The 72,089-nt window shown below is 55.4% G+C and overlaps 1 protein-coding gene across 1 annotated transcript; it reads left to right on the top strand.

Annotated features, from left to right (window-relative positions):
* Positions 1-13,259: 13,259 nt before the first annotated feature.
* Positions 13,260-66,818, top strand: EMC3 (ER membrane protein complex subunit 3). Its single transcript, XM_073645215.1, has 8 exons — positions 13,260-13,426; positions 15,887-15,944; positions 16,309-16,402; positions 58,578-58,682; positions 59,550-59,631; positions 64,155-64,234; positions 66,188-66,270; positions 66,383-66,818. The coding sequence occupies exons 1-8, from the start codon at positions 13,272-13,274 to the stop codon at positions 66,509-66,511; spliced, it is 786 nt and encodes a 261-aa protein (XP_073501316.1). The 5' UTR covers positions 13,260-13,271; the 3' UTR covers positions 66,512-66,818.
* The last annotated feature ends 5,271 nt before the right edge of the window (positions 66,819-72,089 follow it).

Raw genomic sequence — 72,089 nt, 5'->3', positions numbered from 1 at the left:
GGGAGCTATATACTGAGGGGGGGAGCTATATACTGAGGGGGGGAGCTATATACTGAGGGGGGGAGCTATATACTGAGGGGGGAGCTATATACTGAGGGGGGGAGCTATATACTGAGGGGGGGAGCTATATACTGAGGGGGGGAGCTATATACTGAGGGGGGCTCTATATGCTGAGGGGAGGGCTATATACTGAGGGGGGGAGCTATATACTGAGGGGGGCTCTATATGCTGAGGGGGGCTCTATATGCTGAGGGGAGGGCTATATACTGAGGGGGGCTCTATATGCTGAGGGGAGGGCTATATACTGAGGGGGGGAGCTATATACTGAGGGGGGGAGCTATATACTGAGGGGGGGAGCTATATGCTGAGGGGACTCTATATGCTGAGGGGGGCTCTATATGCTGAGGGGAGGGCTATATACTGAGGGGGGCTCTATATACTGAGGGGGGGAGCTATATACTGAGGGGGGGAGCTATATACTGAGGGGGGGAGCTATATTCTGAGGGGGGGAGCTATATACTGAGGGGGGGAGCTATATACTGAGGGGGGGGAGCTATATACTGAGGGGGGGAGCTATATATACTGAGGGGGGGAGCTATATATACTGAGGGGGGGAGCTATATATACTGAGGGGGGGAGCTATATATACTGAGGGGGGGAGCTATATACTGAGGGGGGGAGCTATATATACTGAGGGGGGGAGCTATATATACTGAGGGGGGGAGCTATATATACTGAGGGGGGGAGCTATATATACTGAGGGGGGGAGCTATATACACTGAGGGGGGGAGCTATATACACTGAGGGGGGGAGCTATATACACTGAGGGGGGGAGCTATATATACTGAGGGGGGGAGCTATATATACTGAGGGGGGGAGCTATATATACTGAGTGGGGGAGCTATATATACTGAGGGGGGGAGCTATATATACTGAGGGGGGGAGCTATATATACTGAGGGGGGGAGCTATATATACTGAGGGGGGGAGCTATATATACTGAGGGGGGGAGCTATATATACTGAGGGGGGGAGCTATATATACTGAGGGGGGGAGCTATATATACTGAGGGGGGGAGCTATATATACTGAGGGGGGGAGCTATATATACTGAGGGGGGGAGCTATATATACTGAGGGGGGGAGCTATATATACTGAGGGGGGGAGCTATATATACTGAGGGGGGGAGCTATATATACTGAGGGGGGGAGCTATATATACTGAGGGGGGGAGCTATATATACTGAGGGGGGGAGCTATATATACTGAGGGGGGGAGCTATATATACTGAGGGGGGGGAGCTATATATACTGAGGGGGGGGAGCTATATATACTGAGGGGGGGAGCTATATATACTGAGGGGGGGAGCTATATATACTGAGGGGGGGAGCTATATATACTGAGGGGGGGAGCTATATATACTGAGGGGGGGGAGCTATATATACTGAGGGGGGGAGCTATATATACTGAGGGGGGCTCTATATGCTGAGGGGGGCTCTATATGCTGAGGGGGCTCTATATGCTGAGGGGAGGGCTATATACTGAGGGGGGCTCTATTTACTGAGGGGGGCTCTATTTACTGAGGGGGGGAGCTATATACTGAGGGGGGCTCTATATACTGAGGGGGGGAGCTATATACTGAGGGGGGCTCTATATACTGAGGGGGAGAGCTATATACTGAGGGGGAGAGCTATATACTGAGGGGGGCTCTATATGCTGAGGGGAGAGCTATATACTGAGGGGGGCTCTATATACTGAGGGGGGCTCTATATACTGAGGGGGGGAGCTATATACTGAGGGGGGGAGCTATATACTGAGGGGGGCTCTATTTACTGAGGGGGGGAGCTATATACTGAGGGGGGCTCTATATACTGAGGGGGGGAGCTATATACTGAGGGGGGCTCTATATACTGAGGGGGAGAGCTATATACTGAGGGGGAGAGCTATATACTGAGGGGGGCTCTATATGCTGAGGGGAGAGCTATATACTGAGGGGGGCTCTATATACTGAGGGGGGCTCTATATACTGAGGGGGGGAGCTATATACTGAGGGGGGGAGCTATATACTGAGGGGGGGAGCTATATACTGAGGGGGGGAGCTATATACTGAGGGGGGGAGCTATATACTGAGGGGGGGAGCTATATACTGAGGGGGGGAGCTATATACTGAGGGGGGAGCTATATACTGAGGGGGGGAGCTATATACTGAGGGGGGGAGCTATATACTGAGGGGGGGAGCTATATACTGAGGGGGGGAGCTATATACTGAGGGGGGGAGCTATATACTGAGGGGGGGAGCTATATACTGAGGGGGGAGCTATATACTGAGGGGGGGAGCTATATACTGAGGGGGGGAGCTATATACTGAGGGGGGGAGCTATATACTGAGGGGGGGAGCTATATACTGAGGGGGGGAGCTATATACTGAGGGGGGGAGCTATATACTGAGGGGGGAGCTATATACTGAGGGGGGAGCTATATACTGAGGGGGGAGCTATATACTGAGGGGGGGAGCTATATACTGAGGGGGGGAGCTATATACTGAGGGGGGGAGCTATATACTGAGGGGGGGAGCTATATACTGAGGGGGGGAGCTATATACTGAGGGGGGAGCTATATACTGAGGGGGGAGCTATATACTGAGGGGGGAGCTATATACTGAGGGGGGGAGCTATATACTGAGGGGGGGAGCTATATACTGAGGGGGGGAGCTATATACTGAGGGGGGGAGCTATATACTGAGGGGGGAGCTATATACTGAGGGGGGAGCTATATACTGAGGGGGGAGCTATATACTGAGGGGGGGAGCTATATACTGAGGGGGGGAGCTATATACTGAGGGGGGGAGCTATATACTGAGGGGGGAGCTATATACTGAGGTGGGGAGCTATATACTGAGGGGGGGAGCTATATACTGAGGGGGGGAGCTATATACTGAGGTGGGGAGCTATATACTGAGGGGGGGAGCTATATACTGAGGGGGGGAGCTATATACTGAGGGGGGGAGCTATATACTGAGGGGGGGAGCTATATACTGAGGGGGGGAGCTATATACTGAGGGGGGGAGCTATATACTGAGGGGGGGAGCTATATACTGAGGGGGGGAGCTATATACTGAGGGGGGGAGCTATATACTGAGGGGGGGAGCTATATACTGAGGGGGGGAGCTATATACTGAGGGGGGGAGCTATATACTGAGGGGGGGAGCTATATATACTGAGGGGGGGGAGCTATATATACTGAGGGGGGGGAGCTATATATACTGAGGGGGGGAGCTATATATACTGAGGGGGGGAGCTATATATACTGAGGGGGGGAGCTATATATACTGAGGGGGGGGAGCTATATATACTGAGGGGGGGGAGCTATATATACTGAGGGGGGGGAGCTATATATACTGAGGGGGGGGAGCTATATATACTGAGGGGGGGAGCTATATATACTGAGGGGGGGAGCTATATATACTGAGGGGGGGAGCTATATATACTGAGGGGGGGAGCTATATATACTGAGGGGGGGAGCTATATATACTGAGGGGGGGAGCTATATATACTGAGGGGGGGAGCTATATATACTGAGGGGGGGAGCTATATATACTGAGGGGGGGAGCTATATATACTGAGGGGGGGAGCTATATATACTGAGGGGGGGAGCTATATATACTGAGGGGGGGGAGCTATATGCTGAGGGGGGCTCTATATGCTGAGGGGAGGGCTATATACTGAGGGGGGCTCTATATACTGAGGGGGGCTCTATATACTGAGGGGGGCTCTATATACTGAGGGGGGGGGAGCTATATACTGAGGGGGGCTCTATATACTGAGGGGGAGATCTATATACTAGGGGGGCTCTATATGCTGAGGGGAGAGCTATATACTGAGGGGAGAGCTATATACTGAGGGGGGCTCTATATACTGAGGGGGGCTCTATATACTGAGGGGGGCTCTATATACTGAGGGGGGCTCTATATACTGAGGGGGGGAGCTATATACTGAGGGGGGAGCTATATACTGAGGGGGGGAGCTATATACTGAGGGGGGGAGCTATATACTGAGGGGGGGAGCTATATACTGAGGGGGGGAGCTATATACTGAGGGGGGGAGCTATATACTGAGGGGGGGAGCTATATACTGAGGGGGGGAGCTATATACTGAGGGGGGGAGCTATATACTGAGGGGGGGCGCTATATGCTGAGGTTGGCTCTATATGCTGAGGGGGGCTCTATATGCTGAGGGGAGGGCTATATACTGAGGGGGGCTCTATATACTGAGGGAGGCTCTATATACTGAGGGGGGCTCTATATACTGAGGGGGGCTCTATATACTGAGGGGGGCTCTATATACTGAGGGGGGGCTCTATATACTGAGGGGGGGAGCTATATACTGAGGGGGGCTCTATATACTGAGGGGGGGCTCTATATACTGAGGGGGGGAGCTATATACTGAGGGGGGCTCTATATGCTGAGGGGAGAGCTATATACTGAGGGGAGAGCTATATACTGAGGGGGGCTCTATATACTGAGGGGGGCTCTATATACTGAGGGGGGCTCTATATACTGAGGGGGGCTCTATATACTGAGGGGAGGGCTATTTACTGAGGGGGGCTCTATATACTGAGGGGGGCTCTATATACTGAGGGGGGGAGCTATATACTGAGGGGGGGCTCTATATACTGAGGGGGGGAGCTATATACTGAGGGGGGGAGCTATATACTGAGGGGGGGAGCTATATACTGAGGGGGGCTCTATATACTGAGGGGAGGGCTATATACTGAGGGGGGCTCTATATACTGAAGGGGGCTCTATATACTGAGGGGGGGAGCTATATACTGAGGGGGGGCTCTATATACTGAGGGGGGGAGCTATATGCTGAGGGGGGCTCTATATGCTGAGGGGAGGGCTATATACTGAGGGGGGCTCTATTTGCTGAGGGGAGAGCTATATACTGAGGGGGGGAGCTATATACTGAGGGGGGGAGCTATATACTGAGGGGGGGAGCTATATACTGAGGGGGGGAGCTATATACTGAGGGGGGAGCTATATACTGAGGTGGGGAGCTATATACTGAGGTGGGGAGCTATATACTGAGGGGGGGAGCTATATACTGAGGGGGGAGCTATATACTGAGGGGGGAGCTATATACTGAGGGGGGGAGCTATATACTGAGGGGGGGAGCTATATACTGAGGGGGGGAGCTATATACTGAGGGGGGGAGCTATATACTGAGGGGGGGAGCTATATACTGAGTTGGGAGCTATATACTGAGGGGGGAGCTATATACTGAGGGGGGGAGCTATATACTGAGTTGGGAGCTATATACTGAGGGGGGAGCTATATACTGAGGGGAGGGCTATATGCTGAGGGGGGCTCTATATGCTGAGGGGGGCTCTATATGCTGAGGGAAGGGCTCTATATGCTGAGGGAAGGGCTATATACTGAGGGGGGCTCTATATACTGAGGGGGGCTCTATATACTGAGGGGGGCTCTATATACTGAGGGGGGCTCTATATACTGAGGGGGGCTCTATATACTGAGGGGGGGGAGCTATATACTGAAGGGGGCTGTATATACTGAGGGGGAGAGCTATATACTGAGGGGGAGAGCTATATACTGAGGGGGAGAGCTATATACTGAGGGGGGCTCTATATGCTGAGGGGAGAGCTATATACTGAGGGGAGAGCTATATACTGAGGGGAGGGCTATATGCTGTGGGGGGCTCTATATGCTGAGGGGAGAGCTATATGCTGAGGGGAGAGCTATATACTGAGGGGGGCGCTATATGCTGAGGGGAGAGCTATATACTGAGGGGGGCTCTATATACTGAGGGGGGCTCTATATACTGAGGGGGGCTCTATATACTGAGGGGGGCTCTATATACTGAGGGGAGGGCTATATACTGAGGGGGGCTCTATATACTGAGGGGGGCTCTATATACTGAGGGGGGGAGCTATATACTGAGGGGGGGAGCTATATACTGAGGGGGGCTCTATATACTGAGGGGGGCTCTATATACTGAGGGGAGAGCTATATACTGAGGGGAGAGCTATATACTGAGGGGGGCTCTATATGCTGAGGGGGGAGCTATATGCTGAGGGGGGCTCTATATGCTGAGGGGAGGGCTATATACTGAGGGGGGCTCTATATGCTGAGGGGAGGGCTATATACTGAGGGGGGGAGCTATATACTGAGGGGGGAGCTATATACTGAGGGGAGGGCTATATGCTGAGGGGGGCTCTATATGCTGAGGGGGGCTCTATATGCTGAGGGGAGGGCTATATACTGAGGGGGGGAGCTATATACTGAGGGGGGGAGCTATATACTGAGGGGGGGCTATATACTGAGGGGGGGAGCTATATACTGAGGGGGGGAGCTATATGCTGAGGGGGGAGCTATATGCTGAGGGGAGAGCTATATACTGAGGGGAGGGCTATATGCTGAGGGGGGCTCTATATGCTGAGGGGGGCTCTATATGCTGAGGGGGGCTCTATATGCTGAGGGGGGCTCTATATACTGAGGGGGGGCTCTATATACTGAGGGGGGGAGCTATATACTGAGGGGGAGAGCTATATACTGAGGGGGAGAGCTATATACTGAGGGGGGCTCTATATACTGAGGGGGGCTCTATATGCTGAGGGGAGAGCTATATACTGAGGGGAGAGCTATATACTGAGGGGGGCTCTATATGCTGAGGGGAGAGCTATATACTGAGGGGAGAGCTATATACTGAGGGGGGCTCTATATACTGAGGGGGGCTCTATATACTGAGGGGGCTCTATATACTGAGGGGGCTCTATATACTGAGGGGAGGGCTATATACTGAGGGGAGGGCTATATACTGAGGGGGGCTCTATATGCTGAGGGGGAGAGCTATATGCTGAGGGGAGAGCTATATACTGAGGGGGCTCTATATACTGAGGGGGGCTCTATATACTGAGGGGGGCTCTATATACTGAGGGGGGGCTCTATATACTGAGGGGGGGCTCTATATACTGAGGGGGGGAGCTATATACTGAGGGGGGGAGCTATATACTGAGGGGGGCTCTATATACTGAGGGGGGCTCTATATACTGAGGGGGGCTCTATATACTGAGGGGGGCTCTATATACTGAGGGGAGAGCTATATACTGAGGGGAGAGCTATATACTGAGGGGAGAGCTATATGCTGAGGGGGGCTCTATATGCTGAGGGGGGAGCTATATGCTGAGGGGGGCTCTATATGCTGAGGGGAGGGCTATATACTGAGGGGGGCTCTATATACTGAGGGGAGGGCTATATACTGAGGGGGGCTCTATATACTGAGGGGAGAGCTATATGCTGAGGGGGAGAGCTATATGCTGAGGGGAGAGCTATATACTGAGGGGAGAGCTATATGCTGAGGGGGGCTCTATATACTGAGGGGGAGAGCTATATGCTGAGGGGGCTCTATATGCTGAGGGGAGAGCTATATGCTGAGGGGAGAGCTATATACTGAGGGGAGGGCTATATACTGAGGGGGGCTCTATATACTGAGGGGGGCTCTATATACTGAGGGGGGCTCTATATACTGAGGGGGGGAGCTATATACTGAGGGGGGCTCTATATACTGTGGGGGAGAGCTATATTCTGAGGGGGGCTCTATATGCTGAGGGGAGAGCTATATACTGAGGGGGAGAGCTATATACTGAGGGGGGGAGCTATATACTGATGGGAGCTATATACTGAGGGGGAGCTATATACTGAGGGGGAGCTATATACTGAGGGAGGAGCTATACACTTGAGGGAGGAGCTACACAGTGAGGGGGGTAGCTATATAGTGAGGGGGGAAGCTATATAGTGAGGGGGGAGCTATATAGTGAGGGGGGAAGCTATATAGTGAGGGGGGAGCTATATACTGAGGGGGGGAAGCTATATACTGAGGGGGGGAAGCTATATACTGAGGGGGGAAGCTATATACTGAGGGGTGAAGCTATATACTGAGGGAGGAAGCTATATAGTGAGGAGAGAGCTTTATAGTGAGGGGGGAGCTATATACTTTAGTGGGGAGCTATATACTTAGGAGGGGGGAGAGCTGTATACTGAGGGGGACTCTGTATACTGAGGGGGGGCTGTTGTCACTGGTGTGTCAGAGGTGACAGTCGCTCTGCAGTTGCTTGTAGATCTCTACGTTTGGCATTGCAGACAGCTTCCTAGATAGAGGCTGTCTCTAGGACCCGGCTGCTACCTCCCTCTGGCTAATTAGCTCTCTGGCCTGGGTGTATAAATACCTGGTGTGTCTGAGAGGGAGGTTCCAGCGATATTCATTACTACTTGTGAAGCTTAGCAGGAGCAGTACCTCGTCCTCTCTGGAGCTTGGGGCCGTGTCCTCCTTTGGAGTCATCTACAGCTAAGCCATTTCCCCTGTTTTGTCCACCCTTGTTGTCTATGGAGTTTAGTGGAGATTGACTAGTGCTCATCTCCTCCCTTCCCTAGCCGTATGCCAGGGAGAGTAGGGCGAGGCACTCTTGCGTCGATTGCTGAGGAGGGAATATAGGGACGGTAGTTGAGACAGGGTGACGCTAGACCAGACTAGGAGGTCTCCACTTTCCCCCTTTCCCTAGTGTCTGGGCTCCCTTTTCCTCTTCCCTCTGTGTTGCACATGGCGTGAAAGCTGTATACAGTGAGGGGGCGCTGTATACAGTGAGGGGGGCTATATACTGAGGCGGTAGGGGGGCTGTATGCAGTGATGGGGGGGTGGTAGCTATAAACCATTATCACTTTCCCCCCGGTCTGTATATAATGAGGGGGGTGTGAGGGGATATAATATCATTATTACACCCCCTGGTCTGTATATAATGGGGGTGTGGTGAGGTGATATAATATCATTATTACACCCCCTGGTCTGTATATAATGGGGGTGTGGTGAGGTGATATAATATCATTATTACACCCCCTGGTCTGTATATAATGGGGGTGTGGTGAGGTGATATAATATCATTATTACACCCCCTGGTCTGTATATAATGGGGGTGTGGTGAGGTGATATAATATCATTATTACACCCCCTGGTCTGTATATAATGGGGGTGTGGTGAGGTGATATAATATCATTATTACACCCCCTGGTCTGTATATAATGGGGGTGTGGTGAGGTGATATAATATCATTATTACACCCCCCGGTCTGTATATATGTATATAATGAGGGGGTGTGAGGGGATATAATATCATTATTACACCCCCTGGTCTGTATATAATGGGGGTGTGGTGAGGTGATATAATATCATTATTACACCCCCTGGTCTGTATATAATGGGGGTGTGGTGAGGTGATATAATATCATTATTACACCCCCTGGTCTGTATATAATGGGGGTGTGGTGAGGTGATATAATATCATTATTACACCCCCTGGTCTGTATATAATGGGGGTGTGGTGAGGTGATATAATATCATTATTACACCCCCTGGTCTGTATATAATGAGGGGGGTGTGGTGAGGTGATATAATATCATTATTACACCCCCTGGTCTGTATATAATGAGGGAGGTGTGAGGGGATATAATATCATTATTACACCCCCTGGTCTGTATATAATGGAGGTGTGGTGAGGTGATATAATATCATTATTACACCCCTGGTCTGTATATAATGGGGGTGTGGTGAGGTGATATAATATCATTATTACACCCCCTGGTCTGTATATAATGGGGGTGTGGTGAGGTGATATAATATCATTATTACACCCCCTGGTCTGTATATAATGGGGGTGTGGTGAGGTGATATAATATCATTATTACACCCCCTGGTCTGTATATAATGGGGGTGTGGTGAGGTGATATAATATCATTATTACACCCCCTGGTCTGTATATAATGGAGGTGTGGTGAGGTGATATAATATCATTATTACACCCCCTGGTCTGTATATAATGGGGGTGTGGTGAGGTGATATAATATCATTATTACACCCCCTGGTCTGTATATAATGGGGGTTTGGTGAGGTGATATAATATCATTATTACACCCCCTGGTCTGTATATAATGGAGGTGTGGTGAGGTGATATAATATCATTATTACACCCCCCTGGTCTGTATATAATGAGGGGGGTGTGGGAGGATATAATATCATTATTACACCCCCCTGGTCTGTATATAATGAGGGAGGTGTGAGGGGATATAATATCATTATTACACCCCCCCGGTCTGTATATAATGAGGGGGGTGTGAGGGGATATAATATCATTATTACACCCCCTGGTCTGTATATAATGGGGGTGTGGTGAGGTGATATAATATCATTATTACACCCCCTGGTCTGTATATAATGGGGGTGTGGTGAGGTGATATAATATCATTATTACACCCCCTGGTCTGTATATAATGGGGGTGTGGTGAGGTGATATAATATCATTATTACACCCCCTGGTCTGTATATAATGGGGGTGTGGTGAGGTGATATAATATCATTATTACACCCCCTGGTCTGTATATAATGGGGGTGTGGTGAGGTGATATAATATCATTATTACACCCCCCCGGTCTGTATATAATGAGGGGGGTGTGAGGGGATATAATATCATTATTACACCCCCCGGTCTGTATATAATGAGGGGGGTGTGAGGGGATATAATATCATTATTACACCCCCCTGGTCTGTATATAATGAGGGGGGTGTGAGGGGATATAATATCATTATTACACCCCCCGGTCTGTATATAATGAGGGGGGTGTGAGGGGATATAATATCATTATTACACCCCCCTGGTCTGTATATAATGAGGGGGGTGTGAGAGGATATAATATCATTATTACACCCCCTGGTCTGTATATAATGAGGGGGGGTGTGAGAGGATATAATATCATTATTACACCCCCCTGGTCTGTATATAATGAGGGGGGTGTGAGGGGATGTAATATCATTATTACACCCCCCGGTCTGTATATAATGAGGGGGGTGTGAGGGGATATAATATCTTTATTACACTCCTCGGTCTGTATATAATGAGGGGGGTGTGAGGGGATATAATATCATTATTACACTCCTCGGTCTGTATATAATGAGGGGGGTGTGAGGGGATATAATATCATTATTACACCCCCTCAGTCTGTATATAATGAGGGGGGTGTGAGAGGATATAATATCATTATTACACCCCCTGGTCTGTATATAATGAGGGGGGGTGTGAGAGGATATAATATCATTATTACACCCCCTCAGTCTGTATATAATGAGGGGGGTGTGAGAGGATATAATATCATTATTACACCCCCTGGTCTGTATATAATGGGGGTGTGGTGAGGTGATATAATATCATTATTACACCCCCCCTGGTCTGTATATAATGAGGGGGGTGTGAGGGGATATAATATCATTATTACACCCCCTCAGTCTGTATATAATGAGGGGGGTGTGAGGGGATATAATATCATTATTACACCCCCCCTGGTCTGTATATAATGAGGGGGGTGTGAGGGGATGTAATATCATTATTACACCCCCCGGTCTGTATATAATGAGGGGGGTGTGAGGGGATATAATATCATTATTACACCCCCCGGTCTGTATATATGTATATAATGAGGGGGTGTGAGGGGATATAATATCATTATTACACCCCCCGGTCTGTATATAATGAGGGGGGTGTGAGGGGATGTAATATCATTATTACACCCCCCGGTCTGTATATAATGAGGGGGGTGTGAGAGGATATAATATCATTATTACACCCCCCGGTCTGTATATAATGAGGGGGGTGTGAGGGGATATAATATCATTATTACACCCCCCCAGTCTGTATATAATGAGGGGGGTGTGAGGGGATATAATATCATTATTACACCCCCCGGTCTGTATATAATGAGGGGGGTGTGAGAGGATATAATATCATTATTACACCCCCCGGTCTGTATATAATGAGGGGGGTGTTAGAGGATATAATATCATTATTACACCCCCCGGTCTGTATATAATGAGCGGGGTGTGAGGGGATATAATATCATTATTACACCCCCTCAGTCTGTATATAATGAGGGGGGTGTGAGGGGATATAATATCATTATTACACCCCCCCCGGTCTGTATATAATGAGGGGGGTGTGAGGGGATATAATATCATTATTACACCCCCCCGGTCTGTATATAATGAGGGGGGTGTGAGGGGATATAATATCATTATTACACCCCCCCGGTCTGTATATAATGAGGGGGGTGTGAGAGGATATAATATCATTATTACACCCCCCCCGGTCTGTATATAATGAGGGGAGTGTGAGGGGACATACTATCATTATTACACCCACCGGTCTGTATATAATGAGGGGGGTGTGAGGGGATATAATATCATTATTACACCCCCCCGGTCTGTATATAATGAGGGGGGTGTGAGGGGATATAATATCATTATTACACCCACCGGTCTGTATATAATGAGGGGGGTGTGAGGGGATATACTATCATTATTACACCCACCGGTCTGTATATAATGAGGGGGGTGTGAGGGGATATAATATCATTATTACACCCCCCCCGGTCTGTATATAATGAGGGGGGTGTGAGGGGATATAATATCATTATTACACCCCCCCGGTCTGTATATAATGAGGGGGGTGTGAGTGGATATAATATCATTATTACACCCCCCCCCAGGTCTGTATATAATGAGGGGGGTGTGAGGGGATATACTATCATTATTACACCCACCGGTCTGTATATAATGAGGGGGGTGTGAGTGGATATAATATCATTATTACACCCCCCCCCAGGTCTGTATATAATGAGGGGGGTGTGAGGGGATATAATATCATTATTACACCCCCCGGTCTGTGTATAATGAGGGGGGTGTGAGTGGATATAATATCATTATTACACCCCCCCCCAGGTCTGTATATAATGAGGGGGGTGTGAGGGGATATAATATCATTATTACACCCCCCCAGTCTGTATATAATGAGGGGGGTGTGAGGGGATATAATATCATTATTACACCCCCCCGGTCTGTATATAATGAGGGGGGTGTGAGGGGATATAATATCATTATTACACCCCCCGGTCTGTATATAATGAGTGGGGTGTGAGGGGATATAATATCATTATTACACCCCCCGGTCTGTATATGAGGGGGGTGTGAGGGGATATAATATCATTATTACACCCCCCGGTCTGTATATAATGAGTGGGGTGTGAGGGGATATAATATCATTATTACACCCCCCCGGTCTGTATATAATGAGGGGGGTGTGAGGGGATATAATATCATTATTACACCCCCCCTCGGTCTGTATATAACGTGCTGCCTTCTCTTCCTCTCAGGCTTCTGTGTGACGATGACGGAGCCGGAGCTGTTGCTGGACTCTAATATCCGCCTGTGGGTCGTGCTCCCCATCGTCTTCATCACTTTCTTTGTTGGGATGATACGTCACTACGTCTCCATCCTGCTGCAGAGCGACAAGAAGCTGACACAGGAGCAGGTGTCCGACAGGTGCGAGAGGTCGCCCCCTGCTGGTGACAACATCTCCGCTGCCGGCGCTCGTCTCTCTCTCTGTGCTGCCAGCGCTCGTCTCTCTCTCTGTGCTGCCGGCGCTCGTCTCTCTCTCTCTGTGCTGCCGGCGCTCGTCTCTCTCTCTCTCTGTGCTGCCGGCGCTCGTCTCTCTCTCTCTCTCTCTCTCTCTCTCTGTGCTGCCGGCGCTCGTCTCTCTCTCTCTCTGTGCTGCCGGCGCTAGTCTCTCTCTCTCTCTCTGTGCTGCCGGCGCTCGTCTCTCTCTCTCTGTGCTGTCGGCGCTCGTCTCTCTCTCTCTGTGCTGCCGGCGCTCGTCTCTCTCTCTCTGTGCTGCCGGCGCTCGTCTCTCTCTCTCTGTGCTGCCGGCGCTCGTCTCTCTCTCTCTGTGCTGCCGGCGCTCGTCTCTCTCTCTCTGTGCTGCCGGCGCTCGTCTCTCTCTCTCTGTGCTGTCGGCGCTCGTCTCTCTCTCTCTGTGCTGCCGGCGCTCGTCTCTCTCTCTCTCTCTGTGCTGCCGGCGCTCGTCTCTCTCTCTCTCTCTGTGCTGCCGGCGCTCGTCTCTCTCTCTCTCTCTCTGTGCTGCCGGCGCTCGTCTCTCTCTCTCTCTCTCTGTGCTGCCGGCGCTCGTCTCTCTCTCTCTCTCTCTGTGCTGCCGGCGCTCGTCTCTCTCTCTCTGTGCTGTCGGCACTCGTCTCTCTCTCTCTCTGTGCTGCCGGCGCTCGTCTCTCTCTCTCTCTGTGCTGCCGGCGCTCGTCTCTCTCTCTCTCTGTGCTGTCGGCGCTCGTCTCTCTCTCTCTGTGCTGTCTGCGCTCGTCTCTCTCTCTCTGTGCTGTCGGCGCTAGTCTCTCTCTCTCTGTGCTGCCGGCGCTCGTCTCTCTCTCTCTCTCTGTGCTGCCGGCGCTCGTCTCTCTCTCTCTCTCTGTGCTGTCGGCGCTCGTCTCTCTCTCTCTCTCTCTGTGCTGTCTGCGCTCGTCTCTCTCTGTGCTGCCGGCGCTCGTCTCTCTCTCTCTCTCTCTCTCTCTCTCTCTGTGCTGCCGGCGCTCGTCTCTCTCTGTGCTGCCGGCGCTCGTCTCTCTCTCTCTCTCTGTGCTGCCGGCGCTCGTCTCTCTCTGTGCTGCCGGCGCTCGTCTCTCGCTCGTCTCTCTCTGTGCTGCCGGCGCTCGTCTCTCTCTCTGTGCTGCCGGCGCTCGTCTCTCTCTCTCTGTGCTGCCGGCGCTCGTCTCTCTCTCTCTCTGTGCTGCCGGCGCTCGTCTCTCTCTCTCTGTGCTGTCGGCGCTCGTCTCTCTCTCTCTGTGCTGCCGGCGCTCGTCTCTCTCTCTCTCTCTGTGCTGTCGGCGCTCGTCTCTCTCTCTCTGTGCTGTCGGCGCTCGTCTCTCTCTCTGTGCTGTCGGCGCTCGTCTCTCTCTCTCTGTGCTGTCGGCGCTCGTCTCTCTCTCTCTGTGCTGTCGGCGCTCGTCTCTCTCTCTCTCTCTGTGCTGCCGGCGCTCGTCTCTCTCTCTCTCTCTCTGTGCTGCCGGCGCTCGTCTCTCTCTCTCTCTCTCTGTGCTGCCGGCGCTCGTCTCTCTCTCTCTCTCTCTGTGCTGCCGGCGCTCGTCTCTCTCTCTCTCTCTGTGCTGCCGGCGCTCGTCTCTCTCTCTCTCTCTGTGCTGCCGGCGCTCGTCTCTCTCTCTCTCTCTGTGCTGCCGGCGCTCGTCTCTCTCTCTCTCTGTGCTGCCGGCGCTCGTCTCTCTCTCTCTCTGTGCTGCCGGCGCTCGTCTCTCTCTCTCTGTGCTGCCGGCGCTCGTCTCTCTGTCTCTCTCTGTGCTGCCGGCGCTCGTCTCTCTGTCTCTCTCTGTGCTGCCGGCGCTCGTCTCTCTCTCTCTCTGTGCTGCCGGCGCTCGTCTCTCTCTCTCTCTGTGCTGCCGGCGCTCGTCTCTCTCTCTCTCTGTGCTGCCGGCGCTCGTCTCTCTCTCTCTCTGTGCTGCCGGCGCTCGTCTCTCTCTCTCTCTGTGCTGCCGGCGCTCGTCTCTCTCTCTCTCTGTGCTGCCGGCGCTCGTCTCTCTCTCTCTCTGTGCTGCCGGCGCTCGTCTCTCTCTCTCTCTTTGCTGCCGGCGCTCGTCTCTCTCTCTCTCTTTGCTGCCGGCGCTCGTCTCTCTCTCTCTCTGTGCTGCCGGCGCTCGTCTCTCTCTCTCTCTGTGCTGCCGGCGCTCGTCTCTCTCTCTCTCTGTGCTGCCGGCGCTCGTCTCTCTCTCTCTCTGTGCTGCCGGCGCTCGTCTCTCTCTCTCTCTGTGCTGCCGGCGCTCGTCTCTCTCTCTCTCTGTGCTGCCGGCGCTCGTCTCTCTCTCTCTCTGTGCTGCCGGCGCTCGTCTCTCTCTCTCTCTGTGCTGCCGGCGCTCGTCTCTCTCTCTCTCTCTGTGCTGCCGGCGCTCGTCTCTCCGCTGCAGATGACGTTTTTTCTTTTTACAGTCAGGTGCTGATTCGCAGCAGAATTCTCAGAGAGAATGGGAAATACCTCAGTAAGCAGGTAAGAGACGACGTGCGCCCCCTCGCCTTCTCTCCTCGGGCCCCCTCTCCTCGCCTCCCCAGCTTCATCCTCTGCTGCCCCCCAGCTCGATCTTCCCCCCAGCTCGATCTTCCCCCCAGCTCGATCTTCCCCCCAGCTCGATCTTCCCCCCAGCTCGATCTTCCCCCCAGCTTGATCTTCCCCCCAGCTTGATCTTCCCCCCAGCTCGATCTTCCCCCCCAGCTTGATCTTCCCCCCAGCTCGATCTTCCCCCCCAGCTCGATCTTCCCCCCAGCTCGATCTTCCCCCCAGCTTCCCCCTTTAGCTTCCCCTTCGGCCGCCCCCTCACCGGCAGCGCACACATAACCGTCTTCTATCTTTTCAGTCATTTCTTATGAGAAAGTTTTTTTTCAACAACGCAGAAGACGGATTCTTCAAAAAGACCAAGAGGAAAGTCGTCCCCCCGTCCCCCATGACAGGTGAGCATGTTCCTCCGTACCTGGCAGACCCCACATGGCCACATCTTACACTTCATTACGCTTCATTATTATATACGCTGCTCAAAAAAATACAGGGACCCCTGAAATCCCCCCTCCTAGATGTGAATGAATGAAATCTTCTCATTGAATACTTTGTTCTGTAGAAGCTGAATGTGCTGACACCAAAATCACCCAAAAATCATCAATGGAAATCACATTTATTAACCAATAGAGGCCTGGATGTGGAGTCACCCCCAAAATTACAGTGGAAAAACCCACTACAGGCTGATCCAACTGTGATGTAATGTCCTTAAAACAAGTCACAATGAGGCTGAGTATTGTGTGTGGCCTCCACGTGCCTGTATGACCTCCCTACAACGCCTGGGCATGCTCCTGATGAGGCTCAGTATTGTGTGTGGCCTCCACGTGCCTGTATGACCTCCCTACAACGCCTGGGCATGCTCCTGATGAGGCTGAGTATTGTGTGTGGCCTCCACGTGCCTGTATGACCTCCCTACAACGCCTGGGCATGCTCCTAATGAGGCTCAGTATTGTGTGTGGCCTCCACGTGCCTGTATGACCTCCCTTCAACACCTGGGCACGCTCCTGATGAGGCTGAGTATTGTGTGTGGCCTCCACGTGCCTGTATTGCCTCCCTTCAACACCTGGGCACGCTCCTGATGAGGCTGAGTATTGTGTGTGGCCTCCATGTGCCTGTATGACCACCCTACAATGCCTGGGCATGCTCCTGATGAGGCTGAGTATTGTGTGTGGCCTCCACGTGCCTGTATGACCTCCCTACAACGCCTGGGCATGCTCCTGATGAGGCTGAGTATTGTGTGTGGCCTCCATGTGCCTGTATGACCTCTCTACAACGCCTGGGCATGCTCCTGATGAGGCTGAGTATAGTGTGTGGCCTCCACGTGTCTGTATGACCTCCCTACAACGCCTGGGCATGCTCCTGATGAGGGTGAGTATTGTGTGTGGCCTCCACGTGCCTGTATGACCTCTCTACAACGCCTGGGTATGCTCCTGATGAGGCTGAGTATTGTGTGTGGCCTCCACGTGTCTGTATGACCTCCCTACAACGCCTGGGCATGCTCCTGATGAGGCTGAGTATTGTGTGTGGCCTCCACGTGCCTGTATGACCTCCCTACAACGCCTGGGCATGCCCCTGATGAGGCTGAGTATTGTGTGTGGCCTCCACGTGCCTGTATGACCTCCCTACAACGCCTGGCATGCTCCTGATGAGGCTGAGTATTGTGTGTGGCCTCCACGTGCCTGTATGACCTCCCTACAACGCCTGGGCGTGCTCCTGATGAGGCTGAGTATTGTGTGTGGCCTCCACGTGCCTGTATGACCTCCCTACAACGCCTGGGCATGCTCCTGATGAGGCTGAGTATTGTATGTGGCCTCCACGTGCCTGTATGACCACCCTACAACGCCTGGGCATGCTCCTGATGAGGCTGAGTATTGTGTGTGGCCTCCACGTGCCTGTATGACCTCCCTACAACGCCTGGGCATGCTCCTGATGAGGCTGAGTATTGTGTGTGACCTCCACGTGCCTGTATGACCTCCCTACAACGCCTGGGCATGCTCCTGATGAGGCTGAGTATTGTGTGTGGCCTCCACGTGCCTGTATGACCTCTCTACAACGCCTGGGTATGCTCCTGATGAGGCTGAGTATTGTGTGTGGCCTCCACGTGCCTGTATGACCTCCCTACAACGCCTGGCATGCTCCTGATGAGGCTGAGTATTGTGTGTGGCCTCCACGTGCCTGTATGACCTCCCTACAACGCCTGGGCGTGCTCCTGATGAGGCTGAGTATTGTGTGTGGCCTCCACGTGCCTGTATGACCTCCCTACAACGCCTGGACGTGCTCCTGATGAGGCTGAGTATTGTGTGTGGCCTCCACGTGCCTGTATGACCTCCCTACAACGCCTGGCATGCTCCTGATGAGGCTGAGTATTGTGTGTGGCCTCCACGTGTCTGTATGACCTCCCTACAACGCCTGGACATGCGCCTGATGAGGCTTAGTATTGTGTGTGGCCTCCACATGCCTGTATGACCTCCCTACAACGCCTGGGCATGCGCCTGATGAGGCTGAGTATTGTGTGTGGCCTCCACGTGCCTGTATGACCTCCCTACAACGCCTGGGCATGCTCCTGATGAGGCTGAGTATTGTGTGTGGCCTCCACGTGCCTGTATGACCACCCTACAACGCCTGGGCATGCTCCTGATGAGGCTGAGTATTGTGTGTGGCCTCCACGTGCCTGTATGACCTCCCTACAACGCCTGGGCATGCTCCTGATGAGGCTGAGTATTGTGTGTGGCCTCCACGTGCCTGTATGACCTCCCTACAACGCCTGGGCATGCTCCTGATGAGGCTGAGTATTGTGTGTGGCCTCCACGTGCCTGTATGACCTCCCTACAACGCCTGGGCATGCTCCTGATGAGGCTGAGTATTGTGTGTGGCCTCCACGTGCCTGTATGACCTCCCTACAACGCCTGGGCATGCTCCTAATGAGGCTCATTATTGTGTGTGGCCTCCACGTGCCTGTATGACCTCCCTTCAACACCTGGGCACGCTCCTGATGAGGCTGAGTATTGTGTGTGGCCTCCACGTGCCTGTATGACCTCCCTACAACGCCTGGGCATGCTCCTGATGAGGCTGAGTATAGTGTGTGGCCTCCACGTGTCTGTATGACCTCCCTACAACGCCTGGGCATGCTCCTGATGAGGCTGAGTATTGTGTGTGGCCTCCACGTGCCTGTATGACCTCTCTACAACGCCTGGGTATGCTCCTGATGAGGCTGAGTATTGTGTGTGGCCTCCACGTGTCTGTATGACCTCCCTACAACACCTGGGCATGCTCCTGATGAGGGTGAGTATTGTGTGTGGCCTCCATGTGCCTGTATGACCTCCCTACAACGCCTGGGCATGCCCCTGATGAGGCTGAGTATTGTGTGTGGCCTCCACGTGCCTGTATGACCTCCCTACAACGCCTGGCATGCTCCTGATGAGGCTGAGTATTGTGTGTGGCCTCCACGTGCCTGTATGACCTCCCTACAACGCCTGGCATGCTCCTGATGAGGCTGAGTATTGTGTGTGGCCTCCACGTGCCTGTATGACTTCCCTACAACGCCTGGGCGTGCTCCTGATGAGGCTGAGTATTGTGTGTGGCCTCCACGTGCCTGTATGACCTCCCTACAACGCCTGGGCATGCTCCTGATGAGGCTGAGTATTGTGTGTGGCCTCCACGTGCCTGTATGACCACCCTACAACGCCTGGGCATGCTCCTGATAAGGCTGAGTATTGTGTGTGACCTCCACGTGCCTGTATGACCTCCCTACAACGCCTGGGCATGCTCCTGATGAGGCTGAGTATAGTGTGTGGCCTCCACGTGTCTGTATGACCTCCCTACAACGCCTGGGCATGCTCCTGATGAGGCTGAGTATTGTGTGTGGCCTCCACGTGCCTGTATGACCTCCCTACAACGCCTGGCATGCTCCTGATGAGGCTGAGTATTGTGTGTGGCCTCCACGTGCCTGTATGACCTCCCTACAACGCCTGGACGTGCTCCTGATGAGGCTGAGTATTGTGTGTGGCCTCCACGTGCCTGTATGACCTCCTCTACAACGCCTGGACATGCGCCTGATGAGGCTTAGTATTGTGTGTGGCCTCCACGTGCCTGTATGACCTCCCTACAACGCCTGGGCATGCGCCTGATGAGGCTGAGTATTGTGTGTGGCCTCCACGTGCCTGTATGACCTCCCTACAACGCCTGGGCATGCTCCTGATGAGGCTGAGTATTGTGTGTGGCCTCCACGTGCCTGTATGACCTCCCTACAACGCCTGGGCATGCTCCTGATAAGGCTGAGCATTGTGTGTGGCCTCCACGTGCCTGTATGACTACCCTACAACGCCTGGGCATGCAACTGATGAGGCTGAGTATTGTGTGTGGCCTCCACGTGCCTGTATGACCTCCCTACAACGCCTGGGCATGCTCCTGATGAGGCTGAGTATTGTGTGTGGCCTCCACGTGCCTGTATGACCTCCCTACAACGCCTGGGCATGCTCCTGATGAGGCTGAGTATTGTGTGTGGCCTCCACGTGCCTGTATGACCTCCCTACAACACCTGGGTATGCTCCTGATGAGGCTGAGTATTGTGTGTGGCCTCCACGTGCCTGTATGACCTCCCTACAACGCCTGGGCATGCTCCTGATGAGGCTGAGTATTGTGTGTGGCCTCCACGTGTCTGTATGACCTCCCTACAACGCCTGGGCATGCTCCTGATGAGGCTGAGTATTGTGTGTGGCCTCCACGTGCCTGTATGACCTCCCTACAACACCTGGGCATGCTCCTGATGAGGCTGAGTATTGTGTGTGGCCTCCACGTGCCTGTATGACCTCCCTACAACGCCTGGCATGCTCCTGATGAGGCTGAGTATTGTGTGTGGCCTCCACGTGCCTGTATGACCTCTCTACAACGCCTGGGTATGCTCCTGATGAGGCTGAGTATTGTGTGTGGCCTCCACGTGCCTGTATGACCTCCCTACAACGCCTGGCATGCTCCTGATGAGGCTGAGTATTGCGTGTGGCCTCCACGTGCCTGTATGACCTCCCTACAACGCCTGGGCATGCTCCTGATGAGGCTGAGTATTGTGTGTGGCCTCCACGTACCTGTATGACCTCCCTACAACGCCTGGGCATGCTCCTGATGAGGCTGAGTATTGTGTATGACCTCCACGTGCCTGTATGACCTCCCTACAACGCCTGGACATGCTCCTGATGAGGCTGAGTATTGTGTGTGGCCTCCACGTGCCTGTATGACCTCCCTACAACGCCTGGACATGCTCCTGATGAGGCTGAGTATTGTGTGTGGCCTCCACGTGCCTGTATGGCCTCCCTTCAACACCTGGGCATGCTCCTGATGAGGCTGAGCATTGTGTGTGGCCTCCACGTGCCTGTATGACCTCCCTACAACGCCTGGGCATGCTCCTGATGAGGCTGAGTATTGTGTGTGGCCTCCACGTGCCTGTATGACCTCCCTACAACGCCTGGGCATGCTCCTGATGAGGCTGAGTATTGTGTGTGGCCTCCACGTGCCTGTATGACCTCCCTACAACGCCTGGGCACGCTCCTGATGAGGCTGAGTATTGTGTATGACCTCCACGTTGCCTGTATGACCTCCCTACAACGCCTGGACATGCTCCTGATGAGGCTGAGTATTGTGTGTGGCCTCCACGTGTCTGTATGACCTCCCTACAACGCCTGGGCATGCTCCTGATGAGGCTGAGTATTGTGTATGACCTCCACGTGCCAGTATGACCTCCCTACAACGCCTGGGCATGCTCCTGATGAGGCTGAGTATTGTGTGTGGCCTCCACTTGCCTGTATGACCTCTCTGCAACGCCTGGGCATGCTCCTGATGAGGCTGAGTATTGTGTGTGGCCTCCACGTGCCTGTATGACCTCCCTACAACTCTTGGGCACGCTCCTGATGAGGCTGAGCATTGTGTGTGGCCTCCACGTGCCTGTATGACCTCCCTACAACGCCTGGGCATGCTCCTGATGAGGCTGAGTATTGTGTGTGGCCTCCACGTGCCTGTATGACCTCCCTACAACTCTTGGGCACGCTCCTGATGAGGCTGAGTATTGTGTGTGGCCTCCACGTGCCTGTATGACCCCCCAAAACGCCTGGGCATGCTCCTGATGAGGCTGAGTATTGTGTGTGGCCTCCACGTGCCTGTATGACCTCCCTACAACGCCTGGGCATGCTCCTGATGAGGCTGAGTATTGTGTGTGGCCTCCACGTGCCTGTATGACCTCCCTACAACGCCTGGGCATGCTCCTGATGAGGCTGAGTATTGTGTGTGGCCTCCACGTGCCTGTATGACCTACCTACAACGCCTGGGCATGCTCCTGATGAGGCTGAGTATTGTGTGTGGCATCCACGTGCCTGTATGACCTCCCTACAACGCCTGGGCATGCTCCTGATGAGGCTGAGTATTGTGTGTTGCCTCCACGTGCCTGTATGGCCTCCCTACAACGCCTGGGCATGCAACTGATGAGGCTGAGTATTGTGTGTGGCCTCCACGTGCCTGTATGACCTCCCTACAACGCCTGGGCATGCTCCTGATGAGGCTGAGTATTGTGTGTTGCCTCCACGTGCCTGTATGACCTCCCTACAACGCCTGGGCATGCAACTGATGAGGCTGAGTATTGTGTGTGGCCTCCACGTGCCTGTATGACCTCCCTACAACGCCTGGGCATGCTCCTGATGAGGCTGAGTATTGTGTGTGGCCTCCACGTGCCTGTATGACCTCTCTACAACGCCTGGGCATGCTACTGATGAGGCTGAGTATTGTGTGTGGCCTCCACGTGCCTGTATGACCTCCCTACAACGCCTGGGCATGCTCCTGATGAGGCTGAGTATTGTGTGTGGCCTCCACGTGCCTGTATGACCTCCCTACAACGCCTGGGCATGCTCCTGATGAGGCTGAGTATTGTGTGTGGCCTCCACGTGCCTGTATGACCTCCCTACAATGCCTGGGCATGCTCCTGATGAGGCTGAATATTGTGTGTGGCCTCCACGTGCCTGTATGACCTCCCTACAACGCCTGGGCATGCTCCTGATGAGGCTGAGTATTGTGTGTGGCCTCCACGTGCCTGTATGACCTCCCTACAACGCCTGGGCATGCTCCTGATGAGGCTGAGTATTGTGTGTGGCCTCCACGTGCCTGTATGACCTCCCTACAACGCCTGGGCATGCTCCTGATGAGGCTGAGTATTGTGTGTGGCCTCCACGTGCCTGTATGACCTCCCTACAACGCCTGGGCATGCTCCTGATGAGGCTGAGTATTGTGTGTGGCCTCCACGTGCCTGTATGACCTCCCTACAACGCCTGGGCATGCTCCTGATGAGGCTGAGTATTGTGTGTGGCCTCCACGTGCCTGTATGACCTCCCTACAACGCCTGGGCATGCTCCTGATGAGGCTGAGTATTGTGTGTGGCCTCCACGTGCCTGTATGACCTCCCTACAACGCCTGGGCATGCTCCTGATGAGGCTGAGTATTGTGTGCGACTTCCACGTGCCTGTATGGCCTCCCTACAACGCCTGGGCATGCTCCTGATAAGGCTGAGTATTGTGTGCGGCCTCCACGTGCCTGTATGGCCTCCCTACAACGCCTGGGCATGCTCCTGATGAGGCTGAGTATTGTGTGTGGCCTCCACGTGCCTATATGACCTCCCTACAACGCCTGGGCATGCTCCTGATGAGGCTGAGTATTGTGTGTGGCCTCCACGTGCCTGTATGACCTCCCTACAACGCCTGGGCATGCAACTGATGAGGCTGAGTATTGTGTGTGGCCTCCACGTGCCTGTATGACCTCCCTACAACGCCTGGGCATGCTCCTGATGAGGCTGAGTATTGTGTGTGGCCTCCACGTGCCTGTATGACCTCCCTACAACGCCTTTGCATGCTCCTGATGAGGCTGAGTATTGTGTGTGGCCTCCACGTGCCTGTATGACCTCCCTACAACGCCTGGGCATGCAACTGATGAGGCTGAGTATTGTGTGTGGCCTCCACGTGCCTATATGACCTCCCTACAACGCCTGGGCATGCTCCTGATGAGGCTGAGTATTGTGTGTGGCCTCCACGTGCCTGTATGACCTCCCTACAACGCCTGGGCATGCTCCTGATGAGGCTGAGTATTGTGTGTGGCCTCCACGTACCTGTATGACCACCCTACAACGCCTGGGCATGCTCCTGATGAGGCTGAGTATTGTGTGTGGCCTCCACGTGCCTGTATGACCTCCCTACAACGCCTGGGCATGCTCCTGATGAGGCTGAGTATTGTGTGTGGCCTCCACGTTCCTGTATGACCTCCCTACAACGCCTGGGCACGCTCCTGATGAGGCTGAGTATTGTGTGTGGCCTCCACGTGCCTGTATGACCTCCCTACAACGCCTGGGCATGCTCCTGATGAGGCTGAGTATTGTGTGTGGCCTCCACGTTCCTGTATGACCTCCCTACAACGCCTGGGCACGCTCCTGATGAGGCTGAGCATTGTGTGTGGCCTCCACGTGCCTTTATGACCTCCCTACAACGCCTGGGCATGCTCCAGATGAGGCTGAGTATTGTGTGTGGCCTCCACGTGCCTGTATGACCTCCCTACAACGCCTGGGCATGCTCCTGATGAGGCTGAGTATTGTGTGTGGCCTCCACGTGCCTGTATGACCTCCCTACAACGCCTGGGCATGCTCCTGATGAGGCTGAGTATTGTGTGTGGCCTCCACGTGCCTGTATGACCTCCCTACAACGCCTGGGCATGCTCCTGATGAGGCTGAGTATTGTGTGTGGCCTCCACGTGCCTGTATGACCTCCCTACAACACCTGGGCATGCTCCTGATGAGGCTGAGTATTGTGTGTGGCCTCCACGTGCCTGTATGACCTCCCTACAACGCCTGGGCATGCTCCTGATGAGGCTGAGTATTGTGTGTGGCCTCCACGTGCCTGTATGACCTCCCTACAACGCCTGGGCATGCTCCTGATGAGGTTGAGTAGTGTGTGTGGCCTCCACGTGCCTGTATGACCTCCCTACAACGCCTGGGCATGCTCCTGATGAGGCTGAGTATTGTGTGTGGCCTCCACGTGCCTGTATGACCTCCCTACAACGCCTGGGCATGCACCTGATGAGGCTGAGTATTGTGTGTGGCCTCCACGTGCCTGTATGACCTCCCTACAACGCCTGGGCATGCTCCTGATGAGGCTGAGTATTGTGTGTGGCCTCCACGTGTCTGTATGACCTCTCTACAACGCCTGGGTATGCTCCTGATGAGGCTGAGTATTGTGTGTGGCCTCCACGTGTCTGTATGACCTCCCTACAACGCCTGGGCATGCTCCTGATGAGGGTGAGTATTGTGTGTGGCCTCCACGTGCCTGTATGACCTCCCTACAACGCCTGGGCATGCTCCTGATGAGGTTGTCGTGTGTGTGGCCTCCACGTGTCTGTATGACCTCCCTACAACGCCTCGGCATGCTCCTGATGAGGTTGAGTAGTGTGTGTGGCCTCCACGTGCCTGTATGACCTCCCTACAACGCCTGGGCATGCTCCTGATGAGGCTGAGTATTGTGTGTGGCCTCCACGTGCCTGTATGACCTCCCTACAACGCCTGGGCGTGCTCCTGATGAGGCTGAGTATTGTGTGTGGCCTCCACGTGCCTGTATGACCTCCCTACAACGCCTGGGTATGCTCCTGATGAGGCTGAGTATTGTGTGTGGCCTCCACGTGCCTGTATGACCTCCCTACAACGCCTGGGCATGCTCCTGATGAGGCTGAGTATTGTGTGTGCCCTCCACGTACCTGTATGACCTCCCTACAACGCCTGGGCATGCTCCTGATGAGGCTGAGTATTGTGTATGACCTCCACGTGCCTGTATGACCTCCCTACAACGCCTGGACATGCTCCTGATGAGGCTGAGTATTGTGTGTGGCCTCCACGTGCCTGTATGACCTCCCTACAACGCCTGGACATGCTCCTGATGAGGCTGAGTATTGTGTGTGGCCTACACGTGCCTGTATGACCTCCCTACAACGCCTGGGCATGCTCCTGATGAGGCTGAGTATAGTGTGTGGCCTCCCTACAACGCCTGGGCATGCTCCTGATGAGGCTGAGTATTGTGTGTGGCCTCCACGTGCCTGTATGACCTCCCTACAACGCCTGGGCATGCTCCTGATGAGGCTGAGTATTGTGTATGACCTCCACGTGCCTGTATGACCTCCCTACAACGCCTGGGCATGCTCCTGATGAGGCTGAGTATTGTGTGTGGCCTCCACGTGCCTGTATGACCTCCCTACAACGCCTGGGCATGCTCCTGATGAGGCTGAGTATTGTGTGTGGCCTCCACGTGCCTGTATGGCCTCCCTTCAACGCCTGGGCATGCTCCTGATAAGGCTGAGCATTGTGTGTGGCCTCCACGTGCCTGTATGACCTCCCTACAACGCCTGGGCATGCTCCTGATGAGGCTGAGTATTGTGTATGACCTCCACGTTGCCTGTATGACCTCCCTACAACGCCTGGGAATGCTCCTGATGAGGCTGAGTATTGTGTGTGGCCTCCACGTGCCTGTATGACCTCCCTACAACGCCTGGGCATGCTCCTGATGAGGCTGAGTATTGTGTGTGGCCTCCACGTGCCTGTATGACCTCTCTACAACGCCTGGGCATGCTCCTGATGAGGCTGAGTATTGTGTGCGGCCTCCACGTGCCTGTATGACCTCCCTACAACGCCTGGGAATGCTCCTGATGAGGCTGAGTATTGTGTGTGTCCTCCACGTGCCTGTATGACCTCCCTACAACGCCTGGGCATGCTCCTGATGAGGCTGAGTATTGTGTGTGGCCTCCACGTGCCTGTATGACCTCCCTACAACGCCTGGGCATGCTCCTGATGAGGCTGAGTATTGTGTGTGGCCTCCATGTGCCTGTATGACCTCCCTACAACGCCTGGGCATGCTCCTGATGAGGCTGAGTATTGTGTGTGGCCTCCACGTGCCTGTATGACCTCCCTACAACGCCTGGGCATGCAACTGATGAGGCTGAGTATTGTGTGTGGCCTCCACGTGCCTGTATGACCTCCCTACAACGCCTGGGCATGCTCCTGATGAGGCTGAGTATTGTGTGTGGCCTCCACGTGCCTGTATGACCTCCCTACAACGCCTGGGCATGCTCCTGATGAGGCTGAGTATTGTGTGTGGCCTCCACGTGCCTGTATGACCTCCCTACAACGCCTGGGCATGCTCCTGATGAGGCTGAGTATTGTGTGTGGCCTCCACGTGCCTGTATGACCTCCCTACAACGCCTGGGCATGCTCCTGATGAGGCTGAGTATTGTGTGTGGCCTCCACGTGCCTGTATGACCTCCCTACAATGCCTGGGCATGCTCCTGATGAGGCTGAGTATTGTGTGTGGCCTCCACGTGCCTGTATGACCTCCCTATAACGCCTGGGCATGCTCCTGATGAGGCTGAGTATTGTGTGTGGCCTCCACGTGCCTGTATGACCTCCCTACAACGCCTGGGCATGCTCCTGATGAGGCTGAGTATTGTGTGTGGCCTCCACGTGCCTGTATGACCTCCCTATAACGCCTGGGCACGCTCCTGATGAGGCTGAGTATTGTGTGTGGCCTCCACGTGCCTGTATGACCTCCCTATAACGCCTGGGCATGCTCCTGATGAGGCTGAGTATTGTGTGTGGCCTCCACGTGCCTGTATGACCTCCCTACAATGCCTGGGTATGCTCCTGATGAGGCTGAGTATTGTGTGTGGCCTCCACGTGCCTGTATGACCTCCCTATAACGCCTGGGCATGCTCCTGATGAGGCTGAGTATTGTGTGTGGCCTCCACGTGCCTGTATGACCTCCCTACAACGCCTGGGCATGCTCCTGATGAGGCTGAGTATTGTGTGTGGCCTCCACGTGCCTATATGACCTCCCTACAACGCCTGGGCATGCTCCTGATGAGGCTGAGTATTGTGTGTGGCCTCCACGTGCCTGTATGGCCTCCCTACAACGCCTGGGCATGCTCCTGATGAGGCTGAGTATTGTGTGTGGCCTCCACGTGCCTATATGACCTCCCTACAACGCCTGGGCATGCTCCTGATGAGGCTGAGTATTGTGTGTGGCCTCCACGTGCCTGTATGGCCTCCCTTCAACACCTGGGCATGCTCCTGATAAGGCTGAGTATTGTGTGTGGCCTCCACGTGCCTGTATGACCTCCCTACAACGCCTGGGCATGCTCCTGATGAGGCTGAGCATTGTGTGTGGCCTCCAGGTGCCTGTATGACCTCCCTACTACGCCTGGGCATGCTCCTGATGAGGCTGAGTATTGTGTGTGGCCTCCACGTGCCTGTATGACCTCCCTACAACGCCTGGGCATGTTCCTGATGAGGCTGAGCATTGTGTGTGGCCTCCACGTGCCTGTATGACCTCCCTACAACGCCTGGGCACGCTCCTGATGAGGCTGAGTATTGTGTGTGGCCTCCACGTGCCTGTATGACCTCCCTACAACACCTGGGCATGCTCCTGATGAGGCTCAGTATTGTGAGTGGCCTCCACGTGCCTGTATGACCTCCCTACAACGCCTGGGCATGCGCCTGATGAGGCTGAGTATTGTGTGTGGCCTCCACGTGCCTGTATGACCTCCCTACAATGCCTGGGCATGCGCCTGATGAGGCTGAGTATTGTGTGTGGCCTCCACGTGCCTATATGACCTCCCTACAACGCCTGGGCATGCTCCTGATGAGGCTGAGTATTGTGTGTGGCCTCCACGTGCCTGTATGACCTCCCTACAACGCCTGGGCATGCTCCTGATGAGGCTGAGTATTGTGTGTGGCCTCCACGTGCCTGTATGACCTCCCTATAACGCCTGGGCACGCTCCTGATGAGGCTGAGTATTGTGTGTGGCCTCCACGTGCCTGTATGACCTCCCTACAATGCCTGGGTATGCTCCTGATGAGGCTGAGTATTGTGTGTGGCCTCCACGTGCCTGTATGACCTCCCTACAACGCCTGGGCATGCTCCTGATGAGGCTGAGTATTGTGTGTGGCCTCCACGTGCCTGTATGGCCTCCCTACAACGCCTGGGCATGCTCCTGATGAGGCTGAGTATTGTGTGTGGCCTCCACGTGCCTGTATGACCTCTCTACAACGCCTGGGCATGCTCCTGATGAGGCTGAGTATTATGTGTGGTCTCCACGTGCCTGTATGACCTCCCTACAACGCCTGGGCATGCTCCTGATGAGGCTGAGTATTGTGTGTGGCCTCCACGTGCCTATATGACCTCCCTACAACGCCTGGGCATGCTCCTGATGAGGCTGAGTATTGTGTGTGGCCTCCACGTGCCTGTATGGCCTCCCTACAACGCCTGGGCATGCTCCTGATGAGGCTGAGTATTGTGTGTGGCCTCCACGTGCCTGTATGACCTCCCTACAACGCCTGGGCATGCTCCTGATGAGGCTGAGTATTGTGTGTGGCCTCCACGTGCCTATATGACCTCCCTACAACGCCTGGGCATGCTCCTGATGAGGCTGAGTATTGTGTGTGGCCTCCACGTGCCTGTATGGCCTCCCTTCAACACCTGGGCATGCTCCTGATAAGGCTGAGTATTGTGTGTGGCCTCCACGTGCCTGTATGACCTCCCTACAACACCTGGGCATGCTCCTGATGAGGCTGAGTATTGTGTGTGGCCTCCACGTGTCTGTATGACCTCCCTACAACGCCTGGGCATGCTGCTGATGAGGCTGAGCATTGTGTGTGGCCTCCAGGTGCCTGTATGACCTCCCTACTACGCCTGGGCATGCTCCTGATGAGGCTGAGTATTGTGTGTGGCCTCCACGTGCCTGTATGACCTCCCTACAACGCCTGGGCATGCTCCTGATGAGGCAGAGTATTGTGTGTGGCCTCCACGTGCCTGTATGACCTCCCTACAACGCCTGGGCATGCTCCTGATGAGGCTGAGCATTGTGTGTGGCCTCCAGGTGCCTGTATGACCTCCCTACTACGCCTGGGCATGCTCCTGATGAGGCTGAGCATTGTGTGTGGCCTCCACGTGCCTGTATGACCTCTCTACAACGCCTGGGCACGCTCCTGATGAGGCTGAGTATTGTGTGTGGCCTCCACGTGCCTATATGACCTCCCTACAACGCCTGGGCATGCGCCTGATGAGGCTGAGTATTGTGTGTGGCCTCCACGTGCCTGTATGACCTCCCTACAATGCCTGGGCATGCGCCTGATGAGGCTGAGTATTGTGTGTGGCCTCCACGTGCCTATATGACCTCCCTACAACGCCTGGGCATGCTCCTGATGAGGCTGAGTATTGTGTGTGGCCTCCACGTGCCTGTATGACCTCCCTACAACGCCTGGGCATGCTCCTGATGAGGCTGAGTATTGTGTGTGGCCTCCACGTGCCTGTATGACCTCCCTATAACGCCTGGGCACGCTCCTGAAGAGGCTGAGTATTGTGTGTGGCCTCCACGTGCCTGTATGGCCTCCCTTCAACACCTGGGCATGCTCCTGATAAGGCTGAGTATTGTGTGTGGCCTCCACGTGCCTGTATGACCTCCCTACAACACCTGGGCATGCTCCTGATGAGGCTGAGTATTGTGTGTGGCCTCCACGTGTCTGTATGACCTCCCTACAACGCCTGGGCATGCTGCTGATGAGGCTGAGCATTGTGTGTGGCCTCCAGGTGCCTGTATGACCTCCCTACTACGCCTGGGCATGCTCCTGATGAGGCTGAGTATTGTGTGTGGCCTCCACGTGCCTGTATGACCTCCCTACAACGCCTGGGCATGCTCCTGATGAGGCAGAGTATTGTGTGTGGCCTCCACGTGCCTGTATGACCTCCCTACAACGCCTGGGCATGCTCCTGATGAGGCTGAGCATTGTGTGTGGCCTCCAGGTGCCTGTATGACCTCCCTACTACGCCTGGGCATGCTCCTGATGAGGCTGAGCATTGTGTGTGGCCTCCACGTGCCTGTATGACCTCTCTACAACGCCTGGGCACGCTCCTGATGAGGCTGAGTATTGTGTGTGGCCTCCACGTGCCTATATGACCTCCCTACAACGCCTGGGCATGCGCCTGATGAGGCTGAGTATTGTGTGTGGCCTCCACGTGCCTGTATGACCTCCCTACAATGCCTGGGCATGCGCCTGATGAGGCTGAGTATTGTGTGTGGCCTCCACGTGCCTATATGACCTCCCTACAACGCCTGGGCATGCTCCTGATGAGGCTGAGTATTGTGTGTGGCCTCCACGTGCCTGTATGACCTCCCTACAACGCCTGGGCATGCTCCTGATGAGGCTGAGTATTGTGTGTGGCCTCCACGTGCCTGTATGACCTCCCTATAACGCCTGGGCACGCTCCTGAAGAGGCTGAGTATTGTGTGTGGCCTCCACGTGCCTGTATGACCTCCCTACAACGCCTGGGCATGCTCCTGATGAGGCTGAGTATTGTGTGTGGCCTCCATGTGCCTGTATGACCTCCCTACAACGCCTGGGTATGCTCCTGATGAGGCTGAGTATTGTGTGTGGCCTCCACGTGCCTGTATGACCTCCCTACAACGCCTGGGCATGCAACTGATGAGGCTGAGTATTGTGTGTGGCCTCCACGTGCCTGTATGACCTCCCTACAACGCCTGGGCATGCTCCTGATGAGGCTGAGTATTGTGTGTGGCCTCCACGTGCCTGTATGACCTCCCTACAACGCCTGGGCATGCTCCTGATGAGGCTGAGTATTGTGTGTGGCCTCCACGTGCCTGTATGACCTCCCTACAACGCCTGGGCATGCTCCTGATGAGGCTGAGTATTGTGTGTGGCCTCCACGTGCCTGTATGACCTCCCTACAATGCCTGGGCATGCTCCTGATGAGGCTGAGTATTGTGTGTGGCCTCCACGTGCCTGTATGACCTCCCTATAACGCCTGGGCATGCTCCTGATGAGGCTGAGTATTGTGTGTGGCCTCCACGTGCCTGTATGACCTCCCTACAACGCCTGGGCATGCTCCTGATGAGGCTGAGTATTGTGTGTGGCCTCCACGTGCCTGTATGACCTCCCTATAACGCCTGGGCACGCTCCTGATGAGGCTGAGTATTGTGTGTGGCCTCCACGTGCCTGTATGACCTCCCTACAATGCCTGGGTATGCTCCTGATGAGGCTGAGTATTGTGTGTGGCCTCCACGTGCCTGTATGACCTCCCTATAACGCCTGGGCATGCTCCTGATGAGGCTGAGTATTGTGTGTGGCCTCCACGTGCCTGTATGACCTCCCTACAACGCCTGGGCATGCTCCTGATGAGGCTGAGTATTGTGTGTGGCCTCCACGTGCCTATATGACCTCCCTACAACGCCTGGGCATGCTCCTGATGAGGCTGAGTATTGTGTGTGGCCTCCACGTGCCTGTATGGCCTCCCTACAACGCCTGGGCATGCTCCTGATGAGGCTGAGTATTGTGTGTGGCCTCCACGTGCCTGTATGACCTCCCTATAACGCCTGGGCACGCTCCTGATGAGGCTGAGTATTGTGTGTGGCCTCCACGTGCCTGTATGACCTCCCTACAATGCCTGGGTATGCTCCTGATGAGGCTGAGTATTGTTTGTGGCCTCCACGTGCCTGTATGACCTCCCTACAACGCCTGGGCATGCTCCTGATGAGGCTGAGTATTGTGTGTGGCCTCCACGTGCCTATATGACCTCCCTACAACGCCTGGGCATGCTCCTGATGAGGCTGAGTATTGTGTGTGGCCTCCACGTGCCTGTATGGCCTCCCTACAACGCCTGGGCATGCTCCTGATGAGGCTGAGTATTGTGTGTGGCCTCCACGTGCCTATATGACCTCCCTACAACGCCTGGGCATGCTCCTGATGAGGCTGAGTATTGTGTGTGGCCTCCACGTGCCTGTATGGCCTCCCTTCAACACCTGGGCATGCTCCTGATAAGGCTGAGTATTGTGTGTGGCCTCCACGTGCCTGTATGACCTCCCTACAACACCTGGGCATGCTCCTGATGAGGCTGAGTATTGTGTGTGGCCTCCACGTGTCTGTATGACCTCCCTACAACGCCTGGGCATGCTGCTGATGAGGCTGAGCATTGTGTGTGGCCTCCAGGTGCCTGTATGACCTCCCTACTACGCCTGGGCATGCTCCTGATGAGGCTGAGTATTGTGTGTGGCCTCCACGTGCCTGTATGACCTCCCTACAACGCCTGGGCATGCTCCTGATGAGGCAGAGTATTGTGTGTGGCCTCCACGTGCCTGTATGACCTCCCTACAACGCCTGGGCATGCTCCTGATGAGGCTGAGCATTGTGTGTGGCCTCCAGGTGCCTGTATGACCTCCCTACTACGCCTGGGCATGCTCCTGATGAGGCTGAGCATTGTGTGTGGCCTCCACGTGCCTGTATGACCTCTCTACAACGCCTGGGCACGCTCCTGATGAGGCTGAGTATTGTGTGTGGCCTCCACGTGCCTATATGACCTCCCTACAACGCCTGGGCATGCGCCTGATGAGGCTGAGTATTGTGTGTGGCCTCCACGTGCCTGTATGACCTCCCTACAATGCCTGGGCATGCGCCTGATGAGGCTGAGTATTGTGTGTGGCCTCCACGTGCCTATATGACCTCCCTACAACGCCTGGGCATGCTCCTGATGAGGCTGAGTATTGTGTGTGGCCTCCACGTGCCTGTATGACCTCCCTACAACGCCTGGGCATGCTCCTGATGAGGCTGAGTATTGTGTGTGGCCTCCACGTGCCTGTATGACCTCCCTATAACGCCTGGGCACGCTCCTGATGAGGCTGAGTATTGTGTGTGGCCTCCACGTGCCTGTATGACCTCCCTACAATGCCTGGGTATGCTCCTGATGAGGCTGAGTATTGTGTGTGGCCTCCACGTGCCTGTATGACCTCCCTACAACGCCTGGGCATGCTCCTGATGAGACTGAGTATTGTGTGTGGCCTCCACGTGCCTATATGACCTCCCTACAACGCCTGGGCATGCTCCTGATGAGGCTGAGTATTGTGTGTGGCCTCCACGTGCCTGTATGGCCTCCCTACAACGCCTGGGCATGCTCCTGATGAGGCTGAGTATTGTGTGTGGCCTCCACGTGCCTATATGACCTCCCTACAACGCCTGGGCATGCTCCTGATGAGGCTGAGTATTGTGTGTGGCCTCCACGTGCCTGTATGACCTCCCTACAACGCCTGGGCACGCTCCTGATGAGGCTGAGTATTGTGTGTGGCCTCCACGTGCCTATATGACCTCCCTACAACGCCTGGGCATGCGCCTGATGAGGCTGAGTATTGTGTGTGGCCTCCACGTGCCTGTATGACCTCCCTACAATGCCTGGGCATGCGCCTGATGAGGCTGAGTATTGTGTGTGGCCTCCACGTGCCTATATGACCTCCCTACAACGCCTGGGCATGCTCCTGATGAGGCTGAGTATTGTGTGTGGCCTCCACGTGCCTGTATGACCTCCCTACAACGCCTGGGCATGCTCCTGATGAGGCTGAGTATTGTGTGTGGCCTCCACGTGCCTGTATGACCTCCCTACAACGCCTGGGCATGCTCCTGATGAGGCTGAGTATTGTGTGTGGCCTCCACGTGCCTATATGACCTCCCTACAACGCCTGGGCACGCTCCTGATGAGGCTGAGTATTGTGTGTGGCCTCCACGTGCCTGTATGACCTCCCTACAACGCCTGGGCATGCTCCTGATGAGGCTGAGCATTGTGTGTGGCCTCCACGTGCCTGTATGACCTCCCTACAACGCCTGGGCACGCTCCTGATGAGGCTGAGTATTGTGTGTGGCCTCCACGTGCCTGTATGACCTCCCTACAATGCCTGGGCATGCGCCTGATGAGGCTGAGTATTGTGTGTGGCCTCCACGTGCCTATATGACCTCCCTACAACGCCTGGGCATGCTCCTGATGAGGCTGAGTATTGTGTGTGGCCTCCACGTGCCTGTATGACCTCCCTACAACGCCTGGGCATGCTCCTGATGAGGCTGAGTATTGTGTGTGGCCTCCACGTGCCTGTATGACCTCCCTACAATGCCTGGGCATGCTCCTGATGAGGCTGAGTATTGTGTGTGGCCTCCACGTGCCTGTATGACCTCCCTACAACGCCTGGGCATGCTCCTGATGAGGCTGAGTATTGTGTGTGGCCTCCACGTGCCTGTATGACCTCCCTACAACGCCTGGGCATGCTCCTGATGAGGCTGAGTATTGTGTGTGGCCTCCACGTGCCTGTATGACCACCCTACAACGCCTGGGCATACTCCTGATGAGGCTGAGTATTGTGTGTGGCCTCCACGTGCCTGTATGACCTCCCTACAACGCCTGGGCATGCTCCTGATGAGGCTGAGTATTGTGTGTGGCCTCCACGTGCCTGTATGACCTCCCTACAACGCCTGGGCATGCTCCTGATGAGGCTGAGTATTGTGTGTGGCCTCCACGTGCCTGTATGACCTCCCTACAACGCCTGGGCATGCTCCTGATGAGGCTGAGTATTGTGTGTGGCCTCCACGTGCCTGTATGACCTCCCTACAACGCCTGGGCATGCTCCTGATGAGGCTGAGTATTGTGTGTGGCCTCCACGTGCCTGTATGACCACCCTACAACGCCTGGGCATGCTCCTGATGAGGCTGAGTATTGTGTGTGGCCTCCACGTGCCTGTATGACCACCCTACAACGCCTGGGCATACTCCTGATGAGGCTGAGTATTGTGTGTGGCCTCCACGTGCCTGTATGACCTCCCTACAACGCCTGGGCATGCTCCTGATGAGGCTGAGTATTGTGTGTGGCCTCCACGTGCCTGTATGACCTCCCTACAACGCCTGGGCATGCTCCTGATGAGGCTGAGTATTGTGTGTGGCCTCCACGTGCCTGTATGACCTCCCTACAACGCCTGGGCATGCTCCTGATGAGGCTGAGTATTGTGTGTGGCCTCCACGTGCCTGTATGACCTCCCTATAACGCCTGGGCACGCTCCTGATGAGGCTGAGTATTGTGTGTGGCCTCCACGTGCCTGTATGACCTCCCTACAATGCCTGGGTATGCTCCTGATGAGGCTGAGTATTGTGTGTGGCCTCCACGTGCCTGTATGACCTCCCTACAACGCCTGGGCATGCTCCTGATGAGGCTGAGTATTGTGTGTGGCCTCCACGTGCCTGTATGGCCTCCCTACAACGCCTGGGCATGCTCCTGATGAGGCTGAGTATTGTGTGTGGCCTCCACGTGCCTGTATGACCTCTCTACAACGCCTGGGCATGCTCCTGATGAGGCTGAGTATTATGTGTGGTCTCCACGTGCCTGTATGACCTCCCTACAACGCCTGGGCATGCTCCTGATGAGGCTGAGTATTGTGTGTGGCCTCCACGTGCCTATATGACCTCCCTACAACGCCTGGGCATGCTCCTGATGAGGCTGAGTATTGTGTGTGGCCTCCACGTGCCTGTATGGCCTCCCTACAACGCCTGGGCATGCTCCTGATGAGGCTGAGTATTGTGTGTGGCCTCCACGTGCCTATATGACCTCCCTACAACGCCTGGGCATGCTCCTGATGAGGCTGAGTATTGTGTGTGGCCTCCACGTGCCTGTATGGCCTCCCTTCAACACCTGGGCATGCTCCTGATAAGGCTGAGTATTGTGTGTGGCCTCCACGTGCCTGTATGACCTCCCTACAACACCTGGGCATGCTCCTGATGAGGCTGAGTATTGTGTGTGGCCTCCACGTGTCTGTATGACCTCCCTACAACGCCTGGGCATGCTGCTGATGAGGCTGAGCATTGTGTGTGGCCTCCAGGTGCCTGTATGACCTCCCTACTACGCCTGGGCATGCTCCTGATGAGGCTGAGTATTGTGTGTGGCCTCCACGTGCCTGTATGACCTCCCTACAACGCCTGGGCATGCTCCTGATGAGGCAGAGTATTGTGTGTGGCCTCCACGTGCCTGTATGACCTCCCTACAACGCCTGGGCATGCTCCTGATGAGGCTGAGCATTGTGTGTGGCCTCCAGGTGCCTGTATGACCTCCCTACTACGCCTGGGCATGCTCCTGATGAGGCTGAGCATTGTGTGTGGCCTCCACGTGCCTGTATGACCTCTCTACAACGCCTGGGCACGCTCCTGATGAGGCTGAGTATTGTGTGTGGCCTCCACGTGCCTATATGACCTCCCTACAACGCCTGGGCATGCGCCTGATGAGGCTGAGTATTGTGTGTGGCCTCCACGTGCCTGTATGACCTCCCTACAATGCCTGGGCATGCGCCTGATGAGGCTGAGTATTGTGTGTGGCCTCCACGTGCCTATATGACCTCCCTACAACGCCTGGGCATGCTCCTGATGAGGCTGAGTATTGTGTGTGGCCTCCACGTGCCTGTATGACCTCCCTACAACGCCTGGGCATGCTCCTGATGAGGCTGAGTATTGTGTGTGGCCTCCACGTGCCTGTATGACCTCCCTATAACGCCTGGGCACGCTCCTGATGAGGCTGAGTATTGTGTGTGGCCTCCACGTGCCTGTATGACCTCCCTACAACGCCTGGGCATGCTCCTGATGAGGCTGAGTATTGTGTGTGGCCTCCATGTGCCTGTATGACCTCCCTACAACGCCTGGGTATGCTCCTGATGAGGCTGAGTATTGTGTGTGGCCTCCACGTGCCTGTATGACCTCCCTACAACGCCTGGGCATGCAACTGATGAGGCTGAGTATTGTGTGTGGCCTCCACGTGCCTGTATGACCTCCCTACAACGCCTGGGCATGCTCCTGATGAGGCTGAGTATTGTGTGTGGCCTCCACGTGCCTGTATGACCTCCCTACAACGCCTGGGCATGCTCCTGATGAGGCTGAGTATTGTGTGTGGCCTCCACGTGCCTGTATGACCTCCCTACAACGCCTGGGCATGCTCCTGATGAGGCTGAGTATTGTGTGTGGCCTCCACGTGCCTGTATGACCTCCCTACAACGCCTGGGCATGCTCCTGATGAGGCTGAGTATTGTGTGTGGCCTCCACGTGCCTGTATGACCTCCCTACAACGCCTGGGCATGCTCCTGATGAGGCTGAGTATTGTGTGTGGCCTCCACGTGCCTGTATGACCTCCCTACAATGCCTGGGCATGCTCCTGATGAGGCTGAGTATTGTGTGTGGCCTCCACGTGCCTGTATGACCTCCCTATAACGCCTGGGCATGCTCCTGATGAGGCTGAGTATTGTGTGTGGCCTCCACGTGCCTGTATGACCTCCCTACAACGCCTGGGCATGCTCCTGATGAGGCTGAGTATTGTGTGTGGCCTCCACGTGCCTGTATGACCTCCCTATAACGCCTGGGCACGCTCCTGATGAGGCTGAGTATTGTGTGTGGCCTCCACGTGCCTGTATGACCTCCCTACAATGCCTGGGTATGCTCCTGATGAGGCTGAGTATTGTGTGTGGCCTCCACGTGCCTGTATGACCTCCCTATAACGCCTGGGCATGCTCCCGATGAGGCTGAGTATTGTGTGTGGCCTCCACGTGCCTGTATGACCTCCCTACAACGCCTGGGCATGCTCCTGATGAGGCTGAGTATTGTGTGTGGCCTCCACGTGCCTATATGACCTCCCTACAACGCCTGGGCATGCTCCTGATGAGGCTGAGTATTGTGTGTGGCCTCCACGTGCCTGTATGGCCTCCCTTCAACACCTGGGCATGCTCCTGATAAGGCTGAGTATTGTGTGTGGCCTCCACGTGCCTGTATGACCTCCCTACAACACCTGGGCATGCTCCTGATGAGGCTGAGTATTGTGTGTGGCCTCCACGTGTCTGTATGACCTCCCTACAACACCTGGGCATGCTCCTGATGAGGCTGAGTATTGTGTGTGGCCTCCACGTGTCTGTATGACCTCCCTACAACGCCTGGGCATGCTGCTGATGAGGCTGAGCATTGTGTGTGGCCTCCAGGTGCCTGTATGACCTCCCTACTACGCCTGGGCATGCTCCTGATGAGGCTGAGTATTGTGTGTGGCCTCCACGTGCCTGTATGACCTCCCTACAACGCCTGGGCATGCTCCTGATGAGGCAGAGTATTGTGTGTGGCCTCCACGTGCCTGTATGACCTCCCTACAACGCCTGGGCATGCTCCTGATGAGGCTGAGCATTGTGTGTGGCCTCCAGGTGCCTGTATGACCTCCCTACTACGCCTGGGCATGCTCCTGATGAGGCTGAGCATTGTGTGTGGCCTCCACGTGCCTGTATGACCTCTCTACAACGCCTGGGCACGCTCCTGATGAGGCTGAGTATTGTGTGTGGCCTCCACGTGCCTATATGACCTCCCTACAACGCCTGGGCATGCGCCTGATGAGGCTGAGTATTGTGTGTGGCCTCCACGTGCCTGTATGACCTCCCTACAATGCCTGGGCATGCGCCTGATGAGGCTGAGTATTGTGTGTGGCCTCCACGTGCCTATATGACCTCCCTACAACGCCTGGGCATGCTCCTGATGAGGCTGAGTATTGTGTGTGGCCTCCACGTGCCTGTATGACCTCCCTACAACGCCTGGGCATGCTCCTGATGAGGCTGAGTATTGTGTGTGGCCTCCACGTGCCTGTATGACCTCCCTATAACGCCTGGGCACGCTCCTGATGAGGCTGAGTATTGTGTGTGGCCTCCACGTGCCTGTATGACCTCCCTACAATGCCTGGGTATGCTCCTGATGAGGCTGAGTATTGTGTGTGGCCTCCACGTGCCTGTATGACCTCCCTACAACGCCTGGGCATGCTCCTGATGAGACTGAGTATTGTGTGTGGCCTCCACGTGCCTATATGACCTCCCTACAACGCCTGGGCATGCTCCTGATGAGGCTGAGTATTGTGTGTGGCCTCCACGTGCCTGTATGGCCTCCCTACAACGCCTGGGCATGCTCCTGATGAGGCTGAGTATTGTGTGTGGCCTCCACGTGCCTATATGACCTCCCTACAACGCCTGGGCATGCTCCTGATGAGGCTGAGTATTGTGTGTGGCCTCCACGTGTCTGTATGACCTCCCTACAACGCCTGGGCATGCTCCTGATGAGGCTGAGTATTGTGTGTGGCCTCCACGTGCCTGTATGACCTCCCTACAACGCCTGGGCACGCTCCTGATGAGGCTGAGTATTGTGTGTGGCCTCCACGTGCCTATATGACCTCCCTACAACGCCTGGGCATGCGCCTGATGAGGCTGAGTATTGTGTGTGGCCTCCACGTGCCTGTATGACCTCCCTACAATGCCTGGGCATGCGCCTGATGAGGCTGAGTATTGTGTGTGGCCTCCACGTGCCTATATGACCTCCCTACAACGCCTGGGCATGCTCCTGATGAGGCTGAGTATTGTGTGTGGCCTCCACATGCCTGTATGACCTCCCTACAACGCCTGGGCATGCTCCTGATGAGGCTGAGTATTGTGTGTGGCCTCCACGTGCCTGTATGACCTCCCTACAACGCCTGGGCATGCTCCTGATGAGGCTGAGTATTGTGTGTGGCCTCCACGTGCCTATATGACCTCCCTACAACGCCTGGGCACGCTCCTGATGAGGCTGAGTATTGTGTGTGGCCTCCACGTGCCTGTATGACCTCCCTACAACGCCTGGGCATGCTCCTGATGAGGCTGAGCATTGTGTGTGGCCTCCACGTGCCTGTATGACCTCCCTACAACGCCTGGGCACGCTCCTGATGAGGCTGAGTATTGTGTGTGGCCTCCACGTGCCTGTATGACCTCCCTACAATGCCTGGGCATGCGCCTGATGAGGCTGAGTATTGTGTGTGGCCTCCACGTGCCTATATGACCTCCCTACAACGCCTGGGCATGCTCCTGATGAGGCTGAGTATTGTGTGTGGCCTCCACGTGCCTGTATGACCTCCCTACAACGCCTGGGCATGCTCCTGATGAGGCTGAGTATTGTGTGTGGCCTCCACGTGCCTGTATGACCTCCCTACAACGCCTGGGCATGCTCCTGATGAGGCTGAGTATTGTGTGTGGCCTCCACGTGCCTGTATGACCTCCCTACAACGCCTGGGCATGCTCCTGATGAGGCTGAGTATTGTGTGTGGCCTCCACGTGCCTGTATGACCTCCCTACAACGCCTGGGCATGCTCCTGATGAGGCTGAGTATTGTGTGTGGCCTCCACGTGCCTGTATGACCACCCTACAACGCCTGGGCATACTCCTGATGAGGCTGAGTATTGTGTGTGGCCTCCACGTGCCTGTATGACCTCCCTACAACGCCTGGGCATGCTCCTGATGAGGCTGAGTATTGTGTGTGGCCTCCACGTGCCTGTATGACCTCCCTACAACGCCTGGGCATGCTCCTGATGAGGCTGAGTATTGTGTGTGGCCTCCACGTGCCTGTATGACCTCCCTACAACGCCTGGGCATGCTCCTGATGAGGCTGAGTATTGTGTGTGGCCTCCACGTGCCTGTATGACCTCCCTACAACGCCTGGGCATGCTCCTGATGAGGCTGAGTATTGTGTGTGGCCTCCACGTGCCTGTATGACCACCCTACAACGCCTGGGCATGCTCCTGATGAGGCTGAGTATTGTGTGTGGCCTCCACGTGCCTGTATGACCACCCTACAACGCCTGGGCATACTCCTGATGAGGCTGAGTATTGTGTGTGGCCTCCACGTGCCTGTATGACCTCCCTACAACGCCTGGGCATGCTCCTGATGAGGCTGAGTATTGTGTGTGGCCTCCACGTGCCTGTATGACCTCCCTACAACGCCTGGGCATGCTCCTGATGAGGCTGAGTATTGTGTGTGGCCTCCACGTGCCTGTATGACCTCCCTACAACGCCTGGGCATGCTCCTGATGAGACTCAGTATTGTGTGTGGCCTCCACGTGCCTGTATGACCTCTCTACAACGCCTGGGTATGCTCCTGATGAGGCTGAGTATTGTGTGTGGCCTCCACGTGCCTGTATGACCTCCCTACAACGCCTGGGCATGCTCCTGATGAGGCTGAGTATTGTGTGTGGCCTCCACGTGCCTGTATGACCTCCCTACAACGCCTGGGTATGCTCCTGATGAGGCTGAGTATTGTGTGTGGCCTCCACTTGCCTGTATGACCTCTCTACAACGCCTGGGCATGCTCCTGATGAGGCTGAGCATTGTGTGTGGCCTCCTCGTGCCTGTATGACCTCCCTACAACGCCTGGGCACGCTCCTGATGAGGCTGAGTATTGTGTGTTGCCTCCACGTGCCTGTATGACCTCCCTACAACGCCTGGGCACGCTCCTGATGAGGCTGAGCATTGTGTGTGGCCTCCACGTGCCTGTATGACCTCCCTACAACGCCTGGGCATGCTCCAGATGAGGCTGAGTATTGTGTGTGGCCTCCACGTGCCTGTATGACCTCCCTACCACGCCTGGGCATGCTCCTGATGAGGCTGAGTATTGTGTGTGGCCTCCACGTGCCTGTATGACCTCCCTACAACGCCTGGGCACGCTCCTGATGAGGCTGAGCATTGTGTGTGGCCTCCACGTGCCTGTATGACCTCCCTACAACGCCTGGGCATGCTCCTGATGAGGCTGAGTATTGTGTGTGGCCTCCACGTGTCTGTATGACCTCCCTACAACGCCTGGGCATGCTCCTGATGAGGATGAATATTGTGTGTGGCCTCCACGTGCCTGTATGACCTCCCTACAACACCTGGGCATGCTCCTGATGAGGCTGAGTATTGTGTGTGGCCTCCACGTGCCTGTATGACCTCCCTACAACGCCTGGGCATGCTCCTGATGAGGCTGAGTATTGTGTGTGGCCTCCACGTGCCTGTATGACCTCTTTACAACGCCTGGGCATGCTCCTGATGAGGCTGAGTATTGTGTGTGGCCTCCACGTGCCTGTATGACCTCCCTACAACACCTGGGCATGCAACTGATGAGGCTGAGTATTGTGTGTGGCCTCCACGTGCCTGTATGACCTCCCTACAATGCCTGGGCATGCTCCTGATGAGGCTGAGTATTGTGTGTGGCCTCCACGTGCCTGTATGACCTCCCTACAACGCCTGGGCATGCTCCTGATGAGGCTGAGTATTGTGTGTGGCCTCCACGTGCCTGTATGACCTCCCTACAACACCTGGGCATGCAACTGATGAGGCTGAGTATTGTGTGTGGCCTCCACGTGCCTGTATGACCTCCCTACAATGCCTGGGCATGCTCCTGCTGATGCTGAGTATTGTGTGTGGCCTCCACGTGCCTGTATGACCTCCCTACAACGCCTGGGCATGCTCCTGATGAGGCTGAGTATTGTGTGTGGCCTCCACGTGCCTGTATGACCTCCCTACAACGCCTGGGCATGCTCCTGATGAGGCTGAGCATTGTGTGTGGCCTCCACGTGCCTGTATGACCTCCCTACAACGCCTGGGCATGCTCCTGATGAGGCTGAGTATTGTGTGTGGCCTCCACGTGCCTGTATGACCTCCCTACAACGCCTGGGCATGCTCCTGATGAGGCTGAGTATTGTGTGTGGCCTCCACGTGCCTGTATGACCTCCCTACAACGCCTGGGCATGCTCCTGATGAGGCTGAGTATTGTGTGTGGCCTCCACGTGCCTGTATGACCTCCCTACAACGCCTGGGCATGCTCCTGATGAGGCTGAGTATTGTGTGTGGCCTCCACGTGCCTGTATGACCTCCCTACAACGCCTGGTCATGCTCCTGATGAGGCTGAGTATTGTGTGTGGCCTCCACGTTCCTGTATGACCTCCCTACAACACCTGGGCATGCAACTGATGAGGCTGAGTATTGTGTGTGGCCTCCACGTGCCTGTATGACCTCCCTACAATGCCTGGGCATGCTCCTGATGAGGCTGAGTATTGTGTGTGGCCTCCACGTGCCTGTATGACCTCCCTACAACGCCTGGGCATGCTCCTGATGAGGCTGAGTATTGTGTGTGGCCTCCACGTGCCTGTATGACCTCCCTACAACACCTGGGCATGCAACTGATGAGGCTGAGTATTGTGTGTGGCCTCCACGTGCCTGTATGACCTCCCTACAATGCCTGGGCATGCTCCTGATGAGGCTGAGTATTGTGTGTGGCCTCCACGTGCCTGTATGACCTCCCTACAACGCCTGGGCATGCTCCTGATGAGGCTGAGTATTGTGTGTGGCCTCCACGTGCCTGTATGACCTCCCTACAACGCCTGGGCATGCTCCTGATGAGGCTGAGTATTGTGTGTGGCCTCCACGTGCCTGTATGACCTCCCTACAACGCCTGGTCATGCTCCTGATGAGGCTGAGTATTGTGTGTGGCCTCCACGTTCCTGTATGACCTCCCTACAACGCCTGGGCATGCTCCTGATGAGGCTGAGTATTGTGTGTGGCCTCCACGTGCCTGTATGACCTCCCTACAACGCCTGGTCATGCTCCTGATGAGGCTGAGTATTGTGTGTGGCCTCCACGTGCCTGTATGACCTCCCTATAACGCCTGGGCATGCTCCTGATGAGGCTGAGTATTGTGTGTGGCCTCCACGTGCCTGTATGACCTCCCTACAACGCCTGGGTATGCTCCTGATGAGGCTGAGTATTGTGTGTGGCCTCCACGTGCCTGTATGACCTCCCTACAACGCCTGGGCATGCTCCTGATGAGGTTGAGTAGTGTGTGTGGCCTCCACGTGCCTGTATGACCTCCCTACAACGCCTGGGCATGCTCCTGATGAGGTTGTCGTGTGTGTGGCCTCCACGTGCCTGTATGACCTCCCTACAATGCCTGGGCATGCTCCTGATGAGGCTGAGTATTGTGTGTGGCCTCCACGTGCCTGTATGACCTCCCTACAATGCCTGGGCATGCTCCTGATGAGGCTGAGTATTGTGTGTGGCCTCCACGTGCCTGTATGACCTCCCTATAACGCCTGGGCATGCTCCTGATGAGGCTGAGTATTGTGTGTGGCCTCCACGTGCCTGTATGACCTCCCTACAATGCCTGGGCATGCTCCTGATGAGGCTGAGTATGTGTGTGGCCTCCACGTGCCTGTATGACCTGCCTACAATGCCTGGGCATGCTCCTGATGAGGCTGAGTATGTGTGTGGCCTCCACGTGCCTGTATGACCTCCCTACAACACCTGGGCATGCAACTGATGAGGCTGAGTATTGTGTGTGGCCTCCACGTGCCTGTATGACCTCCCTACAACGCCTGGGCATGCTCCTGATGAGGCTGAGTATTGTGTGTGGCCTCCACGTGCCTGTGTGACCTTCCTACAACGCCTGGGCATGCTCCTGATGAGGCTGAGTATTGTGTGTGGCCTCCACGTGCCTGTATGACCTCCCTACAACGCCTGGGCATGCTCCTGATGAGGCTGAGTATTGTGTGTGGCCTCCACGTGCCTGTATGACCTCCCTACAACGCCTGGGCATGCTCCTGATGAGGCTGAGTATTGTGTGTGGCCTCCACGTGCCTGTATGACCTCCCTACAACGCCTGGGCATGCTCCTGATGAGGCTAGTATTGTGTGTGGCCTCCACGTGCCTGTATGGGCTCCCTTCAACGCCTGGGCATGTTCCTGATGAGGCCGAGTATTGTGTGTGGCCTCCACGTGCCTGTATGACCTCCCTACAACGCCTGGGCATGCTCCTGATGAGGCTGAGTATTGTGTGTGGCCTCCACGTGCCTGTATGACCTCCCTACAACGCCTGGGCATGCTCCTGATGAGGCTGAGTATTGTGTGTGGCCTCCACGTGCCTGTATGGGCTCCCTTCAACGCCTGGGCATGTTCCTGATGAGGCCGAGTATTGTGTGTGGCCTCCACGTGCCTGTATGACCTCCCTACAACGCCTGGGCATGCTCCTGATGAGGCCGAGTATTGTGTGTGGCCTCCACGTGCCTGTATGACCTCCCTACAACGCCTGGGCATGCTCCTGATGAGGCTAAGTATTGTGTGTGGCCTCCACGTGCCTGTATGACCTCCCTACAACACCTGGGCATGCAACTGATGAGGCTAAGTATTGTGTGTGGCCTCCACGTGCCTGTATGACCTCCCTACAACACCTGGGCATGCAACTGATGAGGCTGAGTATTGTGTGTGGCCTCCACGTGCCTGTATGACCTCTTTACAACGCCTGGGCATGCTCCTGATGAGGCTGAGTATTGTGTGTGGCCTCCACGTGCCTGTATGACCTCCCTACAACACCTGGGCATGCAACTGATGAGGCTGAGTATTGTGTGTGGCCTCCACGTGCCTGTATGACCTCCCTACAATGCCTGGGCATGCTCCTGATGAGGCTGAGTATTGTGTGTGGCCTCCACGTGCCTGTATGACCTCCCTACAACGCCTGGGCATGCTCCTGATGAGGCTGAGTATTGTGTGTGGCCTCCACGTGCCTGTATGACCTCCCTACAACACCTGGGCATGCAACTGATGAGGCTGAGTATTGTGTGTGGCCTCCACGTGCCTGTATGACCTCCCTACAATGCCTGGGCATGCTCCTGATGAGGCTGAGTATTGTGTGTGGCCTCCACGTGCCTGTATGACCTCCCTACAACGCCTGGGCATGCTCCTGATGAGGCTGAGTATTGTGTGTGGCCTCCACGTGCCTGTATGACCTCCCTACAACGCCTGGGCATGCTCCTGATGAGGCTGAGTATTGTGTGTGGCCTCCACGTGCCTGTATGACCTCCCTACAACGCCTGGGCATGCTCCTGATGAGGCTGAGCATTGTGTGTGGCCTCCACGTGCCTGTATGACCTCCCTACAACGCCTGGGCATGCTCCTGATGAGGCTGAGTATTGTGTGTGGCCTCCACGTGCCTGTATGACCTCCCTACAACGCCTGGGCATGCTCCTGATGAGGCTGAGTATTGTGTGTGGCCTCCACGTGCCTGTATGACCTCCCTACAACGCCTGGGCATGCTCCTGATGAGGCTGAGTATTGTGTGTGGCCTCCACGTGCCTGTATGACCTCCCTACAACGCCTGGGCATGCTCCTGATGAGGCTGAGTATTGTGTGTGGCCTCCACGTGCCTGTATGACCTCCCTACAACGCCTGGTCATGCTCCTGATGAGGCTGAGTATTGTGTGTGGCCTCCACGTTCCTGTATGACCTCCCTACAACGCCTGGGCATGCTCCTGATGAGGCTGAGTATTGTGTGTGGCCTCCACGTGCCTGTATGACCTCCCTACAACGCCTGGTCATGCTCCTGATGAGGCTGAGTATTGTGTGTGGCCTCCACGTGCCTGTATGACCTCCCTACAACGCCTGGGCATGCTCCTGATGAGGCTGAGTATTGTGTGTGGCCTCCACGTGCCTGTATGACCTCCCTACAACACCTGGGCATGCTCCTGATGAGGCTGAGTATTGTGTGTGGCCTCCACGTGCCTGTATGACCTCCCTACAACGCCTGGGCATGCTCCTGATGAGGCTGAGTATTGTGTGTGGCCTCCACGTGCCTGTATGACCTCTTTACAACGCCTGGGCATGCTCTTGATGAGGCTGAGTATTGTGTGTGGCCTCCACGTGCCTGTATGACCTCCCTACAACACCTGGGCATGCAACTGATGAGGCTGAGTATTGTGTGTGGCCTCCACGTGCCTGTATGACCTCCCTACAATGCCTGGGCATGCTCCTGATGAGGCTGAGTATTGTGTGTGGCCTCCACGTGCCTGTATGACCTCCCTACAACGCCTGGGCATGCTCCTGATGAGGCTGAGTATTGTGTGTGGCCTCCACGTGCCTGTATGACCTCCCTACAACACCTGGGCATGCAACTGATGAGGCTGAGTATTGTGTGTGGCCTCCACGTGCCTGTATGACCTCCCTACAACGCCTGGGCATGCTCCTGATGAGGCTGAGTATTGTGTGTGGCCTCCACGTGCCTGTATGACCTCCCTACAACGCCTGGGCATGCTCCTGATGAGGCTGAGTATTGTGTGTGGCCTCCACGTGCCTGTATGACCTCCCTACAACGCCTGGGCATGCTCCTGATGAGGCTGAGTATTGTGTGTGGCCTCCACGTGCCTGTATGACCTCCCTACAACGCCTGGGCATGCTCCTGATGAGGCTGAGTATTGTGTGTGGCCTCCACGTGCCTGTATGACCTCCCTACAACGCCTGGGCATGCTCCTGATGAGGCTGAGTATTGTGTGTGGCCTCCACGTGCCTGTATGACCTCCCTACAACGCCTGGTCATGCTCCTGATGAGGCTGAGTATTGTGTGTGGCCTCCACGTTCCTGTATGACCTCCCTACAACGCCTGGGCATGCTCCTGATGAGGCTGAGTATTGTGTGTGGCCTCCACGTGCCTGTATGACCTCCCTACAACGCCTGGTCATGCTCCTGATGAGGCTGAGTATTGTGTGTGGCCTCCACGTGCCTGTATGACCTCCCTATAACGCCTGGGCATGCTCCTGATGAGGCTGAGTATTGTGTGTGGCCTCCACGTGCCTGTATGACCTCCCTACAACGCCTGGGTATGCTCCTGATGAGGCTGAGTATTGTGTGTGGCCTCCACGTGCCTGTATGACCTCCCTACAACGCCTGGGCATGCTCCTGATGAGGTTGAGTAGTGTGTGTGGCCTCCACGTGCCTGTATGACCTCCCTACAACGCCTGGGCATGCTCCTGATGAGGTTGAGTAGTGTGTGTGGCCTCCACGTGCCTGTATGACCTCCCTACAACGCCTGGGCATGCTCCTGATGAGGTTGTCGTGTGTGTGGCCTCCACGTGCCTGTATGACCTCCCTACAATGCCTGGGCATGCTCCTGATGAGGCTGAGTATTGTGTGTGGCCTCCACGTGCCTGTATGACCTCCCTACAATGCCTGGGCATGCTCCTGATGAGGCTGAGTATTGTGTGTGGCCTCCACGTGCCTGTATGACCTCCCTATAACGCCTGGGCATGCTCCTGATGAGGCTGAGTATTGTGTGTGGCCTCCACGTGCCTGTATGACCTCCCTACAATGCCTGGGCATGCTCCTGATGAGGCTGAGTATGTGTGTGGCCTCCACGTGCCTGTATGACCTGCCTACAATGCCTGGGCATGCTCCTGATGAGGCTGAGTATGTGTGTGGCCTCCACGTGTCTGTATGACCTCCCTACAACGCCTGGGCATGCTCCTGATGAGGCTGAGTATGTGTGTGGCCTCCACGTGCCTGTATGACCTCCCTACAACACCTGGGCATGCAACTGATGAGGCTGAGTATTGTGTGTGGCCTCCACGTGCCTGTATGACCTCCCTACAACGCCTGGGCATGCTCCTGATGAGGCTGAGTATTGTGTGTGGCCTCCACGTGCCTGTGTGACCTTCCTACAACGCCTGGGCATGCTCCTGATGAGGCTGAGTATTGTGTGTGGCCTCCACGTGCCTGTATGACCTCCCTACAACGCCTGGGCATGCTCCTGATGAGGCTGAGTATTGTGTGTGGCCTCCACGTGCCTGTATGGGCTCCCTTCAACGCCTGGGCATGTTCCTGATGAGGCCGAGTATTGTGTGTGGCCTCCACGTGCCTGTATGACCTCCCTACAACGCCTGGGCATGCTCCTGATGAGGCCGAGTATTGTGTGTGGCCTCCACGTGCCTGTATGACCTCCCTACAACGCCTGGGCATGCTCCTGATGAGGCTAAGTATTGTGTGTGGCCTCCACGTGCCTGTATGACCTCCCTACAACGCCTGGGCATGCTCCTGATGAGGCTAAGTATTGTGTGTGGCCTCCACGTGCCTGTATGACCTCCCTACAACGCCTGGGCATGCTCCTGATGAGGCTGAGTATTGTGTGTGGCCTCCACGTGCCTGTATGACCTCCCTACAACGCCTGGGCATGCTCCTGATGAGGCTAAGTATTGTGTGTGGCCTCCACGTGCCTGTATGACCTCCCTACAACGCCTGGGCATGCTCCTGATGAGGCTAAGTATTGTGTGTGGCCTCCACGTGCCTGTATGACCTCCCTACAACGTCTGGGCATGCTCCTGATGAGGCTGAGTATTGTGTGTTGCCTCCACGTGCCTGTATGACCTCCCTACAACGTCTGGGCATGCTCCTGATGAGGCTGAGTATTGTGTGTTGCCTCCACGTGCCTGTATGACCTCCCTACAACGCCTGGGCATGCTCCTGATGAGGCTAAGTATTGTGTGTGGCCTCCACGTGCCTGTATGACCTCCCTACAACGCCTGGGCATGCTCCTGATGAGGCTGAGTATTGTGTGTTGCCTCCACGTGCCTGTATGACCTCCCTACAACGCCTGGGCATGCTCCTGATGAGGCTGAGTATTGTGTGTGGCCTCCACGTGCCTGTATGACCTCCCTACAACACCTGGGCATGCAACTGATGAGGCTGAGTATTGTGTGTGGCCTCCACGTGCCTGTATGACCTCCCTACAACGCCTGGGCATGCTCCTGATGAGGCTCAGTATTGTGTGTGGCCTCCACGTGCCTGTATGACCTCCCTACAATGCCTGGGCATGCGCCTGATGAGGCTGAGTATTGTGTGTGGCCTCCACGTGCCTGTATAACCTCCCTACAACGCCTGGGCATGCTCCTGATGAGGCTGAGTATTGTGTGTGGCCTCCACGTGCCTGTATGACCTCCCTACAACGCCTGGGCATGCTCCTGATGAGGCTGAGTATTGTGTGTGGCCTCCACTTGCCTGTATGACCTCCCTACAACGCCTGGGCATGCTCCTGATGAGGTTGCGGATGGTCTCCTGTGGGATCTCCTCCCAGACCTGGACTAAAGCATCCGCCAACTCCTGGACAGTCTGTGGTGCAACGTGACGTTGGTGGATGGAGCGAGACATGATGTCCCTGATGTGCTCAATCGGATTCAGGTCTGGGTAACGGGCGGCCAGTCCATAGCTTCAATGCCTTCATCTTGCAGGAACTGCTGACACACTCCAGCCACATGAGGTCTGGCGTTGTCCTGCATTAGGAGGAATCCAGGGCCAACCGCACCAGCATATGGTCTCACAAGGGGTCTGAGGATCTCATCTCGGTACCTAATGGCAGTCAGGCTACCTCTGGCGAGCACATGGAGGGCAGTGCGGTTCTCCAAATAAATGCCACCCTACACCATTACTGACCCACTGCCAAACCGGTCATGCTTTAGGATGTTGCAGGCAGCAGATCGCTCTCCACGGCGTCTCCAGACTCTGTCACTTCTGTCACATGTGCTCATTGTGAACCTGCTTTCATCTGTGAAGAGCACAGGGCGCCAGTGGCCACTTTGCCAATCCTGGTGTTCTGTGGCAAAATGCCAAGCGTCCTGCACAGTGATGGGTTGTTAGCACAACCTCCATCTGTGGACGTCTGGCCCTCATACCACCCTCATGGAGTCGGTTTCTAACCGTTTGTGCAGACACATGCACATTTGTGGCTGCTGGAGGTCATTTTGCAGGGCTCTGGCAGTGCTCCTCCTGTTCCTCCTTGCACAAAGGCGGAGGTAGCGGTTCTGCTGCTGGGTTGTTGCCCTCCTACGGCCCCCTCCACGTCTCCTGGTGTACTGGCCTGTCTCCTGGTAGCGCCTCCAGCCTCTGGACACTACGCTGACAAACACAGCAAACCTTCTTGCCACAGCTCGCATTGATGTGCCATCCTGGATGAGCTGCACTACCTGAGCAACTTCTGTGGGTTGTAGAGTCCGTCTCATGCTACCACAAGTGTGAAAGCACAACCAACATTCAAAAGTGACCAGAACATCAGCCATAAAGCATTGGTACTGAGATGTGGTCTGCGGTCCTCACCTACTGAACCACTCCTTTATTGAGGGTGTCTTGATAATTGCCAATAATTTCCATCTATTGTCTATTCCATTTGCACAGCAGCAGGTGAAATTGATTGTCAATCAGTGTTGCTTCCTAAGTGGACAGTTTGATTTCACAGAAGTTTCATTTACTTGGAGTTATATTCTGTTGTTTCAGTGTTCCCTTTATTTTTTTGAGCAGTGTGTGTATATATATAATGTGTGTGTGTGTGTGTGTGTGTATATATATATATATAATGTGTGTGTATATGTATGGGGCACTCCACCCTGTCAGGTTGTATATACTATGTGAGGTGAGGCGGTATACAGTCATGGCCGATAGTGTTGACCCCCTTGAAATTGTTCCAGAAAATGCAGTATTTCACCCAGAATATTATTACAATTACACGCTTTATTATACACGGGTTTATTTCCTTTGTTTTGGAACAAAACAAAAAACAGAAAAAAAGACAAATTGGAGATAATTTCACACAAAACCCCAAAAATGTTCCGGACACAATTGTTTCCCCCCCTTATTATTTGGTTGCGCCCTTTGGAATAAATCCCTGCGATCAGTGGCTTCCTATAACCATCAGCTTCTTGCTCCTCAGCCGGGATCTTGGACTCTTCTTGCAATCTGCTCCAGGTCTCATACGTGAAGACGTCTTCTCCCCACAGTAATTGTAAGATCTCTCCACAGGGGATCAATGGGGTTTAGATCCAGACTCATTGCTGCCTCTTCACATCTCTCCAGCTCTTTGTTTTCATCCCTTTCTGGGGGCTTCCTGAATTATGTTTGGGGTCATTGTCCTACTGGAACATTGTCACCAACTGCACCTTTAGCCCTATCCCACCTCTACCTTCCCTTATTCTCCCTTCTTTTGAAGTCCACTCTGGCCGCATCTACTCTCCCTCCGACCTCCAAGTGGCCGTCATATACCGACCCCCGGGCCCGATCACTGCCTTTATTGACCAATTCTCCACCTGGCTTCTTTACTTTCTCTCTGCTGACATTCCCACAATCATCATGGGCGATTTCAACATCCCCACTGACACCCACCAATCAGCAGCATCCAAACTACTGTCGCTTACTTCATTGGACTTACTCAGTGGTCCTCCTCAGCCACCCACACAGATGGACACACACTAGACCTCATCTTCACCCGACTCTGCTCCCCATCTAACCTCACAACCTCCCCCCTACCCCTATCTGAAGACCATCTACTCACGTTCTCATCCCTGTCCTTCCCACCTGTCACCCATGTCCAGCAACTAGCACACCTCCGCAGAAACCTTGCACATCTAGACCCCCACATACTCTCTGACTCTATTTTACCACTGATATCCATTCACTCCACGACACAGACAGCGCCACTGCTTTCTACAATGCCACTCTCGCATCAGCTATTGACTCTTGTGCATGGCAGAGCGCGACGAGTCAATAGGCAACCCTGGCACAACAACCTCACTAAACAGCTTTGACAAGCGTTCAGGGTTGCGGAGCGGCGTTGGAAGAAAACACATACCCAAGATGACTTCACTACATTCAAACAAGCAACGCTCGCATTCAAGTCAGCCCTCACCTCTGCTAAACAGGCCTACTTCACAACCCTCATATCTTCCCTATCCTACAACCCCGAACAGTTACTCCTCCGCCCTCCACTGCCCCCTCCGACCTTCCTCATCTTTGCTGAGGACTTTGCCACACACTTCAAAAATAAGTTTGACAAAACAAGGCAAGCCTTCATTGTCCGACCACCACAACCTCTTTTGTTTTCCAGACCATTGTCCTTCACCCATAACCTTCCTTCCCAACATCACGGAAGGAGACCTTACTCATCTCCTCTCCAAATCACACCTCACCACTTTTGCACTTGACCCCATCCCATCTCCTCCCCAACCTCATCCCCACACTCATCCCATCCCTAACCCATCTCTTCAACCTATCACTAACTTCTGGTACCTTCCCCACTGCCTTCAAACATGCCACATTCACTCCCATCCTCAAAAAACCATCCATCGACCCAACCACCTTGTCCAGCTATTGCCCCAGATCGCTGCTCCCATTTGCCTCCAAACTCCTTAAGTAACACGTTCACGCTGAACTTTCCTCTCACTTCTCATCTGACTCTCTCTTCTACAACTGACAATCCGGCTTCCGCCCCCACCATTCCACCGAAACTGCCCTTACCAAAATTACCAATGACTTACAGCCAAAGCTAACAGACAATTCTCTGTGCTCCTTCTTCTTGACCTGTCCTCTGCTTTCAACACAGTTGACCATTGCCTCCTACTACAGATCCTCTCTTCCTTTGGCGTCTAAAACCTTGCCCTATCCTGGATCTCCTCATACCTTTCTAGCTGCACATTTAGCATCTCCCACTCCCACACTACCTCCTCACTCCGCCCCCTATCTCTTGGGAGTCCCTCAAGGCTCTGTCCTAGGACCCCTACTCTTCTCAGTTTACACCCTTGGCCTGGGACAGCTCATAAAATCCCATGGCTTACAATACCATCTGTATTCTAATGACACCCAGATGTACCTTTGTGGCCCAGACGTCACCTCTCTGCTGTCCAGAATCCCAGCATGTCTATCAGCCATATCCTCCTTCTTCTCCTCCCGCTACCTCAAGCTCGGTGTGAACAAAACTGAACTCATCATCTTTCCCCCATCTCGCATATCTTCCCCACCTGATCTTTCTATCACAATAAATGACATCACACTTTCCCCTGTACCGGCAATCCGCTGCCTCGGAGTAACCCTTGACTATGCCCTGTCCTTCAAACCTCACATCCAAGCCCTCGCCACCTCCTGTTGCCTCCAGCTCAAAAATATTTCCAAAATCCGTCCATTCATCAACCCTCAATCTACTAAACTGCTTGTGCATGCCCTCATCATCTCCCGCCTTGACTACTGCAACATCCTCCGCTGTGGCCTACCTGCTAACACTCTCGCACCCCTCCAGTCCATCCTTAACTCTGCTGGGCGATTGGTTCATCTCTCTCCTCGCTACTCCTCTGCTACCCCCCTTTGCAAATCTCTTCACTGGCTCCCAATTGCCCAGCGTATCCAGTTCAAACTACTACCACTGACCTACAAAGCCAGCCATAACCTCTCTCCTCCATACATCTCTGAACTAATCTCCCGATATATTCCCTCACATAATCTCCGGTCCTCCCAACACCTCCTTCTCTCCTCCACACTTATTCGTTCCTCACCCAATCGCCTCCAAGATTTCTCCTGAATATCCCCCATCCCATGGAATTCTGTGCCTCAACATGTCCAATTATCCGCCACATTTGGATCTTTGAGACGGAACCTGAAAACCCATCTCTTCAAGAAAGCCTACCTTTTGCCATGATCCCGCTGCTTCCTCAATAACACCGGAGCTACTGCAACCCCCCCGACCTACTGTCTCTTTCCCCATTCCTGTAGAATGTAAGCCCGCAGGGGCAGGGTCCTCCTCCCTCTGTACCCGTCTATCATTGTTAGTTTTGTTTATTGTAAGTGATATCTGTATTTGGTATTTAACCCCTCCTTATGCATCAATGGCGCTATATAAATAAATAAGAATACTGGAAGACCCATGACCTAGGACACAAACCCAGCTTTCTGACACTGGGCCCTACATTGCCACCCAAAATCCTTTGGTAATTTTCAGATTTCATGATGCCTTGTGCCAGAGGCAGCAAAACAACCCCAAAGCATCTGTGAACCTCCACCATATTTGACTGTAGGTACTGTGTTCTTTTTTTTTTTGTAGACTTCATTCCGTTTTCAAATAGTAGAATGTCAGGCCCCCATTATAATTATATGGGGGACAAATGGTGGCATAGACCCCCTCTGATAATTTGTCTTGTGTAGTGGCCCCTTACCCCCTCTGCTCTGCTCTCTTTGTTCATACTCACCAGGGCAAAGGTCAGAGCCTAGGTCAATTGTGGCTTACAAGACTGTTTCAATCAGTTCCGGTCGCTTGTCTCCTCGATTTTGTTCTTGGCTCCTGATTGGTGGTTCCAAAACAATGTGTAAAGAATTGGCTAAAGGCAAGCTGTTCTGATCAGCCAGAAGTTGTCACAAGGGAAGATAGAGGACCAAGGAGAAGCCTGCAGAGAAGAGCTGCTCCAGAGCAATTTATCGTTGGCCGAAGAGGATGAAGTGATGGAGAGGAAGGAGGTCCGGCTTCAGAAGAAGGTGATCCAGGTGAGCAATCTCACCATGAAAACATGAAGGGGGGAAAGTAGGAGCGTATACTCGCCACTGCCAGCGCTGCGTGGTTGGAAGAAGAACCGCTCCAGGAAGAAGTCCCCGCCCAGCGTAAGATCAAAGGAAACATTGCGAGAACTCCGACATCAGCGAGCCAGAAGAGCCCAGCAGTGTCATCTAGACTCCGCAGACATAAAAGTGCGGTGGAGGCCCAGGGACGGACGTAGTGCTCCCGGTCTCCGGTTCATCCGGAGAGAGCGGGTAGAAGAGGCGCATCAGTAGCGATATGGGTCAGAATACCATTGGCTAAAGAAGATGAGGTTCTGGCCATGCACAGGAGAAGCAGTTATCCAGCCTTAAGGAGGACTGGCCGTTGGGAGTTACAGATCTAAGCTTTATATAAGGCCCGAATTGTTGACTTTAGATGAAATGTTCATTTCAGGTCCGCTAGTTATATGGATTATAGGCCATTCCTTCATTTTCCGGGCCCCAAATAGAGCAGCAAGGTGAAGTTACTCCGAGGAGGAATCCTTTGATTCCTCAGCAGTGAACGTTTTCTGGAGTGGTAAAAGGGGTCTGTGTTGGAATCGTCTCGGGAAAGCGTTAAAAACGTTACTCCAGTTATGGCCAACTCCAAATTTAGTAATGTTACATGGGGGCGAAATGATTTGGGGAAATCTAAGACCTTAGATTTGCTATGTGGGATGAAAAAATATATTGCCCTTTTTCAAATGTTTGTCCCCAAACATTTTGTATTTTCAGGAATTGTGCCAAGGCTGGCCTGGTCATCAGGGCGAAAACTGATTACTAGGGCTAGGGAAAGATTTCTACCTATACTGGCTGGTTTTTCATTCCTGTAATTAGATCTTTAAGGCTTTACACCGGGTTTCTGTCGCAGTGATGGAGGTCATTTGTCAGACATCGGGTTAGACCTTTTTAACCTTGGTTTGCAGAATTTAATAGAGAAGTGTCTGTGGTGTTTTTGGGGGGCCGAGCCTTGACATGTGGGATAATTGCCTGGCTTGTGCCAGGTGGATTTGGTAAATGGTGTGGTGATTCTTATATTTTTAAGGTTAGTTATTATATGTGAGTATAATTTTAAATAACTCACAATAAACCTAACGGCCTGTTTAATCCACAGATTAGTCTGTCCTTATTCTTTGAAGGTATCATTCTTACTATATAATTAGTGGGTCTTGTGCTGTCATGATGTGCATTACCAAAAAGCTCTATCGGCCTCATCTGTCCACAAGACGTTTTCCAGAAGGATTTTGACTTACTCACGTACATTTTGGCAAACTGCAGTCTAGCTTTTTTGTCTCTGTCAGCAGTGGGGTCCTCCGAGGTCTCCTGCCATAGCTTTTCATTCCATTCACATGTGGACGGGTAGTTCGCACTGACACTGATGTACCCTGAGCCTGAAGTACAGGTGCAATTTCTTCGGCACTTGTTTGGGGCTACTTATCCACTATCCGGACTATCCTGCATTGCATCCTTTCAGCAGTTTTTCTTCCGTTTAGGGAGATTATCTACAGAGCCATAGGGTGTAAACTTCTTGATTTATGTTGTGCACTGAGGACAAAAGAACATCAAGATCTCTGGAGATGGACTTAAAACCTTGAGATTGTTGAGAACCAAAATTGTTGAACAATATCAAGTCCTCAGACAGTTCTCTTCTCCTCTTTCTGTTCTCCATGCTTAGTGTGGCACACACAGTGCAAAGATTGAGGCAACTTCTCCCTCCCCTTTTTATCTGGTTTCAGGAGTGATTTTCATATTGCCTACACCTGTGAGTTTGAACGAGCATCACATGCTGGAAACTTGTCTACCTACAATTTTGGAAAGATGCCTACAATTTTTTCCTGCCCATTTTTGGGGCTTTGTGTTTCACAGGTGTGTCAGTTGTAATAGACAGTCACTCTGGATCTGGCTGTAGAAGGTCACTGCACTTGGCATTAGACGCCTTCATAACACCTCTGCCTTTAGGACCCAGCGGCGACCTCCCTCCTGCTTCTGATTTGACACACCCGTGCCTGCGAGTTAAAAACACTCCGTTTGCTCCAGGGAATCGCCGGTGATACTTCTATGTACAGGCTTGGAGCACTAGTAGTCAGCTAGCTGCTTCTCTGGTGCCCTTGGAGGACAGTTGGCGTTACTCCTCTGGTGTCTGCTCAAGCTAAGTTTATCCCCTTTGTCTACCTTGTTGTCTTTAGTTTTTAGGGTGGCTGACCAGTGCTCACCCCTCCCCCATCTATCTAGGACCAAGCTCTAGGGTCATGCAGGGTTTAGGGTCCTGCTCGGCGATAGCTGCAGAACCTATATAGGTCCGGTAGGGTAGGCAGGGTGTTATTAGATCTGCGTAGGGGTCTCCACTCCCCCTTCCCCTAGTGTTTGGGCTTCCTCCCCTCATCCCTTCGTGTTGCACTTAGTCTTTTCCACACCTTGTGTGAAATTCTATCCAATTTGCCTTTTTTTTCTGTTTTTTTTTTTTTTTCTGTTATTCCAATACCCACAAATGAAAAAAACCTGTGTATAACAAAGCATGTTGCAATGATTTCCTGAGAGAGAATTCATTTTCTGGAACAAATTCAAGGGTGCCAACACTTTCGGCCATGACTGTATAACATGGGTACAGGGGCACTCCACCGAATCACTTTGTATTTAGTATGTGAGGTTTAGCTGTATATGACAAGGTTATGGGGCATCCGCACATTCACTGTAATTTGATGGAGGACTGATTTTTTTTTACTCTGACCTCTCAGATCCCACAATGCTGACGGATATGATGAAGGGGAATGTGACTAATGTGCTGCCCATGATCCTCATCGGAGGATGGATCAATATGACCTTCTCTGGATTTGTGACAAGTGAGTGATGAAGAAGGAAGAGCAGGAGGAGGATGAATTGGAGGATGAAGGGGACGAGAAGTAGGCGGTGGATGAGCAGAAGTATGAGGATTGAGGAGTATGATGAGGAAGAGATCAATGGGGAGGAAGAGGAGGATGGGGAAGATGATCATTGAGGAGGATGAGTTCTGGATGAGGAGGAGCAGGAGGATGATGGGGGGGAGCAGGAAGTGGAGAAGGAGGATACCGACGAGGAGGAGTATGAAGTGGAGACTGAGAATGGCGTAGGATGAAGTGAAGGAGGATGGCAACGAGGCGTAGGACGAAGTGAAGAAGGAGGATGGGGATGAGCAGTAGGAAGTGGAGGATGAGGTGGAGGAGGAGGAGAATGGGGATGAGGATCTATAGCAGGAGGGTGATGTGGAAGAGGATGATCGTTGGGGAGGAGCGTAAAGAGGAGGAGGAGTGATAAGGAGGGGGAGGAGGATGAATGTGACTAGTAGGATGATGAAGAGTAGAATGAGGAGTAGGATGGGGTTGATGAATAGAAAGCGCAGAGGGATGGAGGATGAAGTGGAGGAGTAGGGACTGGAGGATAGGGGTGGAGGATGATGGGGAGGAGGATAAGGAAGGAAGGATGATAATTGGAGAGGTGGAGCAAGAAGATGAGGATGATGAGGCATAGGAGAAAGTGGGGGAGAAGGATGAAGGCGACGTGGAGGAAGATGAGGATGCAGGATGGCGATGTGGAGGAGGAAGATGAAGTGGAGAAGGAGGATGGTGACGAGGTAGAGGATGACAAAGTGGTGGAAGATGGCAACATGGGGGAGGATGGTGACGAGTAGAATGAGATCCTCTTCTAATTGTCTCATTCTCTGGTTGTTTTAGCTAAAGTCCCCTTCCCCCTCACCCTGCGCTTCAAGCCCATGTTACAGCAGGGGATCGAGCTGCTGTCACTGGACGCCTCCTGGTAAGAAACGCAGACTGTCCGGAGGTGCTCTGTTATTACATGGCTCAGCACCATCGCTGTGTTTCTACAGTCACCATGACCCGAGCGCCACATATGACACCACTCCTATCCACAACTCTCAGCACTTGCTACATAAAGAAGTCAATGTATTTCCTAAATATGGAAAATGCTAAAAACGTCCAACATGGTAGGAGGGAGCGACGTTGCCGGAGAGAAGACATCCGAGCACCGAGGGGGGGACAGACCTAGTGCAGATAGAAGAACACCATTGTAGAAGCAGAAAGCTGCGGAAAGGGACAATAAGAGCACAGAATTGTATCTGCATCATGGATGACACAGACCACGGCACAGCGGTGTGTGTGACGGCACCACATGTACAGGGAGATGTGTGACGACACCACATGTGCACGGAGATGTGTGACAGCACCACATGTACAGGGAGATGTGTGACGACACCACATGTACAGGGAGATGTGTGACGACACCACGTGTACAGGGAGATGTGTGACGACACCACGTGTACAGGGAGATGTGTGACGACACCACGTGTACAGGGAGATGTGTGACGACACCACGTGTACAGGGAGATGTGTGACGACACCACATGTACAGGGAGATGTGTGACGACACCACGTGTACAGGGAGATGTGTGACGACACCACATGTACAGGGAGATGTGTGACGGCACCACGTGTACAGGGAGATGTGTGACGGCACCACGTGTAGAGGGAGATGTGTGACGGCACCACGTGTACAGGGAGATGTGTGACGACACCACGTGTACAGGGAGATGTGTGACGACACCACGTGTAGAGGGAGATGTGTGACGGCACCACGTGTACAGGGAGATGTGTGACGACACCACGTGTACAGGGAGATGTGTGACGACACCACGTGTACAGGGAGATGTGTGACGACACCACGTGTAGAGGGAGATGTGTGACGACACCACGTGTAGAGGGAGATGTGTGACGACACCACGTGTAGAGGGAGATGTGTGACGACACCACGTGTAGAGGGAGATGTGTGACGGCACCACGTGTAGAGGGAGATGTGTGACGGCACCACGTGTAGAGGGAGATGTGTGACGACACCACGTGTAGAGGGAGATGTGTGACGGCACCACGTGTAGAGGGAGATGTGTGACGGCACCACGTGTAGAGGGAGATGTGTGACGGCACCACATGTACAGGGAGATGTGTGACGACACCACATGTACAGGGAGATGTGTGACGGCACCACATGTACAGGGAGATGTGTGACGACACCACATGTACAGGGAGATGTGTGACGGCACCACATGTACAGGGAGATGTGTGACGGCACCACATGTACAGGGAGATGTGTGACGACACCACATGTACAGGGAGATGTGTGACGACACCACGTGTACAGGGAGATGTGTGACGACACCACGTGTACAGGGAGATGTGTGACGACACCACGTGTAGAGGGAGATGTGTGACGGCACCACGTGTAGAGGGAGATGTGTGACGGCACCACGTGTAGAGGGAGATGTGTGACGGCACCACGTGTAGAGGGAGATGTGTGACGACACCACGTGTAGAGGGAGATGTGTGACGGCACCACGTGTAGAGGGAGATGTGTGACGGCACCACGTGTAGAGGGAGATGTGTGACGGCACCACGTGTAGAGGGAGATGTGTGACGGCACCACGTGTAGAGGGAGATGTGTGACGGCACCACGTGTAGAGGGAGATGTGTGACGGCACCACGTGTAGAGGGAGATGTGTGACGACACCACATGTGCACGGAGATGTGTGACGGCACCACGTGTAGAGGGAGATGTGTGACGGCACCACGTGTAGAGGGAGATGTGTGACGACACCACATGTGCACGGAGATGTGTGACGGCACCACGTGTAGAGGGAGATGTGTGACGACACCACATGTGCACGGAGATGTGCTCCATTACTGGTTGTCATCTGATTACATCCTCGGTGTTAATGACAGAGATGCACGCTGTATCCACCTTGTATCTCTATGGTGACTGCGCAGCGGTCCGGCGATCGTCCTGTGTTCTCCATCCTGGGACGTGGCCTCCTGTGTCAGTGATGCATTGTCACCGGACACCATGATCACCAGATCTCCTCTCCTCTGTGACCTCTTTCTGAGGGGCGACCTCCATGTATCCGTCCCCAACCACAGGCTCTGACCTGAAAACACGCATCACTGGCACAGTGGGGTCCATATCCGAGGCTGGACAGCACCGGAAGACCACCGAAACATCACTGAACATCTATAGTGTGCGGAGAAAGCGCGGGCTGATCGTCATCTCTTCATGATTGTGTCTGTCCTTTGTGAATTGCCCCCTATTAGGTGCAGTCAGGCGGGAAATGGACCGTTATAGAGGGAGTTGTGCCCCGCATCCAGCAGTCATGGGTGTCCGGCCGTCCCCTGTGCCCCGCGTCCAGCAGTCATGGGCGTCCGGCCGCCCCCTGTGCCCCACGTCTAGCAGTCATGGGTGTCCGGCCGCCCCCTGTGCCCCGCGTCCAGCGGTCATGGGTGTCCGGCCGTCCCCTGTGCCCCGCGTCCAGCGGTCATGGGCGTCCGGCCGCCCCCTGTGCCCCACGTCCAGCGGTCATGGGCGTCCGGCCGCCCCCTGTGCCCCGCGTCCAGCGGTCATGGGCGTCCGGCCGCCCCCTGTGCCCAGCGTCCAGCGGTCATGGGTGTCCGGCCGCCCCCTGTGCCCCGCGTCCAGCGGTCATGGGTGTCCGGCCGCCCCCTGTGCCCCGCGTCCAGCGGTCATGGGTGTCCGGCCGCCCCCTGTGCCCCGCATCCAGCGGTCATGGGTGTCCGGCCGCCCCCTGTGCCCCGCGTCCAGCGGTCATGGGTGTCCGGCCGCCCCCTGTGCCCCGCGTCCAGCGGTCATGGGTGTCCGGCCGCCCCCTGTGCCCCGCGTCCAGCGGTCATGGGTGTCCGGCCGCCCCCTGTGCCCCGCGTCCAGCGGTCATGGGTGTCCGGCCGCCCCCTGTGCCCCGCGTCCAGCGGTCATGGGTGTCCGGCCGCCCCCTGTGCCCCGCGTCCAGCGGTCATGGGTGTCCGGCCGCCCCCTGTGCCCCGCGTCCAGCGGTCATGGGTGTCCGGCCGCCCCCTGTGCCCCGCGTCCAGCGGTCATGGGTGTCCGGCCGCCCCCTGTGCCCCGCGTCCAGCGGTCATGGGTGTCCGGCCGCCCCCTGTGCCCCGCGTCCAGCGGTCATGGGTGTCCGGCCGCCCCCTGTGCCCCGCGTCCAGCGGTCATGGGTGTCCGGCCGCCCCCTGTGCCCCGCGTCCAGCGGTCATGGGTGTCCGGCCGCCCCCTGTGCCCCGCGTCCAGCGGTCATGGGTGTCCGGCCGCCCCCTGTGCCCCGCGTCCAGCGGTCATGGGTGTCCGGCCGCCCCCTGTGCCCCGCGTCCAGCGGTCATGGGTGTCCGGCCGCCCCCTGTGCCCCGCGTCCAGCGGTCATGGGTGTCCGGCCGCCCCCTGTGCCCCGCGTCCAGCGGTCATGGGTGTCCGGCCGCCCCCTGTGCCCCGCGTCCAGCGGTCATGGGTGTCCGGCCGCCCCCTGTGCCCCGCGTCCAGCGGTCATGGGTGTCCGGCCGCCCCCTGTGCCCCGCGTCCAGCGGTCATGGGTGTCCGGCCGCCCCCTGTGCCCCGCGTCCAGCGGTCATGGGTGTCCGGCCGCCCCCTGTGCCCCGCGTCCAGCGGTCATGGGTGTCCGGCCGCCCCCTGTGCCCCGCGTCCAGCGGTCATGGGTGTCCGGCCGCCCCCTGTGCCCCGCGTCCAGCGGTCATGGGTGTCCGGCCGCCCCCTGTGCCCCGCGTCCAGCGGTCATGGGTGTCCGGCCGCCCCCTGTGCCCCGCGTCCAGCGGTCATGGGTGTCCGGCCGCCCCCTGTGCCCCGCGTCCAGCGGTCATGGGTGTCCGGCCGCCCCCTGTGCCCCGCGTCCAGCGGTCATGGGTGTCCGGCCGCCCCCTGTGCCCCGCGTCCAGCGGTCATGGGTGTCCGGCCGCCCCCTGTGCCCCGCGTCCAGCGGTCATGGGTGTCCGGCCGCCCCCTGTGCCCCGCGTCCAGCGGTCATGGGTGTCCGGCCGCCCCCTGTGCCCCGCGTCCAGCGGTCATGGGTGTCCGGCCGCCCCCTGTGCCCCGCGTCCAGCGGTCATGGGTGTCCGGCCGCCCCCTGTGCCCCGCGTCCAGCGGTCATGGGTGTCCGGCCGCCCCCTGTGCCCCGCGTCCAGCGGTCATGGGTGTCCGGCCGCCCCCTGTGCCCCGCGTCCAGCGGTCATGGGTGTCCGGCCGCCCCCTGTGCCCCGCGTCCAGCGGTCATGGGTGTCCGGCCGCCCCCTGTGCCCCGCGTCCAGCGGTCATGGGTGTCCGGCCGCCCCCTGTGCCCCGCGTCCAGCGGTCATGGGTGTCCGGCCGCCCCCTGTGCCCCGCGTCCAGCGGTCATGTTTGCCCCATCCCTCTGCACAGCAGTGATCTGCCCCGGTGCGCACCGCTGATCGCTTCACTTCTCTCTGCAGGGTCAGCTCAGCCTCCTGGTACTTTCTGAATGTGTTTGGATTGAGGAGCATTTACTCACTGATCCTGGGCCAGGACAATGGTAAGAAGTGATCAGCAGCGCCCCCCACTGCCTGGGCTGTGATGCGCAGATCATTACTCACATCACAGTCTGACCCTCTTCTTCCTCTGCCTGGTGAGGACCATGAACGGTGGCAGGGCAGCGCGGTAGTGTGAAGGGGGATGATGGGAGGTGTAGTATCCCGTGTGTCATGTCTGGGGCGCAGGGGGACGATGGGAGGTGTAGTATCCCGTGTGTCATGTCTGGGGCACAGGAGGACGATGGGAGGTGTAGTATCCCGTGTGTCATGTCTGGGGCGCAGGGGGACGATGGGAGGTGTAGTATCCCGTGTGTCATGTCTGGGGCGCAGGGGGACGATGGGAGGTGTAGTATCCCGTGTGTCATGTCTGGGGCGCAGGGGGATGATGGGAGGTGTAGTATCCCGTGTGTCATGTCTGGGGCGCAGGGGGATGATGGGAGGTGTAGTATCCAGTCTTTCACGTCTGGGGCGCAGGGGGACGATGGGAGGTGTAGTATCCAGTCTTTCACGTCTGGGGCGCAGGGGGACGATGGGAGGTGTAGTATCCAGTCTTTCACGTCTGGGGCGCAGGGGGACGATGGGAGGTGTAGTATCCAGTCTTTCACGTCTGGGGCGCAGGGGGACGATGGGAGGTGTAGTATCCAGTCTTTCACGTCTGGGGCGCAGGGGGACGATGGGAGGTGTAGTATCCAGTCTTTCACGTCTGGGGCGCAGGGGGATGATGGGAGGTGTAGTATCCAGTCTTTCACGTCTGGGGCGCAGGGGGATGATGGGAGGTGTAGTATCCAGTCTTTCACGTCTGGGGCGCAGGGGGATGATGGGAGGTGTAGTATCCAGTCTTTCACGTCTGGGGCGCAGGGGGATGATGGGAGGTGTAGTATCCAGTCTTTCACGTCTGGGGCGCAGGGGGATGATGGGAGGTGTAGTATCCCGTGTGTCATGTCTGGGGCACAGGAGGACGATGGGAGGTGTAGTATCCCGTGTGTCATGTCTGGGGCGCAGGGGGACGATGGGAGGTGTAGTATCCCGTGTGTCATGTCTGGGGCACAGGGGGATGATGGGAGGTGTAGTATCCCGTGTGTCATGTCTGGGGCGCAGGGGGACGATGGGAGGTGTAGTATCCCGTGTGTCATGTCTGGGGCGCAGGGGGACGATGGGAGGTGTAGTATCCAGTCTTTCACGTCTGGGGCGCAGGGGGACGATGGGAGGTGTAGTATCCCGTGTGTCATGTCTGGGGCGCAGGGGGACGATGGGAGGTGTAGTATCCCGTGTGTCATGTCTGGGGCACAGGGGGATGATGGGAGGTGTAGTATCCCGTGTGTCATGTCTGGGGCGCAGGGGGACGATGGGAGGTGTAGTATCCCGTGTGTCATGTCTGGGGCGCAGGGGGACGATGGGAGGTGTAGTATCCAGTCTTTCACGTCTGGGGCGCAGGGGGATGATGGGAGGTGTAGTATCCCGTGTGTCATGTCTGGGGCACAGGAGGACGATGGGAGGTGTAGTATCCCGTGTGTCATGTCTGGGGCGCAGGGGGACGATGGGAGGTGTAGTATCCCGTGTGTCATGTCTGGGGCACAGGGGGATGATGGGAGGTGTAGTATCCCGTGTGTCATGTCTGGGGCGCAGGGGGACGATGGGAGGTGTAGTATCCCGTGTGTCATGTCTGGGGCGCAGGGGGACGATGGGAGGTGTAGTATCCAGTCTTTCACGTCTGGGGCGCAGGGGGATGATGGGAGGTGTAGTATCCCGTGTGTCATGTCTGGGGCACAGGAGGACGATGGGAGGTGTAGTATCCCGTGTGTCATGTCTGGGGCGCAGGGGGACGATGGGAGGTGTAGTATCCCGTGTGTCATGTCTGGGGCGCAGGGGGACGATGGGAGGTGTAGTATCCCGTGTGTCATGTCTGGGGCACAGGGGGATGATGGGAGGTGTAGTATCCTGTGTTTCATTCCCAGCTGCGGACCAGTCCCGGGTGATGCAGGAGCAGATGACCGGCGCGGCGATGGCGATGCCCGCTGACACTAACAAGGCGTTTAAGGTGAGTGCTGCCATCTTGTTGGCTGCGGCCCTGGGACCGGGCGATGGGGGATCCGCCGGCTGATTCCACAGTGCGCACACACCTGTCTCTCTCTCTCTCTCTCTGTTATCAGACGGAGTGGGAAGCGCTGGAGCTCACTGACCACCAGTGGGCGCTGGACGACCTGGAGGAAGAACTGATGGGGATGGACCTGAACTTTGAGGGGATGTTTAAGAGAGAACTGCAGACCTCCATGTTCTGAGTCGGTGGGCACCTACGGTAGAGAAGGATGGTGGTTGTAGTCTGCCTTCAGTTTCCCTGTGGGTCACTTCAGACCTCACCTGACCACTTGAGCATAGTCTGCGGCCCCCTCACTCCTGATTACAGTATGGAGACCCCGGGGCTGTAATGTCGGCCACATTCTGCTAATACTCCCATCATTGCTGGTTAGTAATTAGGTCATTGATTCCTGCTGTGAATCGGGGGCTCCGGTGGTCTCGGCCCCTTGTTTATCCTCAGTTTTTGTTACGTTATTTATCTCTAACCTAATAAATCTTTTATAATTACCAGTTGTTTGCCGTCGTCGTCCTGCGCGCGGGGGTCGCCTGCCGTCGTCCTGCGCGCGGGGGTCGCCTGCCGCCGTCCTGCGCGCGGGGGTCGCCTGCCGCCGTCCTGCGCGCGGGGGTCGCCTGCCGCCGTCCTGCGCGCGGGGGTCGCCTGCCGCCGTCCTGCGCGCGGGGGTCGCCTGCCGCCGTCCTGCGCGCGGGGGTCGCCTGCCGCCGTCCTGCGCGCGGGGGTCGCCTGCCGCCGTCCTGCGCGCGGGGGTCGCCTGCCGCCGTCCTGCGCGCGGGGGTCGCCTGCCGCCGTCCTGCGCGCGGGGGTCGCCTGCCGCCGTCCTGCGCGCGGGGGTCGCCTGCCGCCGTCCTGCGCGCGGGGGTCGCCTGCCGCCGTCCTACGCGCGGGGGTCGTCTGCCGTCGTCCTACGCGCGGGGGTCGTCCGCTGTTGTTGCAGTGGGATAACCTCCTGTAGTGCTGCTGCACAGATCTGACTAAGGCCATGTTCACACACAGTATTCGCTGTGGTCTTTTTTTTCCCTGCAATCCTCGTGGCAGTAAATACGCTACATTCAAAACAACCAGTTTTTCAGCGCGTTGTTTGGGTGCAGATCACACGACGCTTTGTCTACAGAACATGTTTAATAAAGTTAGTTTTATTCACCAAAAATGACGTTGCGTTTTTTGCAGCTTTTTTTACTTGCTTGTTACTTTCTATGGGTAAAAAAGAAATGCTGCAAAAATACTGAAAAAATTGGCGTCTGCCGACTTCAAACACTGCAGGTCTCAAATTCAGAGAGGAAAAAAGTGTCTGCAGGAGATTTCTGAGATCTTGCAGCTTTTGATATGCATCGAAAAATGGCACGTGTGAACATGGCCCAAAGGTCTGCACAAGTGTTTGCTGCATTTTTGCTGCTTTTTTTGCCACAAAACCTGAAGGATTTCTTAGTGGCAGCAAAGTAATGAGATTCGAGATGTCTCGTGGACGCAGCTTGTTTTTTTCCTTGCAGATGTGAAGCAGTCAAATATTTGCAGCATCTGTACTTTGAGTGTTTCTCTGCAGCGAATACTGAACGTGGTCACTGCGATCCCTGGAGGAGGTCACCGGGCGCCCTGGAGGGAGACACCGCACTCCCCGGAGGTCACCGGGCGCGCTGGAAGGCAGACACCGCATGCCCTGGAGGCAGACACCGGGCACCCTGGAGACAGACACCGCGCGCCCCGGAGGACATCGCCGGGCGCCCTGGAGACAGACACCGCGCGCCCCGGAGGACGTCGCCGGGCGCCCCGGAGGTAGACACCGGACGCCCCAGAGGAGGTCGCCGGGCGCCCCGAAGTAGGGCAAGGGGCGCCCCGGAGGCAGACACCGGGAGCCCCAGAGGAGATCGCCGGGCGCCCTGGAGGAAGACAACGTGCACCCCGAAATGGTCACCGGGCACCCTGGAGACAGACGCTGCACGCCCTAGAGGAGGTCACCAGCGCCCTGGAGGCAGACACCGGGCGCCCCAGAGGTCGTCACAGGGCGATCTGGAGACAGACACCGCGTGGCCGTTTGCCTTGTGCAACCCATGTCAGGAATGGCAGAAAAGCGCTTTACAGGAGTCTGGATCTGTCCAGCATGGAGAGAGATCTGCATTCACAGCGGTCACTTCCCCATTCTGGTCCGGCGCAGTGCACAGGTGACGCCGAGGTGAAGGCCCCCACTTATGGCAGCTTGTCAGGGGGGCTGTGATGCTATGCAGGGTCTTGTTCCTCCAGCCACAGTGGGGGATCACCATTAGTAGGATGACTAGTCTGCAGAAACAAAGCCCCCATGAATAGTCAGCCACTAATTAGCGGATCACAGGACAAGTCATAAAAATAGTGAATTTCTGCAGATTGCAAAAAAAAAAAAAGTTATCAAGGAGTCATCTCCGTACACGGTATAATCGGTTGTCTCCGCACGTCGCAGTCCTCTCATCACGCGGTACAATCGCAGTCCTCTCATCACGCGGTACAATCGCAGTCCTCTCATCACGCGGTACAATCGCAGTCCTCTCATCACGCGGTACAATCGCAGTCCTCTCATCACGCGGTACAATCGCAGTCCTCTCATCACGCGGTACAATCGCAGTCCTCTCATCACGCGGTACAATCGCAGTCCTCTCATCACGCGGTACAATCGCAGTCCTCTCATCACGCGGTACAATCGCAGTCGTCTCCGCACGCGGTACAATCGCAGTCGTCTCCGCACGCGGTACAATCGCAGTCGTCTCCGCACGCGGTATATTTGTAGTCCTCTCCGCACGCGGTACAATCGCAGTCCTTTCTGCACGCGGTACAATCGCAGTCGTCTCCGCACGCGGTATATTTGTAGTCCTCTCCGCACGCGGTACAATCGCAGTCGTCTCTGCACGTGGTATATTTGTAGTCCTCTCCGCACGCGGTACAATCGCAGTCCTCTCCGCACGTGGTACAATCGCAGTCCTCTCCGCACGCGGTACAATCGCAGACGTCTCCGCACGCGGTACAATCGCAGTCGTCTCCGCACGCGGTACAATCGCAGTCGTCTCCGCACGCGGTACAATCGCAGTCGTCTCCGCACGCGGTACAATCGCAGTCGTCTCCGCACGCGGTACAATCGCAGTCGTCTCCGCACGCGGTACAATCGCAGTCCTCTCCGCACACGGTATATTTGTAGCCCTCTCCGCACGCGGTACAATCGCAGTCGTCTCTGCACGCGGTATATTTGTAGTCCTCTCCGCACGCGGTACAGTCGCAGTCCTCTCCGCACGCGGTATATTTGCAGTCGTCTCCGCACGCGGTACAATCGCAGTCGTCTCCGCATGCGGTACAATCGCAGTCGTCTCCGCACGCGGTACAATAGCAGTCCTCTCATCACGCGGTACAATCGCAGTCCTCTCATCACGCGGTACAATCGCAGTAGTCTCCGCACGCGGTACAATCGCAGTCCTCTCCGCACGCGGTATATTTGTAGCCCTCTCCGCACGCGGTACAATCGCAGCCCTCTCCGAACGCGGTACAATCGCAGTCGTCTAATCACGCGGTACAATCTCAGTCCTTTCCCCACGCAGTATATTTGCAGTCCTTTCTGCACGCAGTATATTTGCAGTCCTCTCCGCACACGGTACAATCGCAGTCCTTTCTGCACGCAGTATATTTGCAGTCCTTTCCGCACGCAGTATATTTGCAGTCCTCTCCGCACGCGGTACAATCACAGTCCTCTCCGCACACGGTACAATCGCAGTCGTTTCCACACGCAGTATATTTGCAGTCCTCTCCGCACGCGGTACAATCGCAGTCCTCTCCACACACGGTACAATCGCAGTCGTCTCATCTCGCGGTACAATCGCAGTCCTTTCTGCACGCAGTATATTTGCAGTCCTCTCCGCATGCGGTACAATCGCAGTCGTCTTATCTCGCGGTACAATCGCAGTCTTCTCCGCACGCGGTACAATCGCAGTCTTCTCCGCACGCGGTACAATCGCAGTCCTCTCCGCACGCGGTACAATCGCAGTCCTCTCCGCACGCGGTACAATCGCAGTCCTCTCCGCACGCGGTACAATCGCAGTCCTCTCCGCACGCGGTACAATCGCAGTCCTCTCCGCACGCGGTTCAATCGCAGTCCTCTCCGCACGCGGTACAATCGCAGTCCTCTCCGCACGCGGTACAATCACAGTCCTCTCCGCACACGGTACAATCGCAGTCGTTTCCACACGCAGTATATTTGCAGTCCTCTCCGCACGCGGTACAATCGCAGTCCTCTCCACACACGGTACAATCGCAGTCGTCTCATCTCGCGGTACAATCGCAGTCCTTTCTGCACGCAGTATATTTGCAGTCCTCTCCGCATGCGGTACAATCGCAGTCGTCTTATCTCGCGGTACAATCGCAGTCTTCTCCGCACGCGGTACAATCGCAGTCTTCTCCGCACGCGGTACAATCGCAGTCCTCTCCGCACGCGGTACAATCGCAGTCCTCTCCGCACGCGGTACAATCGCAGTCCTCTCCGCACGCGGTACAATCGCAGTCCTCTCCGCACGCGGTACAATCGCAGTCCTCTCCGCACGCGGTTCAATCGCAGTCCTCTCCGCACGCGGTACAATCGCAGTCCTCTCCGCACGCGGTACAATCACAGTCCTCTCCGCACACGGTACAATCGCAGTCGTTTCCACACGCAGTATATTTGCAGTCCTCTCCGCACGCGGTACAATCGCAGTCCTCTCCACACACGGTACAATCGCAGTCGTCTCATCTCGCGGTACAATCGCAGTCCTTTCTGCACGCAGTATATTTGCAGTCCTCTCCGCATGCGGTACAATCGCAGTCGTCTTATCTCGCGGTACAATCGCAGTCTTCTCCGCACGCGGTACAATCGCAGTCTTCTCCGCACGCGGTACAATCGCAGTCCTCTCCGCACGCGGTACAATCGCAGTCCTCTCCGCACGCGGTACAATCGCAGTCCTCTCCGCACGCGGTACAATCGCAGTCCTCTCCGCACGCGGTACAATCGCAGTCCTCTCCGCACGCGGTTCAATCGCAGTCCTCTCCGCACGCGGTACAATCGCAGTCCTCTCCGCAAGTGGCACAATCGCAGTCCTCTCCGCAAGTGGCACAATCGCAGTCCTCTCCGCAAGTGGCACAATCGCAGTCCTCTCCGCAAGTGGCACAATCGCAGTCCTCTCCGCAAGTGGCACAATCGCAGTTCTCTCATCACGTGGTACAATCGCCGTCCTTTCCACACGCAGTATATTTGCAGTCCTCTCCGCACGCGGTACAATCGCAGTCGTCTCATCACGCGGTACAATCGCAGTCCTTTCCCCACGCAGTATATTTGCAGTCCTCTCCGCACGCAGTATATTTTCAGTCCTCTCCGCACGCAGTATATTTTCAGTCCTTTCCGCACGCGGTACAATCGCAGTCCTTTCTGCACGCGGTACAATCGCAGTCCTTTCTGCACGCGGTACAATCGCAGTCCTTTCTGCACGCGGTACAATCGCAGTCCTTTCTGCACGCGGTACAATCGCAGTCCTTTCTGCACGCGGTACAATCGCAGTCCTTTCTGCACGCGGTACAATCGCAGTCCTTTCTGCACGCGGTACAATCGCAGTCCTTTCCGCACGCGGTACAATCGCAGTCCTTTCCGCACGCGGTACAATCGCAGTCCTTTCCGCACGCGGTACAATCGCAGCCCTCTCCGCACGCGGTACAATCGCAGCCCTCTCCGCACGCGGTACAATCGCAGTCGTCTCATCACGCGGTACAATCGCAGTCCTTTCCGCACG

The sequence above is a fragment of the Phyllobates terribilis genome, unplaced genomic scaffold (genome assembly GCF_046119375.1).
Source record: "Phyllobates terribilis strain yellow unplaced genomic scaffold, ASM4611937v1 Scaffold_8__6_contigs__length_399053987, whole genome shotgun sequence".
Taxonomy (NCBI): Eukaryota; Metazoa; Chordata; class Amphibia; order Anura; family Dendrobatidae; genus Phyllobates; species Phyllobates terribilis.
Note: the sequence above shows the minus strand (reverse complement) of the source record. Positions and strands in the feature narration are given on the sequence as shown.

Coding starts and splice junctions, on each gene's coding strand:
- EMC3 (XM_073645215.1), top strand. CDS start 13,272: ATGACGGAGCCGGAGCTGTTGCTGGACTCTAATATCCGCCTGTGGGTC. Junction 13,427..15,886: donor CAGGAGCAGGTGTCCGACAG/GTGCGAGAGGTC, acceptor TTCTTTTTACAG/TCAGGTGCTGATTCGCAGCA. Junction 59,632..64,154: donor CTGTCACTGGACGCCTCCTG/GTAAGAAACGCA, acceptor TTCTCTCTGCAG/GGTCAGCTCAGCCTCCTGGT.